At 32.8% G+C, this 72,089-nt stretch overlaps 6 protein-coding genes and 1 pseudogene across 10 annotated transcripts; 4 read left to right on the top strand and 3 right to left on the bottom strand.

Annotated features, from left to right (window-relative positions):
* Window positions 1-12,813: 12,813 nt before the first annotated feature.
* On the top strand, window positions 12,814-13,242 carry LOC137839128 (uncharacterized). The gene has a single exon (XM_068648254.2). It carries the CDS (start codon window positions 12,814-12,816, stop codon window positions 13,240-13,242), a length of 429 nt encoding a protein of 142 aa, XP_068504355.2.
* A 3,416-nt stretch (window positions 13,243-16,658) lies between these two features.
* Window positions 16,659-17,435, top strand: LOC137806692 (uncharacterized). Its single transcript, XM_068606930.2, has one exon. It carries the CDS (start codon window positions 16,829-16,831, stop codon window positions 17,132-17,134), a length of 306 nt encoding a protein of 101 aa, XP_068463031.1. The 5' UTR covers window positions 16,659-16,828; the 3' UTR covers window positions 17,135-17,435.
* A 1,806-nt stretch (window positions 17,436-19,241) lies between these two features.
* On the top strand, window positions 19,242-22,153 carry LOC137806691 (DNA binding protein). The gene is made up of 2 exons (XM_068606929.2): window positions 19,242-19,504; window positions 20,712-22,153. The coding sequence occupies exon 2, from the start codon at window positions 20,754-20,756 to the stop codon at window positions 22,014-22,016; it is 1,263 nt and encodes a 420-aa protein (XP_068463030.1). The 5' UTR covers window positions 19,242-19,504; window positions 20,712-20,753; the 3' UTR covers window positions 22,017-22,153.
* A 1,464-nt stretch (window positions 22,154-23,617) lies between these two features.
* Window positions 23,618-27,882, bottom strand: LOC137806690 (polyadenylate-binding protein RBP45). Of its 2 annotated transcripts, XR_016519435.1 has the most exons (7): window positions 27,453-27,879; window positions 26,526-26,997; window positions 26,114-26,196; window positions 24,496-24,551; window positions 24,296-24,426; window positions 24,094-24,190; window positions 23,618-23,999 (listed from the first exon to the last, which is right to left on the bottom strand). XR_016519435.1 is itself a non-coding variant. In XM_068606927.1 (6 exons), exons 1-6 carry the CDS (start codon window positions 27,714-27,716, stop codon window positions 23,823-23,825), a joined length of 1,197 nt encoding a protein of 398 aa, XP_068463028.1. In that variant the 5' UTR covers window positions 27,717-27,882; the 3' UTR covers window positions 23,618-23,822. The 2 variants fall into 2 exon arrangements, 1 of the variants encoding a protein (XP_068463028.1); XM_068606927.1 differs by lacking the exon at window positions 26,114-26,196 and having other exon boundaries at window positions 27,453-27,882.
* A 6,594-nt stretch (window positions 27,883-34,476) lies between these two features.
* LOC137806689 (binding / calmodulin binding protein) lies at window positions 34,477-46,282 on the bottom strand. Of its 3 annotated transcripts, none has more exons than XM_068606926.2 (22): window positions 45,504-46,282; window positions 44,931-45,399; window positions 44,736-44,821; window positions 44,379-44,492; window positions 44,087-44,275; window positions 43,910-43,972; window positions 43,540-43,596; window positions 43,037-43,159; window positions 42,843-42,959; window positions 40,434-40,541; window positions 40,210-40,345; window positions 39,510-39,641; window positions 38,833-39,009; window positions 37,910-38,745; window positions 37,407-37,584; window positions 37,084-37,319; window positions 36,535-36,598; window positions 36,198-36,391; window positions 35,693-35,882; window positions 35,093-35,318; window positions 34,842-34,997; window positions 34,477-34,728 (listed from the first exon to the last, which is right to left on the bottom strand). In XM_068606926.2, the coding sequence occupies exons 1-22, from the start codon at window positions 46,149-46,151 to the stop codon at window positions 34,635-34,637; spliced, it is 4,593 nt and encodes a 1,530-aa protein (XP_068463027.1). In that variant the 5' UTR covers window positions 46,152-46,282; the 3' UTR covers window positions 34,477-34,634. The 3 variants fall into 3 exon arrangements, with proteins under 3 accessions (XP_068463027.1, XP_068463026.1, XP_090156602.1); XM_068606925.2 differs by having other exon boundaries at window positions 36,198-36,415; window positions 45,504-46,243; XM_090300476.1 differs by lacking the exons at window positions 40,210-40,345; window positions 40,434-40,541; window positions 42,843-42,959; ... (6 more) ...; window positions 44,931-45,399; window positions 45,504-46,282 and adding an exon at window positions 39,718-39,843 and having other exon boundaries at window positions 36,198-36,415.
* Window positions 46,283-54,366: 8,084 nt separating this feature from the next.
* LOC150028707 (uncharacterized) lies at window positions 54,367-57,759 on the top strand (annotated as a pseudogene).
* Window positions 57,760-61,068: 3,309 nt separating this feature from the next.
* TOM1 (tobamovirus multiplication 1) lies at window positions 61,069-66,000 on the bottom strand. 2 transcript variants are annotated; one of them, XM_068606924.2, is made up of 11 exons: window positions 65,574-66,000; window positions 65,362-65,452; window positions 65,003-65,055; window positions 64,829-64,921; window positions 64,603-64,674; window positions 63,878-63,950; window positions 63,691-63,736; window positions 63,493-63,556; window positions 62,554-62,607; window positions 61,622-61,699; window positions 61,069-61,523 (listed from the first exon to the last, which is right to left on the bottom strand). In XM_068606924.2, the coding sequence occupies exons 1-11, from the start codon at window positions 65,697-65,699 to the stop codon at window positions 61,431-61,433; spliced, it is 843 nt and encodes a 280-aa protein (XP_068463025.1). In that variant the 5' UTR covers window positions 65,700-66,000; the 3' UTR covers window positions 61,069-61,430. The 2 variants fall into 2 exon arrangements, 1 of the variants encoding a protein (XP_068463025.1); XR_016519626.1 differs by lacking the exon at window positions 63,691-63,736 and having other exon boundaries at window positions 65,574-65,979.
* Between the last annotated feature and the right edge of the window lie 6,089 nt (window positions 66,001-72,089).

Genomic DNA, 72,089 nt, shown 5'->3' with positions numbered 1-72,089 from the left:
CAGTTACGTCTAGGCGAGATCACTCTAAAGACGTTAGACTGGTTTTTGTCCAACTCGCTCAGGCAAATAAAAAACAGTAGAAGGAGCATCCGACGATAGTGAAGGAGCATCTAGTAACAGTAGACGTGACTGAAGTCAGAAGACTTTTAAAGAAAACAACATTGACCAGAAGATTCTTCAAGATAATAATTATTTCAAATTTGAATATGAATGTTTGTTTGTCTGAACAATAATGTAGCACTCGTTGTCGTATGTAATATAGTGTGCCTATATAAGGAAGCCCTTCAAGATGAGAATGACAGAATTGAGTAGTGAGTATTATCGAAGCTTGTGTGAAATTTTATGAAATAAACTTGTTTTTGAACAACTTTCTTCATGATTTCAGTATGTCTTTTACAATCTTCTTCTAGTTTTTTCCAATACAATATCTCTTATTCATTTATTAAGTTAAGTTCTTCCATTTCATGCTTCATGATTACTTCTTCTATTACTTCTTTTATTATGATCCATATGATAGTGAATATGATACTGAATTATATTTGGTATCAGAGCCATAAAAGCTCTGAACTTTTATATTTAGTTTTCTTTGGGGGGAAGTAGCACCAGATAGGTATAGTTATTATTAAATATTATTAATATTATTAAATATTATTAGTATTATTAAATATTATAAATATTGTTAATATTATTAATACTATAAATAATATTAATGATATTAATATTTTTATTTATATTATTAATATTATAATTAATAATATTATTCATATTATTAATATATAATACTAATAATATTTATATTATTATATTAGTATTATAAATTTTATAATATTAATAATATGTATACCTATTAGTTATGATTATTATTATTTTTATTATTATTTATGATTGTGGTTATGATTTTATAATTTATTTATATTATAATAATATTTTTAATATTATCACTACAAGAAAATGAGGATTTAGCTGCCAAATATTTGCGTGGGCCAACTGTGAACGCGAATATCGTCGGCTAAACAGACGTAAAACCCACGCAAACTTAATTTTGAAGACAATCGACGCAAAACAGATTTAATTTTTTTTTAAAAAAAAAATCATTTTGCGTCGGTCGCGGTCCACGCATAGTTTAATGTATGCGTCGGCTTACGTCGGCCACGGCCCACGCATGTTTATATATTAGGTTTTTAAATTTATTTAATGTATAACATTATAAAAAATATTTTAATATTTAATTATTTATTGTATTTATTTAAAAATTATTTCTTTAATATTATAATAAATTATTTAATTATTTAATTTTTAAATTTTTAAATTTTTAATATAAGTTAGTTAAATTAAATTTATTAAGTGTTTGATTTAAAATTAATTGAGGAAAAGAAAAGATGTATTTTTAAATTATTTAAATGTTATATAAAATATTTTATTATTTTAAAGATTATTTATTTTAAATTTATTTGATTTATTTATTGTCATAAATATTTTATTTTTGAAATTATACTATAAATTAGTTAAATTAAATTTATTAAATTGATGAAGTGTTTAATTTTGAAATTATTTAAAAGAAGTTATCTTAAAAGGTTTATAAAGATTTGAAAACATGTAGAAAAATAATAATTGAGAAAAAAATAGTAAAAAAAATGTGTATTTAAATTTTTTAAATATTATATAAAATATACATAAATTTAAGAATATAAATTTAATATGAAGTAATTAATTAATTCAAAATGTAATGGATGTATTTAAAAATAGAGAGTCAATTTTATCTAAAAATGTTTTATTTGGCTTAAGAAAAAAAAAGTTAGATAAAACTTTTGATTAGTAACTTAAATAAATTTAAATGTTATATGTGTGCAATGGATGAATGAACTAGGAATTTTGTTTTGATATTCATTATAATTTTAAAGATGTCACTTCTCATAAATGAAGCATAAGAATTAGCGAAAATGTATATGATACAAACATAAAGACTAAGTGTGTGAGTAAGTAACTTATTCTTAATTGTTAAATTGCTACACTATCCAAAGTGTTCCAAAGTTGACTACATGCTCTATAAATGCCATTGGTATAGTTACTGAGTATGATCTCGAAAAGAAATTGATATTTTCCAACTGAAGCACATAATAATGTAGTAAGTTTTAAGTAACAAGATGACACATATGCAATATTCCTTATAATAGGTATTTGACATAGTAATTTTAGTAGACTTAGTTCTTAATAAATGTAACATAAATAAGTAAATTTTGACTGGGTGTGATATAGAATGAACTTTAAATCATGGAATAGAGTTCATGATTACATTTTGGATTATAGGTTAATAACCCTAGTCCATTGTCAAGGTAAGAGTTGAACTAAGAAGTACATTGTAAAGGCTCAAAGAGAGTATCATAAGCAATTTGAGAAATATGAGTCATTTTGTGATAGTATATAGAATTAACTTAGAATAATGGAATGTAGTTGATTATTAGATTTTGAATTATAAGTTAGAAGGGATGATGAGGGTATCATGAGCAATTTCAATAATAAGGTTCATTGATATTTGTGGTAGTAGATGTTATGTCACATACAAATTATACTTAATTTAGTTTTTATATAAATTAAATTTGTTTATTGTTGTATAAATTAAATAAAGTTTTTTTACAAATTAAATTAATTTTATGTTGTAGAAATTAAATCAAATTATTTTGTATAAATTAAAGTAAATTTTTATTCTATAAATTAAATTAAATATTTTTGTATAAATTGAATTAATTTTTTATTGTATAAATTAAATTAAATTTTTTTTTATAAATTAAAAAAAGTTTTTGTTGTATAATGAAATTAAATTTTTTTATACATTAAATTAAATTTTTTTGTTATATAAAAAAAGTTTTAATTTATTTTTTAAATTTTGAATTCGATTTTAAATTTAGTTAAAATTAAATATTTTAAAGTATGCGTCGGATGTGGCCGACGCATACTGGGACTATATATAAAATTTAATGTGTCCCCGCTCTCCCAACACTCACAGAACTTGCCCCAAATTTGAAAACCTAAAATTTTCGTCGTTCTTCAGCTCTGCCTCCAAGGTCGTCACTGCTCTGGGAGAGTCCACCACCTCCTCCGCGTCACCGCCTCCTCCGTGTGCCTGCGTGTGACCGCCTCCTCCACTGCCTCCGCGTCACTATCTAGGCGTCACTGCCTCCTTTGCGTCACTAGTTGGGTGTCACCGCCTCCTCTGTGTCACTGGTTGGGCGTCACCGCCTCCTCCACGTCACTCCATTTAAAGGTTCAGATTTTTTTGATCTTTTATTTGGATTTTTAAGCTGGTATATTGGTTGCTGGTATATTGATTACTGGTTTGGATTATTGAGTGTGACCCAATCTCATGCATCAAAACAAATTAATTGACTAGAATTAATTCTTTCTCGTTAGTAAAATTGATATTAGATCCTAAACTTGTTAAACAAGAATTAATTATATCTATTTTGATAAACATATTTACACATGTTTTCCTAATTCGCTTCAATTTTGCTACCTCGATTCTCTTTTTTTTTTATTTCTTTGTTGTAGTTGTAGATTTAGACCCTTGTCAATACTAAATTGTTCTTCCAGTAGAGACAACTAAAGGTAAGTCTAACTTCCATGTAATAGTTTAAATAATTTAAATTTTATTTATTTAGATTTTTTAATAATTTAGGAATTTTATTTATTTTAGATTTTGATTTAAATTTTATCTTTCCAAAACAAAAAGGAAAACTAATCTAAAGATATAATCTCTAAGTTACTCTAACATATTTTATATTACAAGATATTCAACATATTTATTTTTATAGGAAAAATTTAAATGTTTAGGCCAAACATACTATTTAGAGAGAAAATTTTTGAAAAAAATATTAAAAGTTTGTAAATTAATAATATATTTATGTGAATGTTATGTTATCTGAATAATATTTACCTAAAGGATGAAAAGAATGCCAATAGGAAGAATAACAATAGTAGCTGGGAAGGCCATGGTTTCCCACTTACAGAGAAAAAAATGAATGTAAATTGATAATAGATTCCATAAATATATATGGCAACTCCACCAATTTCATGTAAGCTTTTGTAATTTACATAGAAAAGAATTCAATTATAACACGAAAATGTAGATTAGTTCCTATGGTAGAATCTTTGATGTTATGTGATATTCTTTTCCCACTAATTATGTTTTAATAATGAATTATATTATGAAGGTTTTAATTTTTGTAGTGTTTAAAAAAAATATTGATGATGCAAAGAATAAAGTTTATTTAGTGACGTGGGGGTGTTTAAATGATCCAGAGCAGGATGATCAACCTGTTCCTTAAAGTGCATCCTATAGTGTAAGTTTAACTATTTGACATTTTTATTATATACTAAGTATTTTAATTATTTCATTTATTTATTTATATTGTTTGTATTTTTTTACAGGTTTATCACATCACTATGTGATTCATTTTGATACTTTTAGTTAAATTTGTAAAGTACAATTTTAATTGTAATATTTTTTAAAGTATTCATATAATTTTGAATATTTGAATGGATCAAATACTTTGTTTAACTATTTGTATTATTTTTGTACTTTGGATGTGTTTGTGGATGTATTGTGAATGATAGTAATTTTTCTGAATGTGATTTGGTTGATATTTATTCTTTACAGATAAACTGGCTAGAAAACAAAATAAATTGTTTTTTTTTCTTCCCTTTATGCGTCGGCCTTTGGCCCACGCCAACTTTTTTTTTTAATATGCACCGGCTTTTGCGTGAGTTAGGCCCACGCAACCTCTGATATATATATATATATATATATATATATATATATATATATATATATATATATATATATATTTCATTTTCGTCAGCGGAACCCGACGCATAGGCATTTTGCGTGGGTTTGGCTCACGCATAAGTCGCTGCATATGTGTCGTTTGAGCGTCCACTCAGATTATGCGATTTGCGTCCAATTCGCTGGCCCACGCTAGTTTCCATTTGCTTCCAAGGTTTTTTCGTCGAGACTGTGGCCAACGAAAATCCGATGCATATGCGTCAGTTTTTGGCCTTTTGCGTCCATTTTTTGCCTACGTAAATCTTTGTTTTCTTGTAGTGTATGTATATAATTATGATAATAATTGGTAGGTAATAGAGATCCGTGGGTAATAATTGGTAGGTAATAGGGATCTGTGGGTAATAGTTGGTAGGTAATAGAGATCCGTAGGTAATAGTTGGTAGGTAATAGTTGGTAGGTAATAGAGATTTGTGGGTAATAGTTGATAGATAATACTGAATTTACTTATGGATTCAGATTTGTGGATAATATCTGTAAGTAATGTTGTCCATAGATAATATTCATAGGTAATATCCGTAAATAATACTGATTTTTTTTTGTAGTGATATTAGCCTACTAACTTATAGTTACATACTTCTTTCTTAACTAACTATGATACTTCTTTGCTTAAGTAACTTATCTTTTTCTTAAAAATCCACTAATGACTCTATTTTATGAAATTAACCTATACACACATGTATACACACGTACACACGTGCACACATACACACACGCACACACACCACGCACATTCACACACACGCACACTCACACACTTACTCACATACATACATGCACGTACACATACACATCCACACAAACTCCCACACGCATGCACACTCACGCACACACATATCTCGCTCATGCACACAAGATTATTATAAAATTTACTTTCCTTAGACATATTTATATAAGAGTTTTTACAAATTAATTAATACATATAAACTAATTTCATTAATGGAAAAAATTGTTTTCTCTTCTACATCATGTAAATTATATTGAAAAGCATTTTCTTTATTGTCCTACATTTACCAATTTCTATATTAGAATGAGTGGGTGTTGTTAAGCATGATGTTGACATAATCATGAATGCATGATTTTTGTGCATGGCCAAAAGGTGGCTTAACCTAATATATATGAATTGAATGTTGTAGAAGAAGTATGTAAGAAATAAAAGTGTTTGTGAATTGAGATATTTGGTTTCTCACTATGACTGAGTGAGTCAATTTAAGGTCATATTTCTGAAAGAGAATTGCCTTTAAGATAGTATAAAAACGGTGGTCTTTCTACTTTTTCTAATTGAAGAATTTATTGTCCACTATTTGATATCTAGGATAAAAACATATTATGATTAAAATCAAGATTAAAAATATTTTTTTATATATAAATTATATTATGATTAAAATTAAGATTAAATAAATATTTTCTGGATCTACGACAGCAATAGTTTGTTTTATGATATAAAATTACTTTTAATTATTTCTATTTTGAATTAAAATTCAATTTACAAGTAAGGTTTTTTTTAAGTATAAACATAGCTTTTTTGTTTTATATTCAAGATATTATACGTACCATAAGATGCATATACCTTCATCTATCATAAGGTTTATTCATACAACATCTAAAATTATTAAAATTCACCATCTCTCGTTTTTTTATTTGAAATTAATAATTATGAGTTTGGATAACATTTGATAATAAAAAAATAAAGTTGTTGCAGTAAAAAAAGAAATTATATTTTATTTGGAACCTTTTTTATTTAGACTAGTAATTTGTGTACATTTTCAATTTAATTGTATTAAATTAATTTTAGATATCCAAGAAACTCGATTTTACTAAACATATTAATTGTATTGAAATTATTTTTATAAAATAAGTTTGATCTTTTAAAAGTTACGGATGGGGAAAAAATAAAGATATTGAAGAGAAACAATGAAATTGAAATTATTGAAAATAATTATAAAATATAAAATATCCAGAAAAGTAGCTGCTCCTAAACCAGTGTTATTCTGGCTTGCTTCCATAAACAAGAATATGGCCTTTGCTGCCTAATATTCCAAAAGCATGAAGTTTTGAGCTCTTTATAAATACTCTGCATAATCCACACCACTGTTACATCTCTGCAGCAAAAAACATTGTAACACGAAGACGCTTTTGAAGTCCCTCGTATATGTCCCTACATCCGTTTCCACATAAGGATAACTTTTTGGAACGAGCAGAATTGCCTCCACTGGCCGCAAGACAACGTTGTTGAACTGTCCTTAATAATCCAGCACCTCAATATAATCACCTATGTTGCCCTTTTGCAGAATTTGCCAAAGGTAAGCCAAACACCATCTTGCCTTGTTCCATATTTTATTATGCATCATTCATTCACCCCAAAGCACCCTGCACCACTACATCGTAACCTACACCAAAAATCTCTCGACCATCCACTCCTCTAGCCAGCTCAAAGATAATGTAGCATAACAATAATTTTTGACAACAAAATAACACTTAAAACAGATTTTAAACTCAAAACCACCAAAAAACAATAAGTTAATACTCAAGCAAAGATCATTTTTTCTCATGTTAAAGCAGATTAAGAAGAATTTGGACTTCAAACTTTATGTTTCATCCATGTTCATGATTAGACTTGTGCCATGGTAAAAATTTCCTCAGCATTTATCTTTGTTTATGCTTCCAAATAATGACAGAGACTCAAAGAACTTTTCACAAACCATTACTTTCTTTATTAAAGCAAATGCATGAAAACTGTTCAAAATGATTAACCAACACATTGTGATTCACCAAACTAATCCCAAGCCATAGCACATATTTCAAACTGTAATTGATACCTTACACGAAATAAGAATGTGTGATGTCAAGTCCTCTTCTCTCCCAAATAGGGCGCATAATATATCCCTCAATATAAAACCCTTTTATGCAGGTTCTTCTTAGTTGCTATCTTATCCAATAAAGCCCTCTACACATAATACTGAGCTGAGGGCATAACCTTTAGATTCTAAAGATATGCAAACGATGTAGATACACCCCTAGTTCCAAGATTTTCTAACTATGTATAGGCAGATTTTACCGAGAATCTATAAGTGAGGGGATTGTTGCATAACCATAAATTCTCCTTATCTCTATGTAGGGAAACTTGTGATAATCTTGCCATAAAATCTTCTACCATAGATTTTTCCCACTCGAACCACTCTTTTCTCCAACAAAAAATTCACTCCCAACCCTTTCTATACCATCTTCTGAACCTAACAATAGGTTTATCTTTAAGCATTGAGTTATTGTAGATTATGGATTATCTCTCTTTGAGTAGAGTGTTGACTAGCCACTTGTCTTCTTATAATTTGAACTTTGATTCAGATCCTACTTGCCAAAAACCACATTTGAAGCAAACCATCTACTTCCCTTATCTGATAGGCTTACTTTGGATAAATCATTCCACCATCTAGATTTGTACTTATTTCGATCCGATGTAATTGAATTTACCTTCCTCCACGATCCGTACTACGATTCTAGAACATCCTTCCAAAGGCCAGTCTCAGGGGATCCCATTTCCCATAACCATTTTTCCAAAAGTGCCTTATTAAATAGATCAATGTGCCTAATACCAAGGTTGCCCTCCTCTTTCAATTTACAAATGTTCTCCCAGCTAGACTATGCAATTTCCTTGCAAACACCTATTAGGGATTTAAAGAAGGATAAGAAGAACAGAGGTATGACATTAATGAAAACTTTTATAAAACAAACTTTTCTCGCGAAGGATAGGTTTCTCCCTTTCCACACCGAAAGTTTATGTCTGATCTTTGATAGCACAGGCTCCCAAAAGGAATACCTAGATGGATTATCACCAATAGGAAGGCCTGAGTAGGTGAAATGTCATTCTTATTCTCAACGTGATAAGATTCAATACAAAGTATTTTTGTCACTTTCAAATTACAAACAAAATTCTACATATATAGACTATACTGTAGCAATTATTTATTTGTGAAAAACTTATTTGAAGTGACTTTTGTGAAAAAAATTAACAAAAAATTGTAAATCACTCGTTTCTTGGTTGTGAAATAGCATTGGCTATCTGGGATTCCTACTTTAGCTAGATTGGTATTCAGTTTGTCCGACACAATAATATTCATAATCATTTTGATCAACTTTATATCCCCCTTATAAATCATAAACAAAATCTTATATGGAAAGGTAAGTAGACACCAATTGTTTGGACTTTATGGGTTATAGAAATACAATTGCCTTTCAACAATGGATAGTAGATAGTTGAGGAAATTTTTCATATGCCCCAACTTATGTCTTGGCTATGGTTGAAGAGTAATTATTTTGCTATCCGTTTTTCTTTTCTGATTAGTCTTTGAATCTGAGTCAGTGTTTAAAATAACTTATGTAGCTATGCTCTTCTCTTTATCTGGTCATATATGTTAGCTATCTCTACCTATCTAGAACTACTTCTTATTTTTTTCTCATGCACTAATTAGACCATAAGCAAGATAACCAAGATGTAGCCCAAATTAGCTATGAAGGTTTATGGTGTGGTGTTGTAGGATAAATGATAACAACAACAAGACATTCCTAGGCTCAAACAAAAAGGGAGGGATACTGATGCAATTAAAGGAAAATACTATAGTGCAATTAGAAGTTTTCTAAGGACATCTCTTTTGACCCTATATGTTGTTGAGGTCATCTTAGATGAATGTTGGTTGCTCACATGGACTAGAGATTCACAATGTATGGAATAAAGAACCAGAGTTTAATTCCATGATCAAGGATAAACGAAATTCGTACAATGAAAGGGGGAATACTCTAGTGGTGGTCAAACAAAAGCTTCAAATATTGAAGTTTGACTTAAAAAGCTGGGACAAAGACATATTTTGGAGCATGAGTACTACAAAACCATTATTGGAGTGAAAACTAAAACATATCGATCAGTTTGGTAATGATAGTAACCTAGGTGACGAAATGAAAGAGAAACACGTCAAATTATTAAGCGACTTAAACGATTTTCGAACTAAAGAACTATTAATTCTAAACCAAAAAGCTATAACTATGTGGATGAAGCAAGGAGACGCTAAAACTAAATACTACCATTCTGGGATTAGATGGAGGAGAATGAAAAATGAGCTGAAAGAGGTTGAAATACAATGGACTTAGTGTGAAGAACCAAATAGAGTGAAAAAGGAGGTGCAGGATCATAACTCCTTATTCTTATCCTATAGACTTAGATAATGTAGAATTCCCTTCTCTACCACGTGAGGATAATCAGATGATTAAAAGGACTATATAAGAAAGGAAATCAAGGAGGCAGTTGACTATTGTAGGAATGATAAGAGCCTAAGGCCAAATGGGTTAAACTTTGAGTTTATTAAGAATAATTAGGGGACATTAAAGCATGACATGATTCTGGTTGTTAAGCTTTTCCAGCATTCCAACCACATACCAATAGGGTATAATTTCTCTTTCACAACCTTAATGCTTAAAAATGAAAACCCTTTAAGATTGGATGAGTTTAGGTCTATTTCTCTTGTTGGATGCATTTCTAAGATCCAAGATTCTAGCAAATAGACTCAAAATTTGTGTTGCCTAGGATTATTGAGTTTACACAGTCAGCATTCCTAAATGACAAGGGTTTATTAGATAGTGTCCTAGTTGCTAATGAAGTTGTACATGGGTGTATATGGAAAAAGGAAAGCATGGCACTCGTTAAAATGGGTCATCTAGGATTATGTAGTGATTGGATCAAACAGGTAAGGGCTTGTATGGAATCATTTTTTATCTCAGTTTTAGTCAATGGTCCTACAAAGAAAATAAAACCAACATGTGGTTTTAGACAAGGTGACCCTGTGACTCCTTTTCTTTTTATAATAGTAGAAAAAGAGTTAACAAGGATGGTGAGACAAATGTGTAAGAGACATTTATTTAAAGGTATAAGTGTGAGGAGTGAAAAACTAGAAGTGAGTATACTACAGTTTGCGGATGACACGTTATTTATGTGTGAGGCCAACTCTCACAATATTTTGGTCATAAAATACATATTGAGATGGAGTCAGGATTTGATGAAGCCCTGAGAGATAGAAGACCCACTAAGCTAGCCTAACCTTCCAGAAGAATGATCATGAGCATGACACAAGACCTAGGGCTAGGTCAGGATCACTCCATAGCCAGTGCCTCAGAGTAGGATGGCAAGGCGGCCAGCCCACCCCGCACTTGGCCTACAAAATGTGGGTCGAGTTTGCCCATCCCGCAAAGTGAGTGCGGGCTAGATTTTTCGTCTCTCTCCACATAAGGGTTGGCCCGCAGGTTTGCAGGCCAGCCCGCATTCAATATTTTTTATTTTTTATTAAGAAATTTAATGATTTTTTTTTACTCTTTCTCTTGAAAAATTCTTGTAAAAAACAAAGGTATTAGGATTAATATAGCAATAACATTAATTGAATGTTACATAATCCAAGTATCAACCTTCCAATATTCTTGACTTACCCACTACCTAACATATCCATTATTATTTATTCCAAATTTCATGAAAAATATCATATCCAACATCCTCTATTTTCATCCCCAAAACTAGACCAAAAAGAAGTCTCAAGGAAATTATAACTCCAATGATCCTTGTAATTTTCTACCCTAAAATGAAAAAGGAAGAAAAACATAACATTTACTCCACTGCTACCAAAGTCATTTTTTTTTTTGGTTTGTGGGCTTGCAGGCCAGCCCGCCCCGCCCCGCTGCTAGCTAATGTGAGTTATGCGGGGCAGGCGAATGCGGGTAAGCGGGTTGAAAAGGTGAGCTCGCCGTGCATTTTTTACCAGCGGGTCGAAGGTCGGCCCCGCTTTGTCATCCCTACCTCAGAGTCCATCATTCCTCAGAGGATTACCAGGAGCAGAGCCCACATGATGGGAGCTTTGCACCAGCTAGTATCTTTATTTTTAATTTCAATAGATTAGGGTGTATATAACATAATGTAGGGTGTAATCAACATAAATTGGGTTTGTGTCAAGCTCACATTTCATGACAAGTGCACTAGGATTAGGATTTTTAACCTAGCTTCTCGAAACTAGGCTTAAGGGGTGGCATTGACCTAAAGTCAACCCCTAGGTTGCCCCTCCTTTCTCCCTTTTCCTCTCTCCTCTCATTTCCCACCAAGGCACCCCTCTCCTATAAATAGGGTGTCTTGCCTCATGTATTTCAAACTTGAATTTGAATTAAGAAGAGAAACTTTGCTTGAGTGATTAGTGAGCTTTGTCTCCTAAATTGTTCTTGAGTCTTACCTTGAGAGTAGTGCACCTCAAGTACCGGCTCCTAACCATTCATCTTGGAAGCTTCCATCCTTCCAAGTGGTGTGACTCCTTATTCCATTTTCCATAATCTTTATTCATCTCTTCACCTTTTCCTTTCTTTCTTTGCACCACTCTTCTTCCATTTTTTATGTTCTTCCTTTTCTTCATTTACAATTCAGTTCATCTATTATATTTTCTTCCTCTTTTTTTGTTCTTAATTTCGTATCGCATCATCATCATCACCTTATATTGTGTTTTCTATTTTTCTCTCTAAAAGAGAATCTTCACACTTACTTAACCACTTGGTTAAGTTCGTGTCCAATAACAATCTTCTTTGAGCTTATCACCATATTTTGCTTAAATCAAAAAGTTATAAATAAAGTGCAACCCATAAAATGTGCAATCCTAAGATGATAGACGGTTAGGAATAACATCAACACGGAAGATCAAGGACTGCGGGTGGAAATTTTAAAATCTAAATATGGATCATGGAGGGGTTTAAATTTGAATGATGAAAAAAAAATCAAGGTGGTGGTTGGATGTAGCTAAGGTGTGTGAGCAAGGACATAACAAGATAAGTGGTTTAATAGGTGCATATAGAGTGGAAGATTGGATAGGAGAAATCAAGTTCTTGGAGATAATTAGGTAGACGAATATCCACTAAGTGAGAGGTTTCCAAGGTTGTATTCCTTAACAAAGAACAAGGAGAAAATGCTAAATGAGATGGAGGAATGGATAGATGATAGCTGGATTTGGAATCTTAATTGGAGAAGGAATAGATGGACCAAGGAGGAAATACATGAGCGAGAACTTATCCATCGGTTGGAAGGAAAAATTCCTATAAATGACAATATTGATAGGTGGATATGGAAGGAAGATGAGGATGGTCAATTTACAGACAAATCGGCTTATCTTTTACTCTCAAATCACAATGAAGGGGACATAAATGGAGTGTTTAAGCCATTATGGAAGCTTAAAATTGCCCCAAATGCACAACATCTACGTTGGAGAGTGTTTTTGGATAGATTCCCTACAAAAGTGAACCTTATCAACAAGGATATCCAACTTAGTAATGCTAGGTGTATCTTATGTAATGAGAAGGATGAGATTGCTAAACATTTATTCTTAAACTGTAAATAGACAAATATGGTGTGGTTGATGTGTCGTAGGTGATTCAATATCACATAGTTCACCATAATCAACTTATAGTTAACTATCAATATTTCCACCATATGAATTTAAATGGGAAGCAAAACTTAGTTTGGAAAGGGTTGTGGATTGCAATAGTATGAGAGGTTTGGACATATAGGAACAACATAATATTTAGGCAAGGAAAGGTTGACATGGAAGAAGTATGGAGTTTAGCTCAATTAAAAGTCTGGTTATGAATTAAACATATGCATACAGTTGTGAATATCTCCTTTTCGAACTGGGTTCAATTTTCTATTATGTGTCTCAAAAGTCTGTGATGTTCTGAAAGGAGCCAATAACCAAGTAATCTATTGTGGTATGAACAAAAATATTTTACCAAATAGGCATTGTTGGTGGGGTATGATAGGGGTATCGTAGGATTTTTATGCTAACACATTATACTTCAAAGTATCCTATCTTGATCAACAAATGTTGCTTAAAGGTATGTTATGGTTGCAAGTTATCTCTCTGTTTAGGTTATATCTTCGTTTGGAAGTGAAGCTAAAGATTATGGGGGAAGTGACACATCAAGATAGAACATAAAAAAGGTATACATATTGGTCATGGAATTCTTGTTGTGGCTACGCAATTCTGGAATGGTGATAGCAGGGAACGGTGACAACAAAGTTAGCCCATGTTGAGGAATATTTTTTGTTGTAGGAAGCTAGACATTTTGAATTGAATTGTATATCTATATTAAGAACTTTTTAGTAATGTGACTGATTAGTGTGTAACTTTTGTTTAGCTTGATTTGGCTAGTAATCACGATCCTAATGAATAGAACAGTTTTAGTAAGCACTATAGTTGAGTTCCAACTTTATATTATTTTGTGTAGCGTGTCTAGGTTGTTACAACTCTTTAACTTCAAGTCAAATTTTGTATAAGGGTTATGACATCCCTAAAATGTCCTAATTTATTCATTTTATTCTTTACCGATAATGTAGCAGACTCTAAAAAGCAAATGTCATCAAGGATATAGTAAATTGGGGTTCTTATATACCACATGAACATTGCAAATGTAGTTGGATTCATGTCTTGGGCCATGCTTTCGGATTGGTTTTGTGTTATGTTTTGGAGTTGGGATGAAGATATTTTGGTAAGCTAGGGAACATTTATGAGTAGGGGTGGCAATGCGGGCTGGCTCGCCCTGCATAGAATTTGCAGGCTTATTTTTCTAGCCTGCATAAGAAAAAAAATTTAAAAAAAATTTAAAAAATATTTTTTTTTATTTAGATGCATTAGGTAAATGGTCTCATAATATTATTTTCATGAGACATGTGTAGTAAGATGTTATTAAAAATTTCAGAATGTGAAATATGAGACTACATGAACAAAATATGGGGATGCAAAAAAAATTTATACATTTTAAAGTTATGCGGGTCAACCCGCCCCGTCCCGCACTTGGCCCACACGGGCTGCAGGTTATGCGGAGCGGGCTTAAGCGAGCTAGCGAGTTGAAATAAGCAACCCGCCCCGCGGTTTTTTTAGCGGACCGCGGGCCAGCCCACACGACCCATCCCACTTTGTCACCCCTATTTATGAGTATAGCAGCTTTAGGATGTCAATGTGTAAATTAAACTCTTTCAAGCTAATTTTTCTTTTGCAGGATGGTTGTCTTGGGTCAACTTCTTTTTTAATCCGTAATATATGTTTTTTATACGGGTTGAAACATCTCAAGTGCTCCTCTGTTATTAATTTATTTATTCTTTAAAATAAAAAAAAATAACTTTTAAAAAGATGTTTTTTTTATTAAAAAGAATAAATCACATTTCTTTCTAAATGTATATACTCTTCATCTATAACATGTATCTCAATAGCAAATTATTTGGGTTTTTGACCATGATGGGGTTATTGTTTTTGCTTTTTACCAAAATAGGGTCCGTTTAAAAAAATTACAAATTTAGGCAAGTCGTGCCAATTTGGCACGACTTCATATGCACAAATCGTCCCAATTACGCACAACTTCTGTCTTGTCATACTAAAGTCGTGCCAACTTGGCACGAAGACTTCTGCCACGTCATATTTTTATTTTATTGTTTATATATTGGGTAGTAAGTTATGTGATGTTAAAAATTAATTTGATACATAATTTTCTAAGAGTGTTAGTTTTAAGGAACAAAAAATTGGATAATCGTGTATAGATCATGTTTGACAGTAATGTAATACAATAACTTGATTATTTGATTAATTAAAAAATGAAGAAAATTGTTATTGAATTTGGAAATAAATAGATAAATGAAAATTTATTGTATTTGGAAAATAAATAGAGAATTATTGTTGTGAATTTACAAAATAAATAACTTGAGAAGTAATGATTTTAAAAAACAAGTAATGATGAGAATAGATTAATTAGAACTAAACAAATTAGTAAGATTCATTACAAGATATAAAATAAAAATATAAAGTTGAACTAGAAGTAAATTATTCCAATTTTTTGTTCCTTAAAACTAACACTCTTAAAAAATTATGTATCAAATTAATTTTTAACATTACATAACTGACTACCTAATATATAAACAATAAAATAAAAATAATTATGACGTGGCAGAAGTCGTGCCAAGTTGACACGACTTCAGTATGACAGGGCAGAAGTCGTGCTAAGTTGGCACAACTTCAATATGACAAGACAAAAGTCGTGTCTAATTGGGACGATTTGTGCATATGAAGTTGTGCCGAATTGGCACGACTTGTTTAAATTTGTAATTTTTTTAAAACGGACCCATTTTGGTAAAAAGAAAAAAAATAACCATATAATGGTAAAAAAACCAAATTATTTCTTTGTGCATCTTATAAACATACCAAAAAATACTCCAGTATATTCATTAAAAAACCGATCAGAAATATTGATAATTAGTTATTCATAAAACATCACTTTAAAAAGAAATTACTTTGGGTTTTGTTTCAAAGCCAACAAACATACAATACAATAGGATGGTTTTAACAAAAAAAAAAAAAAATATTGATATGGGGCCTAGGTAGATATTAAAACAAAAGGGAATATATTATTGAATTAGAAAATAGAAAAATGCAAACAGCAATTTCATTTGGTATTCTCAAGCATTTTTCTCTTTGCCCTAAGACCATATTTGATTAAACAAAGTGACACAGAGTGACAGTCACTTGGTTAGTCACTCCTAAAGATGCCAAATCTCCCCTTCATTTCACACACCCTTTGCACACCACAAACACACATGTACCTTCAAATCATACTATTTGGTCAAGGAAGCCACCTTTTTGGCTGCCATGCACAAGAATGAGACCAGATCTAGGTTTCCGCGTGTCCTATATAATAACCAAATTCTCCATCACTGTTCCCATTATCCATTTCCCATTACATCATATCTCTGTATATATATATCTATCAAATTATCAAACCCTTCCACCTCACACATATCTCTCATCACACACTTCATTTTTTCTAAAACAAATACGTCACCAAAGCAATCAATCTATCTTCATTTATTGATCAATACATCATACACTTAAACAAGTTTTAGCAATCATCTCACCATATATTTGATTCATCTACCAAAATATGGGAAACTGTGTTCAGCCGGCATCATCAATGGAGTGGGACGGCGAGGACTGGAGCGATTTGACGTCCAAGAAGAGCAGCTCAAGCAAGGTATTTGACAAAGCTCATGCTGATGGGAAAGTGAAGATAAAGATATCAAAGAGGGAGTTGGCAGAATTGTTGGAGAAGAAACATCAGGTTAATCAGAAGCACGTTGGGAGAGCTTCTGCAGAACAAGTTCTGCTTCGGTTAATAAAAGCCAGAAATGATGATGGTAATCATAGATTATGGATGCCCACGCTAGAGAGTATTCCTGAGGTGAGTTGATTAATCGATTATGAGATCAACATCAACTACTAGTGCTCAAAGGGTTGCATGTATATGCTGAGAAGGTTTTTCGAGTCAGTGATTGTGTGTATATATAGAACACCTAAAACCACCATTATTTTTCAATCTTTTCATGTAAAATAATAGATATAGAGATTTAGGGGATTTGTGTTTCAGTTCATTATTTCTGCTGTGAATAAGTTCTTGTGTGTGAAACCAGATCGAAGTTAAAAGGTTCCTCTTCGTGATTCAGTTATAAACCAAAATATGCTAACTTATCCAAAGCTGTTTACTGAGAAAATAACCATGTCAAAGGTGTTTTGTGCACAATATAATTCATGAATCATGAGACAGAAGCTATAAAAGTCTTATTTATTAATTTAGTGTTTAATTTCTTATAGAAAGGTGAAGAATATTTTCTTTTTGAATTAGTACTCTCGTATATATATTATGAGATAACTGGTGTACGTAGGATTGAGATATAAGGTTCAACCATCTTGTTTTTGATGAAAACGCGATTCAACGTTGCAACTTAGTCTTTTGAATAATCAATAATGGAGTCAAGTGACACCTAACACATAAATAAAAACATACATATAATAAAACTGAGAGAATATGTGTGTGTATATAAATATATATATATATATATATGATTAGACAGATTGAAGGAATTATTTTATTAATGCAGACGCAGCATTGAACACCTTCATTGGTGTTTTGGAGATAAGATAGAAAGAATCGTCATTGAATAGCAGTGAAACAGAGAAATATAACCTGGTCCTCAAGGACTTGGCACACTCAGTTTTGGTATTTGATATACAAACTATTATATATTATATGATCAAACTCCGTCTTTGTGTTGTAGGATAGGGACTGCTTATTATAAATTGTTGTTAACAAATCATAAAACTCTATACTAATTCATTGCTTCGAAACTTTCAACTGCACCATTCTGCTAAAGTCTAAAACAATGGAAATAAGTAAGATAGTGATGGAGGATTGTCTAAGTTTATCTCTATTATTATTTGAATTAACATAATTAACTTCTATTGAGTTTTTTATTTATATAAATAGAACTCTGATATAAGAAAAAAAAACAGATTTTAATTATGTTTTAGTATAATTGTTAAATAAGAAATTAATATATGCAAAAAATGATTAAATAATTTAATATTCATTAATTTATTGTTTAACAAACATAATATTCAAGAAAATAAAACAAAAAAAAAATTATGATATAAAGTGAACATTGCTACAAAAACCTTCAACCACGTTGGCTCTGTTGGTGGTATGTTATAGAATCAATGTTATAAATTATGTGTAGAAATAAATGGGTTAACCAATAGAAAATGGATGAATCTTTGTTGGTTCAATTTTAAAGCGACCTAGATAATAAATAGTATTGGAAAAAGTTTTTTTTTTCTCTAACTTTCACTTTAGAATTCCTTTTAATAATAAAATATTATGTTTTTTCAATAAAAATTAATATAAAAAAAACTAAAATAAAATATTAATATATTTGATTCTCAAGTAATTCGTTAACTATTATTGTTCAATATAGTTTTTCATATCAATGATTCTCTTTAAACCTATATTTAGATGTATATTATCATACTTTAAATCTTTAAAGTTCATACGTAGCACAACTTCAATATTTTCTGGATGAATTTATAAATGGAACAAAAGTAATAATTCTAAATATAAATATCAAGTACAAATTTAATTTTCTTATATGAAAAAAATATAATTTACTTTTTAAGATAAATATATAAGAAGAAAAACACACGGAAAGACATTGAAATACGCTTTCCCGTCTCATTTATTTTAAACGAAATATGTGGAAAATAACGTGACTTATATAAGAGTGAAAATTAAGCCGTGATTTTACACGTAAAATTATGTTTTTTACATAATTAATCATATCATGAATATTTTATTAATACTTATATTATAAAATTAAGAGATAATTAATCATTTCGAAAATATTTTATTAATGTTTACTTATATATTTATAGAAGCAATAATCTCTTACATATTAATTAATAAAGAAATAAGTATATGCAAATTAAGAGTTATTGTGAGCCAGCCATGTGCGGTGTGTTGTTCTGCGCAAGATCTTGGTGTTGGAAAGAAAGTCTAACAGAGATAAATAGATCCAATTTAACATCAATATTCATTCCATTCTACACTCTTCACTTTCTTTTCTCTTCTTTCTTTCTTTCTTTCTTTCTTTCTTTTTTTTTTTTGAAATAATACATCAAAGGCAACAAAATTCATTTTCTGGCCACAGCCACAGAAGTTCCAGTTTTTGCTGTTGATTACATCCACCCCATTTGGCCCCCGAAGTCTTTGGATAGCCCTAATCCATCTGTGAGTTTTCCATGCTTTCTTTTACGCTACATTTTACAGTTTTTCTTTTCTGTGATGTTCAAGAATGAAATTTATTTATGATTCTTGCTACTCTTGTAAATCTCTTCCATTGTTAGTTTAGGGGTTTGATCCCAGTTATGACAACTGCTCCTGCATTGCACTAGCTTACATGTTATCAGACATGCATTATGAATACCTTGAATCCAACAACTAGTTTCTGCAAGAAGTTATTTTAATTTCAGAGCGTATATAAGTTGTACCATTTAAAGAAAAGTCATTTTGTAAATTGTAAAAATTATTAGTTTTTGCGTTTGAATCATTGCCGCATAATTGATCTCATTTAAAAGATAACATCGCTTAACAACTATTAAAAAATTGTGAGAGTGTCTCTGCCCTTGAAGCTTTGTTTTGTTTATCTGCTGCATAAAAGACAATAAGGATTGTGCTCAAAATATCTCATTTCAATTTCAAGTACCATTTTCCAAATCAATGTGAATTCAGAATTCAGCCCACTCTGACTGTGGCTTCAATCTTTCCGTAGTTTATGCTTCATTTTTGCTATTAGGAAATTTGTTTGTTCAGGTGCTGAAATGCTTATAGTTTCCTTTCTTTCTATCTTGTGTTTCTTTTCTTTTTAAAACGAAGGAAGAGTTAATGTTTCAGAGCCTTTTTCATAGTGATCTTCTCTCTCCTTAACCAGCAGTTTTATATCAAACCTATTGTTGGACTAAATATAGCAAAGCTCTCTATTATGATATGTGAAGCATTTTAATTATTTGGAAAGAGTGATGATACTAGAGAATTGTATCATACTCTGGATAAAGATACACACAACCATGGACACAGGCACACATAAAGGGTAATAGATACTAATGTGGTAGTATAGAAACCCTTTATTTTACTAATAATTTTGTATGCATGTGGACTATGTTGGTCTGTCTAATAGATACTATTTTCTGTTGCTTTAGAGGATAACTTGTTCATATTCTAAACATAGAGAAATACAAATTTGAATAAATAGGAAAATGGTAATAACTCAGATAATAAAATTTGGAATTCTCTTTATGTCTTATTCTCTCTCACACATACACCATCATACATTTCTTCTAAACTCACTTGTTGATTTTATCCATCATTAAGATTAAGGAATGTCGGATAATCAGACCTACTTTATTTAGTCAAATAATAACATTTCTCTCTTTTTCAGATATATTTTCTAAAGACAACTCTGTAATTGTCATTCTGCAAGATGAACCAACAGAATCAAGGATTAGGCACTCCTTTAAATGTTCCAGTGAAACGAAAACGTGGCCGACCAAGAAAAGATGCAAATGTAGTTCAAGGGGAGAATGTACCTGTAATTCCTGGTTCTGATAATGTGTTGAACTTCAGCCAAACAGCTGGTACAAGTAATGATTGTAATGATGAAATGGTGGGGAAATCAGTCACTGGAGTCATTGAAGGCACTTTTAATGCTGGATATCTTCTTAATGTTAAGGTTGCAGATACTGATGCTTTTTTAAGAGGCCTAGTGTTTGTACCAAGCCAAGTTTCTCCAGTTACGGTAGAAAATGATTTGGCTCCACATATCAAAATGATCAAAAGGAAAGAGCTTCCTATTCCAGTTCTTAACCCACATGCAGAGATACATGGTTCTTCTTCTGTTCCCTCTTCAGTACAATGCAACAAACAACCTTTTGAGCCAGAATTTCGGGTACCTGTGTCTGAAGAGCAAGTGCCACCAACTGCGATCCATTCTAGCCTCTCAGAAGTACCTGAGAATCAATCTGCCTCTACTTTGATACCCACTTCCAGTGGAGGAATTCCACAGGGAACATCTGAGCATGGACATGTGAATCAGTCTACCTCTATCGTGTCAGAGCGTGATCATGGCAAAACGATTCAACAATGTGAAACACTTCATGAACTTGATGCCTCCACGCAGGTAAAAGAATCTAATGCTGATGGTGGAGAAACAAAAGACTCAGAAGCAGCATCTGAACCCGTCAACCTAGTTCCATCAATTGACAACACCAATAAGGAGATCAGAACTGGACAACAGGTTGTTCCTGGTGTACATCAGCTGAACGAGGTGATTCATGGTGAACCAAATATATCAAATATTGAATTCAACCTGATCCCTCGATGTACTGAACCTGAAGTCTTGCCATCCGAACAAACTAGTAAAACTGTTAACTACTTCGAGCAGAAGCGGGAGTTGCCAAAAACTGATGTGCTAGAGGATACAAAGACAAAGCCTGGAATTGAAACTTTTAGCAATGTTGACATCTCAAATTCAGATGGAAGACCGAGTACTAATGATGTTAATATTCCTGTTGTGGCCGATCAACCTGAATCCATGCCATCTGAAGGACGTGATTTGTGGGGAAGGAGTGATCCCCAGAACTTTAGCCCATTCGGAGACATTAATAATACAGTGGATTTCAATCAACCTACTGAATCTTTACCTAATCCAATCGAATATGAGAAACAGAATGGATCAGGCACTTGAAAATTAGGCTGGAAAATAATCAATTCGGTAGACATGTAGATTTGTAGTTTCAAGTCTAACTTTGTCTCATTTTTCTTTTTTGAGTAACAATCTCGGTTCTACTTGGCACGATTTTTAATAAATCAGTTTTCTTTCCAACATTGTTTTTGGTTATCCATATGATAAACCTATACTGTCTTTACTTCTTAATCTTATATGAGATATCTGAATACATGGTATTGGGGGAGAAGGTAAAAGCGGTTGGATTATTTATGAAGATTAAATATATATGAACAGTGCCATTTGTTTTTAGTTTAATCTTGCTACTGAGCTCTTGATATATGAAGAAATATAACTTGTTTCCTGTTGGTCATGTTGCAAATTATGAACTCTACACGTGTATGAATATGAACAATTTGGTCGGTGTTTTGCTAAACGAAGCTTGTTTATGAAGATACTTTTAAGATGTACTGGTTAGAACGAACATGTGAGGCAAAGAGAAAAGAGAGTACAAAAACAAATATTCTAATGTATAACTTTTGGATTCTGCTATGGACTGAAAAAAAAAACAGGTAAACCATCGTAAAGGGATATCCTGTACTTCAAAAGGCCAGGAACAAAATGCACTGCTATTAAAAATACTCACTATTTCGCGAAGGACAAGTGTAAAAATTCTTCAAAAGAAACTTCGCACTAATTTATGACAATCAACTTTTCTATCAAACCAACTGAGTTAGATGTATAACTATTGTTTGTAAAAACATTAAAATTCCATAAGGTGAAATTCACTAAAAAAACTTCATTGGAACTTATAAAATGGCACCTTGAACCGAAAACAAACACTAAAAAAAAGTGGCTAAGATTTCGATTAATAAATTAAGTTGAATTAACCTCAACTGAATCAAAATCAAAATATTGGAACGCTAACCAAAAATTAAAATAAATTTTCTATTAATTGAAAAAATAATATCAATTACGTTTACACAATTTTCAATCAAAACCAAATTAATCTAAAATCCAAATACACTACCAATAAACGTCAAACACTAGGCGAATTATCAGTTCTTGAAGTCGAGCAATATTTATTGGGATCCTACTAACTTTATTCGAGAAAAAATAAATTATTAATTTCGGTCCTTAACCTGTTTTCTTTTTAAAGTGTCGTCCAAAAGAATAAAATTATTTAAGTGATCTTTAAAATATTAATCGTCTTTCAAACAAGTTAATTATTTAATTTTAGTAACATTGAAAGACAAACATGATGAATTTCTTAACATTAAAAACTGTTTATTATAATTTCCAAGATTACTTCAGTGATTTTTTAATGCAATAAAGTAATACTTCAATGCCTAAATTTATTATTTGTCAATAGATGCAACCAGATGACATGTAATATGTAAAGAAATGCAACATTCCTTTCAACTAGTTTTCTAATTGTTAGCATTTATCATTTTTTTTTGTTATTTAAAACTTCATCACGCTTTGCGTCTCTCTTTCACGCCACAGAACAAGCTCAATACGCGATAACGCATCATATGCTACACACACAATATGTCACCCGCTTCTGCAAAATTCAGTATTACAAATAATAGGAGATATGAAATGTAGACGGGCTCATCAGATGCATAAACATCAAGGTATCAGCAAGCAATATTTAATGGATACAAAATAAAAGTCCGCATAGAATGTTTCATGCTAATAGCAATCATAGGAAGGTAAAAGAAGAGCCAAGTTTGTTCTCAATGAGACAATTAGAGTAGGAACCAAAACAAGTATCATAGATAGGATAGGATTACAGAAAAAACGGAAAATTGGGGCAGAACTTGCTTAGCTATATCCTATTTGCTGTTGTTGCTGAGGAGGTTGGTAATTTGCATAGCCCGGATAACTGCCATACATATTGGGGTCTTGTCCAGCAGGAGCATAACCATAATTTTCATAACCCTGAGCAGCATATCCATAGTAACCACCGCTGCCATTCCACTGATTTGCATCTGGTTGGGCCTGAGTCATCCACGAAATCCAAATTCATAACAAAAATCAATTAAAAAGGATATAATGCATATCAGAATGATAACAGTTCAGTAACATTTCTTACCTGTTTGTTTGAAGGACTTCGGCCCCATGAAAGCCGAACATTTTGTCCACCCAAAAGTGTGCCGTTTAAAACCCGCAGAGCCTCTTCTGCACAGCTCCTGATACATGAACATGAAAAGTCATGGCACAATCAGAGGACACTGCATTTAGACTAGGAAGTAAGTTAACAAGATAAATACCAAATGTCTGAATGATTAAATTACCTGTCCGCAAATTGGACAAATCCACATCTCTTGCCAGCTGGAATCTTCACGTGAACTAACTCTCCATACTGCCCAAAAACTTGTCTCAAATGGTCATCGGTGACATTAGGATCCAAATTGCCGACAAAAATCTGCAATAAAACACAGGTCATGAACAAGAACAAAGAAGAGCAGTTTCTATATTGCAAAGAAATACCCACCGTTGTATTATTTGGATCATGCTCGTTCTGTGCCCCTTGAGGATTCTGATATGATGCTGCGTGTTCAAAGTACAAGTAAAAAGATGGGTAACATTGTTCAAAGTAGAAGTAAAAAGATGGGTAACATTGTAAAAGACACCAAAAAAAGATAAAGACAAAATACATTAATAAAGTTTTCAAAGACACAAGGCACATCTTTTTTGTTGAGGCACGACTTTTCAACATAATGTTGCTACATTCAGTAGGAAACTTTAACTATCCCATACTCAACTCTAAAATCACGCAATTATACATACCAATTTCACAAGCAACAAATTCTAGGTGCCTTGCATGCCACCACAAACTTTCGACACACTACACTATTAGAAATGCACCATCATTCAGAAGCACAAAATCTACCTCACTTTCAATTAAGAAGTACATGTATAGGGGGAAATAGCACCTTGAGAAGCAAATAACATAACCAGTACCTTGCACTATAAATATTAAAATATGGAAAAAATATTCACTGATATAAATATGATCAGACATGAAATAAAACAATGGATTTAGATAATTTCATGAGAAAACTCAGCAGAAAGGGTTACAATGCAAGAGAGGGATTTTTCACCTTACAGGATGCAAAGGGAATATAGAAAATGACAGTTTCCCTCCCTCTCTCAATAACTATCAAAATATTATAAAATCTACTGATATAAACAAAATCTGACATTAAACCAAACCATGCATTCAAATAAATCCATGAGAAAACTTAACAGAAATACTTTAAAATACAATGCAATGGTAGAACTATTGGCATTACAAATACTGTGGACAATGTGACAAATAAAATGGCATGAGAGAAGGAATGTGGAAAATGAGGACACCCCTCTCTCAATGGGAAAGTATCTCTATCTATCATCCTATCTATCTATCTATCTATACATACATATGCATACACACACACACATTGTTTCTTGTAAAAATTGTAGTATTTAAAATACACACACATCAGGGTTTGCCATAGAGACTAACATAAGAATGAACTAGGAAGCTGTCAAATGCTTGTTACTACACTAAAGAAAACTTCACAAGTCATTTAACATTTTGACATTTTAATAGATTGGTCTTCCCAAAGGATTAAGCAATAAAGAGTAAATGTTAACTTTAATTGCACATGTGCTGAGAGAAATTTAGAAAGAATGACGACAGACCTTTGCCTTACGAAAATAAAAAATGGCATGACAACAAAACCATCTGGCAGAGTGCATTTCTACAAAATAAAAGCACTAACCACCAGTATCCCAAGGTATTCCTTGTGGACGAGGTTGGAAACTTGAATTAATAGCGACAGATAGATGAAGAAAAGAAAGTAGAAAGTAAACAAGATTTCCTAAAGAAGGGAAAGTTAAAACAGAAACTCAAAGATATAGTTCTTTAAGTAATGTCAAAGGAGTAAAGCTAAAGGAGCAAGGAGCAAGAATGGAGGACCGATATGAAAGTAATTTGAATAGCTGATAAGTAATTTGGCTAAAAAGGCCAAGCAACAAAATGAAAAGAAACGAAAATATACCGTAATTAGAGGCAGAAAAGAAAATGCCGCAAAAAATAATGGGCAATACATAAACAGATAACTGACCTACACAAGGCCATGCACTAAAATGGTAACCATTTCAGCTGAAATCAGTTCCAGGCTCCGAGATGACAGAGCCTCTTGACACCCTGCTTTGAGACAATGGGAGTTCTATAAGATTTTATTATTTAATATCATTTACTTAGCCCAAATTGTTAAAGGAAATTACAGGAAGAAATGTGTTTGGACTGCAATTCTTCAAGAGTGTAACTGAAAAGAATTGTAAACTAAAACATCTGGGATACACACAAAATAGATAACTACAGAATTAAAGAACTGAATCCAACCAGTAGTATATTCATTAACAGACCAAAAGTATGCATCTGAAAGAAAACATATCTAAATTATATTTAAGCAGCACATTGGCAGATGTTTGCATCAAAATAACAAGCACATGACAACTATGAGAGAGACATACCTTTTGGCTGGGACTGAGTGCTAGGGTTTTTATTAGAGGCAGGTCCAATTCGCATGGGCCTTGTTGAACAAAGAACCCCTTGCATTTCAGTCATAGCCCTAACCTGTTCACTCTCATCTCCAAACCTAACAAAACCATAACCCTTTGTCCGACCAGTGAGCCTATCAATTACAACTTTGGCACCCTTAACCGAGGGATACCGTGCCCGAAATGTCTCTTGCAGAAGATAATCTGTAACATCTGCAGCCAGGTCTCCAACAAATATGGTGTGATCTGGGCTGTCGTCATGACGCCTATCACCCGCACTAAAAGAAGCCCAGTTCAATCTGAAGTTCTGACCACCGTTTGGCATAATGGTTCCGTTGTATGTTTGAAGGATTCTCTCAGCACCAGCACGACTGGTAAACTCAATAAACCCATATCCCTCCGATTGACTAGTTTGTTTGTTCCGAATGACTTTAACGGAAGCCACCTGAAAGCAAGCACCATACATCCATCAGTAACCAATATTCAGAGAATCACCCTGAACCACCAACAAGCTTCTAAACATTAGTTTTACTTGTTTACACGCAACATCACCCATCTAAATCAATCAAATCCTTCCAGAATATGCAATTATCAAAAACTCAGATTCATAATTAAAAAATAATACATTAACAACAGAAAACGCAAATCTGTATTTAAAAAGTCTGAAATCTATATTTTTCAAAAGAAAACGGTATTTTTTTGGGCCCATAAATAAATTCCTAGGATAAACAGTATCTGTCCTCACAAAAGCAAAAGATTAATTCGATGTCAAACATATTCCAAATCTAAATCCACGCCATAGTAATTTCAAGATAAAATCTAACCCAGATTCGAAAAAAGAAAATAAAAAACACATATAGATCGATCGAAGGGCGATTAGAGAAGGCAATGCGAAGATACCTCGCCTGTGTGCGCGAAACACGTATAGAGGTAATTCTCGTCCATCCAGTACTGCAAATCACCGATCCAGAGGGTACGGACCTCATCGGCGCTGGTGGGCTGCGGAGGAGCCACCGATTGCGGTGGAGGCTGGGCCGATGGAGCCCACATCTGAGGGGGCTGCGGCTGAGGGGGCATCATCATGTAGGGTTGCTGTTGCTGTTGCTGCTGTTGTGGGTATTGTTGGTTGGGTTGTTGGGCCATGCCGGGTCCTGGCTGCATCATCTTCTTCAACCTCAAATTCAGCAATCCAAAAGCACAGAGAGAAAAGATAGAGAAACAAAGAGAGAGAAAGAGAAGAACCACAATAATGAATCTGAGACTGTGTTTTAAAGAGTGGTTGAGACCCAAACCCTAACCTTGAGCCGTGTCCTTCTTTATGTCTCTCAACGCCCCTATTTATTTATCTTCTTTTTTTAAATTATTCAAAAATATCCAACAATATCTTTACTACAATTAAATCTTTATTTATTTACTTTTTTTCTAATCTATTTAGGAACCAATACATATATTTTATTCATTTCTATCTATACCTTTAAAAAAAATTGGTATGAAGTGGGTGAGTGAAAGGTACTTATTATTCATAAAAATATTGATCTTCTCATGATAAATAAAATTTGTATTATACACACACAAAATATTTGTTTATTTATTAATTAGATTGTTCCCATTGCCAATTCAGGAAATAAATGTTAATTATTTTCTATTTTTGTGGTTTATTTCTTTATTTATTTTATATTTTTAATAAATTGTTTATTTTTTTAAGAACATTTGATATACAGAAATTTTAAATTTTCTTTATTCGAAATGTTTATTTGTCACTAATAATTAATATTATGATACATCCATGTTCATATAATATTAACAATTATTTTTTCTACTTATTGTTTACTTTATTATTTCAAATAAGATTGATTTTAGAGAATAATATGCTCCCTGAATTTCACAATTCTCTATAAGTAATTAGAGTTTGGAATTAAACCCTATCTTAGGTTTTTCATATAATTAAAAAAGTTAAATGTATAGGAATTTTGTAAAAAAATAGTTTCATTAATTTTCTTACTAAAATAGTTTTAAAAATAAGAATAATTTATTAATTTAACAAAATATTTACTTTTCTGTCGGTTGATGAAAAATTAATAAGTAATTCTTCTTCCTCATCTATTATTTTTGTTCTAGATAAAAATAAAGAGTAATGCATACCCACTTGTTCTATAATCATAATGTAATATTTATATATTCTCGAATCATTTATGTACTGTACATAGTTTGTCATTCTATTATATGTGAATAGTAACTTGGTGCTCGAAAAAAGTAAAAGGTCAACTCGACTGTTGGGCTGAGTTAAGATTTATGTGACTGGCCCAATTTCGATGGAGGGTCCAAAGTGCATGATAAGGTTGTCGTACGAGATACCCTTATTTTCGTGCTAGTATATATATATATATATTAGTAGTTATTGTAATGTTTGTTATTATATTTGTTGATATTGTTGTTGCATGTTTGCAACACGTAAATACATGTTGATAGTTGTTGTTAACCCTAAAGAAGATACGGACGTTCATTTATAACAAAATGTTAGCCTGCGATTAGCACCCGAAGATGATTGGTACACGTGGTATGCCTTTTTTCTATTAAAGATAAAAGATAAATGTGTTTATTTTCAGTTAAGATTTGCTTTTCTCATATGAGAGTTGTTGCATGTTGCTTGTACGGTTATAAAAAGGGCCTAAGACCCCAGATGAAGGTACGTTGTTTTTGCACACTAAACTGAGTTTTATTGTTGCTTTGTGAGCCCTTGCTGACTTAAGCGTCGGAGTGTCATCAACAGGTAACAACGGAACCATATTCGAAGCAGTTAAGAGAGACGTGACTCCAAACCCAGAAGGAGGTGCGTTCATCCTAGGTCAACCGCCGAGAACATTTGGCGCCCACCATGGGGGCCCGCTAAAACTTGATCCCATCCACATCCGCAGTTAAGTTCAAGTTTCCAGATGAAGATGAGAAACACGAGACAAGTACCAACGGGACAAGATGGAGGTGAGGCTCTCACACTGCAACAACTCATGGAGACCCTAAGGGCTCTCCAGGAGGCCAATGAACAATCGAGACAAGAGCAGGAGAGGCTACGAGAAGCCAATGAGTGGTATGCGTTGGAGCAAGAAAGGTTGCGGCAAGAACTACACAAAACTCACGAGGAGTTGCGCAGGGATCTCTAGCAACGTGACCGACGACCCTCGAGAGAACGAGAAGCGAGTCTACATGAAAGGGACAACGTCGAACCATTCTCTCGAGCTATCATGGACGAACTAGTGCCCGTGCACTACGTGGCCCCTAAGATCACGTTCACGGGGGTAGAGGATCCAGAGACCCGTCTTACAGCGTTCAATGCTCAAATGATCATCTCGGGAGGATCAGACACAATACGGTGTAAGATGTTCATGAGTACTTTTACAGGTACGACAATATAGTGGTTCAGTGGACTCCTAGATGGCCACATTACTTCGTTTGCGCAATTCGCCAAGCTGTTTAGATAGCAGTTTTATACCAACCGAGTGAAACCCCCAGTGCTATACGATCTTTTTAGCGTGCGGCAAAGGGAAGGGGAGTCGTTGAAGGACTATCTTAATCGATTATGGGCTTTTACTGTGAAGCTCCAAACTCACAACGAGAATGTCATGGTGGCCGCCTTTGAGCAAGGGGTTGCTTCTAGATCGTTCTGCGATTCTCTGACCAAGAACCTAAACCCTAAACCAGGAACCCAGCAGAAACCTTTTCCGAGATCAGGTGGAGAGCAGTCGCCACATTAGCGTCGAGGAAGCAGTGGCGGCCAGGAATAATGGCCCGCAACCTCGGGTGGCTAAGCCGAAAAAAACTAGCAAGGCTTCTCGAGCCCTGAGGGTTCATGAGACCTCAATGGGAAAGAAAGCAGACACTAGGCACGCCCCATACAAGAAGGGCAAGGCCGAAGCTAGGAGCAAGGAGGACAAGTTTCGTCCCAAGTTTCGGATATTGTACAAGGAGCTTATCAGCATACTAGCAGTATCAGAAAAGTTAATGTTCCCCCAGAAAACAGACAGGAATATGGCGGGTCGAAATGATGTGTGGTGTGAGTTCCATAAAAAATTCGAACACAACATTGAGTGATGCATGGTGTTGGGTTATCAGTTGGCCGAGCTCCTGAGAGACGAGTTCTTGAGGGAGTACCTTGAGCCTGACCAAAGAGAACCTCAGGGGGAAGGCGCCCCAAGAGACCAAACGCATGAAGTCTCCATCCATGCCGAGTTAAACACCATATCATGAGGGTTCTCTAGAGGAGGTAGTACGACCATTAAACGTAAGCGGTACGCGAGGGTTGTGATGTCGTTGGAAACAGGGATCAGGATGACGCTCTTGAACCCGATATCCACTTCAAAAAGGCCGATTTGGTGGACATAGTTTCCCACGACAATGACCCAGTAGTGATATCGATCATTACAGTAGGAAGGAGAGTAGACCGAGTTCTCATCAATCAAGGGAGCTCGGCCGGTGTAATGTTCTGGTCAACGTTCGTCAATCTACGGTTGTCCCCTCACCAGTTGAGGCCCCATGACGGATGCCTGGTGGGCTTTACAGGTGACCACGTGGAGGTGCGAGGGTATGTAGACCTGAGGACAACGTTTTTGGACGAGGAGGTTGTCGGGACCATTCTCATCAAGTATGTCGTGGTTAATACTCCTTTTACCTATAACTTGCTTTTGGGGAGACCCTCTATAAACAGGTTGGGTTAGAAAGCTTCAACAAAGTACATGAAGATCAGGCTACCATCCAATAAGGGGAAGGTGATCACGATTAGGTCAAACCAGAAGGCTGCTCGAAAGTGTTATAAGAGCAGCTTGGAGAACAGAAAGAGCTTGAACTCAACCTCCTTTGTGCATGAGGGGAAGATGGCTGAGGTGCTGGAGACCGAGGTTGGCAACCGACAACGACCTGCACCTACTGGCGAGGTGCAGGAGCGGGAGATTGACAAAAAGATGTTCAAGCTCGGTGCCTCGATAGATCAAAGGTTGCAGGATCAAATAGCTGAGGTGATAGCCTAGAACATGAGCGCATTCGCGTGGTCCTCAACAGATATGTCGGGGATAGATCCAAATTTTCTTTGTCACAGGTTGACCATGGACACGAGGGTTAGACATGTGGTTCAAATGAGGAGGAAGTTTAATGAAGAAACACGCCTGATCATAAAGGAAGAAACTAAAAAGTTGTTGAATGTTAACCACATCAGGGAAATCGTGTATGCTGAGTGGCTAGCAAATGTGGTGCTGGTACAAAAGTTCAATGGAAAGTGGAGGATGTGCGTCAATTTTACTGGCCTAAACAAAGTCTGCCTAAAGGACTCCTACCCGTTGCCGAGTATTAACTTTTTGATAGACAACGCCTCGGGTTATCGCCTGCTGAGACTTCTTGACGCGTTCTCGGGTTACAACTAGATTCAGATGCATCCCAATGATGAAAGTAAGATCGCGTGCATGACAGAATTTGCTAGCTACTGCTACAAGATCATGCCTTTTGGCCTTAAGAAAGTTGCTGCTACCTACCAGCGCTTAATGGACAGGATTCTCGCGCCCCTACTCAGGTGAACGGTGCAGGCCTATGTAGATAACATGGTCGTCACCTTTGTGGAGAAGGGATAACACGTGGTCAATCTGGAACAGCTGTTCGCAACCATTGCTAAGTATAACTTAAAGTTGAACCCCGAGAAGTGTGTGTTTGAGATAGAGGCTGGGAAGTTCCTTAGATTTTTGTTGACTGAGAGGGGTATAGAGGCCAACCAGACAAATGTGCAGCCATTACAGAGATGAGGAGCCCCGCCACGGTAAAGGAGGTCCAACAGTAAACAGGACGTATGACGACCCTCTCACGTTTTCTATCAACAAGCGGAGATAAGGGTTACCCGTATATCCAGTGCCTAAAGAAAAATAATCGATTTGTATGGACCTCCGAGTGCGAGGAGGCTTTTGTAAAGTCGAAGGAGTAACTGGCCAATCCTCCTATCCTTGGGAAGCCAGTAGCCAGTGTTCCCCTGCGCTTTTACTTCGCCATCACAGATCAAACAATTAGCTCGGTAATAGTACAAGACCAGGAACAAGTCCAAAGAGCAATCTATTTTGCTAGCAAAAGTGTTGTAGGGACCAGTGGAGCGCTACCAGATGAAGGTACGCTGTTTTTGCACACTAAACTGAGTTTTATTGTTGCTTTGTGAGTCGTTACTGACTTGAGCGTTAGAGTGCCATGAACAGGTAGGGCGCCATATGTCACAACGGAGCCATACTCGATGCAACTAAGAGAAACGTGACTCCAAACCCAGAAGGAGGTGCGTTCATCCTAGGTCAACCAGAACAATTTATATCTCCTATTTTTGTATTAGTATAATATTCTTTTTTATTTCTAAAGAAATTAGTTAAACATATAATATTGATTTGTTTAAAAACGGTTAAACATCATATAAAATTACAATTTATTTTAATTATATAATTGTTTAGACAAATTGATATGTATTATAATTTGAGATAATTTTGATAAACTGAATTATTTCAAATTCTTTTTAAATTTTTTGAAGTATAGTATTAATTATTATTAATAAATATGTTAATTTAGAACTATTTTTAATGCAAATTAATAAGTGAGTTTAAGTAATTTTATTTAAAAATAATTGAATTTTTTAAATTAAGTTACAAGAAAAGTTAAACACAATTTTTTTAATTTTTCATGCAATAGTTCAATTTAATTTTTTTCACTTCATATATTATTATATTATAGTTTTATTTCATGTTTTGTGATAACAATTTTAAAAAAAAAGTTTATATGTATATAATCTAACTAAACTTTATTTTTTTCTAATTTTATACTTAAAATTAAATAAATATTAGTTTTTGTAAAATTATATGCAATTTCCATAAAAAAATAATTTTGTGATGGTAAACAATTTATATTATACTGTATCATAATCTTGACTGCACTAGTCCAATTTTATTTACTAGATATCTTTTAATTGATGTTTGTTCATAATTGTAATATAATATTCCAAGGTGATAATCATGCATAATACAGTTTATTTCTTATTAAAATGTTCATCCATTTATACTTATATTACATAATTTCTATTTATCTAATATTTTAAAGATATCTTTTATGAAAATAAAAAAACATTTATTTGAAGTGGTTATTAGTCTTTTAATTATGTCTAAGTATCTTGAAATATTAATTTTCTTATGTTTATTATGATTACCTTTATTTAATTTTTAAAAAGTTAATATAATTTTTTTCTGTCATCTAAAAAATATTCAAATGGTTAGTAAAAAATTAGCAAATGTATGATTAAAAATTGATATACACAATATGTATTAATAGGAAATTTTGAGATAAAAAGGGGATTTAAACCTATTTAATTTTGAATATATATTTTTGAAATATACACAATATGTATTAATAGGAATTTTTGTAAAATAATTTGATTTTTTACAATTATTAGATGGTAAAATAAACTTTTTAATGAATTTAAAATTATTTAGTTTTTATATTTTGTTTTGAAGATGTTAAGATAAGTTGTGTTCATTCATGTCATGCCTCATCATGAGAGTGGCATGACTTTGCTTGAAATTTTGATTGCAGCCATGTTAAAGTCCTCTACATAAAGAATAATATGACCTTTATGTGGTTCAAAATTTTCATATGCAAATCTTAAATATATACCTTTGTTAGTTATTAATCTTTGTAGACTGAAATGTTAATCTAAATAAATTTTCACCTCTTTATCTATTTGTCATTTCAACTTGTAAAAACAATCTTATATCTTATATCTATAGTCGTTTTTGCCCTAGTGTATCTCTTTCACATTTAAGAAAAGTCTGGAATCTTGGTTTATTAGTTGTCTAATACTAGTCAATTTTCTTGAATGTATACTTGTAAAATATAAAATCTGCAGAAAACATCAGAAAGCTCACTGTTAAAGGTTATAATAATAATTGTTTGCTTTCAAACTAAATGTTACACTGTTTATAAACAAAGCTCATTCCAAAATCCACGAGTTGAGGACAGAATGTAAATAGAAGTGAACAAAGCTTAACCTCCTTCATCGAAACTTGTTTAAAAACAAAAAACTTTTCATGCCCTTGTTATCAGTTTCAAAATCTCAGCAGCCTCCTTCAATCTTCTCTCTCTGTTTTCTTTGATAACCAGGTTAGGAGCCCTAGGATTTCTGCATTGCCTCAAAACAATTATAGACCCCAAGCTTTCTGTTAGATTTTAATCAACAAACATGGTATTTTAAAAGTTAATCCCTCTAATCTAAAAAAGCAAGTAAAGTCTGACCTTTTCTCGAAAACTCCCTTCCGTTTATGGTCCTCAACAAGGCCGTGCAATCGTTTTAGCAGAGCAGGGGACTTAAAAATCACCTCAACACCTATGCCAGTTGAACATATCTTCTTCAAAAGTTCAGAAGCAATGAAGAAGCCCTCGTTTTTATTCCTGGAACAAGTTATATAAAGTTATAACAAAAGTAGAATAAGAATACTGTACATCAACTTTCAAGGGCTAACTACAACTCTGCACTTATAAACAACCTCAATAACTCCAAGACAATTATCTGTACAGAATTACGACTTTGGATCAACACATGTAGAAGATGAGGATAGCGGGCAAGATTTCGGAGAGTTGATAAAGCATGCTTTAGAACCTCCTGATCAGGTATACTCCGGCTGACTGTTTGAATCAGTCGCAGCAAAGTATCAATAGCCCCTGCAGCCACAAGTTCTTCACAACATTTCTGAGAATGCCCTGTAGCCATGTCTGTGAAAATGCAGACAAACAAATGAGAAAAAGAATGATCATTATAACTGGTCAGGACTTATACAATGAACTACTATTTGAACTGAAAAAGCGAATGCAAGTGAAACTGAATCATCACTAGCACTTGAATCTATATATTTTGTAATTTGGGACAACAGAGTGAAGGAAGGGAATTAGAACAATTTAAATAACAAGAAATGCAACTTAAGGACTCTTTAAAGATATCAGGCCACCTTAATAAATTATAGTAAAAATACCAATTTTTACTTATTTGTGTCAGGCAAATTATTAGAATTAAGAAATTAGACTGCATGTTTGAGAGGCCGTCTCAAAAATAACGCAACAAAATCTAAATTCTGTATGAAAAATCTCACCCAATATTGAACAAGTATGAAGGATGTTACTAAGACTCTTCATATTGAGTAGCTCTGAAAGTGCTGCCAAGAGTCTGTTTATGAGACGCTTGCTGTCATCCACATTTCTGGCAGACTTTTGCATTCTCAAACGCAAATCCAGTAACTGTTCTTTCGAAACTTTACGGGCACGGTAACCTTTCCAGTGGGACTACAAAATTTAGAGAAAAAGAAAAATAAGAAAAAAGGGAAAACCTAGGAAAAAGAAACTAAACATTGATGAAAATTTGGTTAAAAATAATTACAATCACATCAGTAACATCACAAAAGGATTTCATTGATCCATCTACGAATGAAACAATGCATCATAGTGAAAGTGGAAAATAAAACAAAAGAAGAATGTTATTTGTCTAAACTACCCTCTTTACTTACCTAGTGTAAAAGGCAGCATCATAAAACAACCCCCACCCAAATCCCCCGACAAACGAAAATACTAAAGAATTACAGGGTAGTACAAAATACTAACTTGGATGACAATAATACGATATCTCTGAACACTAGCCTTTCGTCTGGCTATCCACCCACGAGTACAAGATTGAATAACAATGGCAGACTTTGTCATCAATTTCTGTAACAAGAGACCCTTCCACCATCGTTGCAATTTCACAACTGAAAGCAAAAATCGACCTAGTGGAAGACTACGACAGCCAACTGGAATGACTGCACTTAGGTTAGAAGCACCACCTACATCAGCATAACAAGATATAATAGTATATGTAGTAAAAGTAAACCCCACAACTAAATCACGCATTAGTACCCTAACGAGATTTTGCATAAAACACTCGTAAAATATGAATATTTACCTAATATTCGATGTCGGGTTAAATGTTCCCTAATGTAGGTTTGAATCACCAACGCAGCATCTTCCTGGCAAATGGCAGTTAAGAGGCTTTAGTAAAATATAAGAACAAAAAAAATAAAAATTCGAAGACAAATGAAAATTAAGAAATAGTTGCAGGCAGTAGCAGCATCATAATTATTTAGAAAAAAGAGATTTAGCTTGTATTTGGTTTGTTTGTAAAACCACAGTACGGATAAAAGCTTGTACCTCGTAGAGTCGTAGCTTGTATACAAATTTTGAAGTTCAACGAGAAACCAAACGTGCTATAAGGCCAACTTAGTTAAACCCCCAAAACACACAATTTGCTCCCTTTCGTTGCTTTTTGGGACAAACGATCATATATTCTATATCATACATGCTTCCGCTCAAATTTCCCGAGAAATTAAAATATATTTAAATCAATAATATTATTAGTTGACTCAAAATACCCTGAGCATGTGAGCAGCAATGATAAATAAATTACAAAAGTGCTACAGCATAGCATATCATAATAACAACTAGAACATCATACCTGGATGACAACATGGCGTCTATAAACAGTAGCATTTCGCCTGGCTATCCACCCACGGGTACATGACTGAATAATGATGGCCGATTTATTCATTAACTTCAGCAACAAGAGACCCTTCCACCATCGTTGCAATTTCACAACCGAAAACAAGAACAGTTCCAATTGAAAACTACAAAACCCAAATGGTGCTGTGCTGCAACTAATAGGAATAATTGTGCCCAGCTTGGAAGCACTGCCTACATCACCAAAACATGAGATAATAGTATTGTGAGATGACAAGAAACCACAAATAAAGTTAGCTTCATAAAACATTAATTAATTACCTAATAGCTGATTCCGAGTTACATGCCCCCTTATAAAGCGCTGGATCTCCAAAGCAGCATCTTTCTGGCAATTGAGAGCCTTTTGGCACTTCAAGCTTCGAATGACACACTGGATCTTTACTACAGCGTCTCTTAGGAACAAGAAGTCCCGCTTTACAAGCCAACCACGGCAATGCCTCTGGAGTCATTAAAGCAACCTATCAAGTTACATAGTATTCTAAAACTAAAACTTACAAAAAAATATGTAAAAGGCATTTTTCTAAATTCAAAAAATTCATACTATTATATGAATTAATAATTTCATCACACGAAACATAACATTAAAGACAATGCCAAATTTTTTTGAAGATGCACTCTTCCATGTATAAGTAACATCTGTACACAGTACTGTTACCAAAAGAAGTAACAGCAAATCGACTCATGAATTTTTTTCATGCAAACTGGAAAGTTATGTAAAATAAACGAGGATAAATATAATTATAACAAGCTAGTCACTGTCTTACTTGAATCTCAACAATGTCCGTCCGACGCGTACAAGCATCCTTTCGGGCAAACCAGCCCCTTAAACAAGACTGAATGACAACAGCTGCTTTAAACTCAATTTTGAAGTGCTGGAAATCATTTACACATCGCCACATCCGAAAATAAGATTGAATTTTTATTACAGCTTGAATCTTATTTAAAAAACTTTTTCTTGACAACCACCTTCGGAAATTTAGTTGAATTTTAGTTGCAAATAGGTGATTCCTACGTGCACCAGCAATCTTTCGGACAAACCAACCCCGTAAGTAAGATTGAATAACAACAGCTGCCTTAAATTCTATCTTGAAGAGCTGGAAAGCATTTACACATCTCCACATTCGAAAATAAGATTGAATCTGTACGATAGCCTGAATCTGATCTAGATAACTTTTTCTCAATAACCACCTACGGAAATTTCGTTGAATTTTAGTTGCAAACAGGTGTTGCTTCTGAGTAGACTTGCAGCACATGAACTTTTTCCAAGCAAGCTGAATGATAATGGCTGCATTTGTTTGAAGATGGAAAGTGACTTTCAGTTGGGAAAAAGATAAATCTTTCTCTCTCTGATCTAGCTGATGAATATATCTAGATCGTGCCATCCTACCAGGGACCAATTTCTGAACACTAATAGCAGCCACTACCATATCTGAAATCAAAAGATCAGGACTTGTACAAGACACTTGCTTATGCCTCCTATAGAGCCAACTCCTAACTGCTTTCTGGATAATCTGTGCTGAGCTCTTTAACCTCAAAAAGGAACGTCTACAAATGAAAAGCATGGCATATCTCTTATATGTTTCTGATAGCTTCAACATTTCTGTGTGATTAAATAAACAAGACAGACCAATAAGTAATGAAAAAATAACCCCAGATAATTTTCGAGAAAAACTGATATATTGCATACCACATGAAGAGTCACAGACTTGAACAGTAGATAATATCACACAGGCTGACTTTTGCCTCACTTTTAGCCAAGCTCTGAAAACAGTTTGCAAAAGGGTAATAGCTTTTACCATCTTCAGAAACCGGCACCGTGCAACCAATCCTCTGAGATGCAGTTGTATTGTTCTTGTAGCATTTTCTAAAAATGTTAAGTACCAATTGTTAACAAGACGACATATATCATCAACAAAACAAGTTTTGCATGCAATTAGCAGATTATTAAGCTGCAATTATAGAGTGGAAAACAATCATATCTGTTGGAGATCCCACATCGACTAGAGATTAGAGTCTTTCATTGTATATAAGTGGGTGCAAACCTCAACCTTATGAGCCGGTTTTATGGGGTTGAGTTAGGCTTAAAGTCCACTCTTTCTTAATAATATCACACGCTTTTACTATGCAATGCATGGAAGAAACTAAAGTTTAAAAGCCTATTTCAATTCACTAGCAAACACATTCATTCCTTTGTATAAATACAAACTAGGACTGATAGGAGTTGAACTAAGCACTGCTTATTTTCCCTTTTTCAGCGATTTTAGGAATTAACAATCTATTGGATTTAGTACTTTTTTTAAACGCTCTGGTAAATATATTAATGACAATAGTAGCAAATAGGATTATGCAAGTCTGAATAGTTACCTCTTCTAATGTTGGTGCTGCATTCAGTGATTTTGGATCCCATCAAATTAGAGACAGCTGGTTTGTTGAGACCGTTTCTTTCAGCCATTTCTTGCCACCAAGTTTGGATCGCCTTGAATTTTCTTGCAGCATCTATGTTAATAGATAAGATATTGATCAAAGATTTTCATATGAAAGAAAACTGATTACTTCATGAATAAAACCATACCATCATTATGATTAATCTGGGATGTTTTGTTTTGGAAACTAATATAATCACATTGAAATATTGTCGCAGAATATATGAAATGAAGAAATGGGACGCTGTTGTCTACTCAGAGCCAACTATCATGCAATGGAATGAATAACTGCAAACGGGCAAGCAATAATTCCTGGTAAAACCTATGCAAAAGGAGATCAAATGTTTTAAAGATAAAGCACAACTGATCTACTAATGTTTTAAATCAATATGAATCCTTCTCACTTTTATTCATGATACCAAGTCATAGAAATCCAAATGATACAACTATCATCACAATGAGATCAGCATAAGTAATTTTATGTGGATAAAAGAATCATTTATCTAGTAATGTCAGGTTTAATATATGCAAAACTCATTCCTCATATCAAAACCAAATTAACACATATCGAAGTTGAACAATAAACACAAACAGATGACATGCAGAAATAATTGAAGTTCACATCATTTGAGTCACCAAACCTTCATTGCCAAGCACATCAGAAGCATCAGGCTTTTGTATTGATTCAGGATTTGAAAGGCACCTTAGCATCCTCAAATGTCTATGGTTCGGACTATGGCAGTCATAACCCAAGAGTTTATGGAAATTTATGTGATCCTGAAAATGAGAGAAGAGAGATGCAAATTAATGCAAAATTCAGAGTACAACAGAAACAGAATGCGATCATAACATTTATTCTGTTTACCAAATTTTTCTTGACAAATAATTGGCTTGCCAGGAAAACCAACAAAATCACCACACTTCGGTCACTGCAAGCACCATTATATTGAAGTAGGTCACTAATTTGAAGTACCTGAAAAAAAAATATACCCGAAATAAATTATACTGCCAATGGTATCAAGTGAGATAAAGCAAATGTATATTTCTTCTCTTTTTGTTTGGGTTGCACAAAAGTACATCCATATTAATTGTGCTTTTATTTAACACAATTTAAATGTCCATAGAATTGATAGAGTACTAAACCAGGATTTGGAAAATGTATGTTTCTAAGACGAAGAAAATGAGAGGGAGAGAATTAGGACAATGTTGGATTGGCATGCTGGGTAGCGATGATGGATAGCAACATAGAGGGGGAAAGTGCGCCTCTTGTAGTTGGTAAGCATTTTTGTTTTGCTGTACAAAAAGAAAAACATTTTTTTGAGACCCTAGATGATCTAAAGATCTTTTTAGATGGTTTACTCCACTAGACGGTTTGATGATACTAGATCATGTGTCTTTGAAGTTTTGATGATAACAAAATAGTCTAAGTATTGAATGAGGATTCTATCATCTGAACGTTCTAACAGTGTTTTGATGTTTTGTGAAACTGCATAGTAGACCATCCAGCATCTACAACATGTCTCAAGTTAGACGGTCTATCAGACCAAAAGTTCTTATATCAGGAAACTATTCGATCAGTTAAATGCACCACGTTTAAACAATCTTCTAGATATTACAAGTGCTGAAAATGATTTTATTCAAACGGCTATATAGTATAGTTTTAAAAGAACATCTTAATGATAGTAATAAGATCTTAAGGAAATAAAAGGGTTTATATGACTCTATAATAATTGTAACTAATTGTCATATATTGTGAATCAGTTTGAAATGCTTCCTTGAGCAGATTTGAAACAAGAGCGCATTGGAAGATCATATCTGAAGTTTCCCTTCTAAGAGTCTACAACAATAAAGACAAAGATATGTTGTGACGAAGTTTATTTAGAATCTCTGTTTTGCTGTTTTGAGCTTCAAAGGTCATATTCTAGGAGCTATATAAAGAGATGAAAGTCAAAGACGAACAATACAATAGCACAAAACTTGTAGAGTCTTATCAAGCTTTTGAGCTTTGAGTGTTCTTGGGAGTGTGCTAAACCTTTGTAATTCTTCACTTTGTGAAGTTAACCTTTGTGAGCTTAATTTGTGCTCTCTTTGAGAGTACTCTTATCCTTTGAGAGTTCTTAATCTCAAGATATAACCTTGGGAGGTTTGTGTACTCGTTTGATTAGTGGAACCTCTTTAACAGTTACTTAAGTGAAAACTAGAGGTAGTCCAAGAGTTGTGGTGAACCAATATAAAAATCTGTTATGCTGTTTTGCTTTGTTGCTATTAAAAGGTTTGTTTCTTTGACTTGTCGATCTGTTAAACTGTCTGTTTTATCTGCAAGAAGAGTAGGCTCCATTTAACACACCCCCTCTATAACCAATTGCTCCAACACATTATTCTATTAGGAGTTTAGGCTCTGGTTTAGGTTATGTTTTAGGCTCCATTTCTGATTCTTAATAAATATCAGTTACCGGCAGGTGCCCTTGTATGCTATTAGCAATAATATAAGAATGTAGGGAAATTTTTAGTTTTCAATAAATAATAACATTTCCAAAAAGTAAAATTTTAAAGAAATGATTTTTGCTCAAGTTTCCACAAAAACATTCGTTTGGGGTATGGGGAGAAGGGTGAACTAACTTCCTCGAATTGAAATAAAAAAATTTAGTGAAAAAAAATACAATGCTAATAAATCATTTAATATGACAATAAATAAAGATTTTAGTAAATTTCTAGAAAACTTGTATAACAATCCCAAATATATTTATGGACCAACTAAACAGAATTTAGTCATTCCCAAGAATTATAATTATTGGGAACCGAGATTTCTGGGTATGAAAAAATTTTCAAGTACCAAACGCCCTCTAAGAGTTCATATTATAAAGTTTATATGAATTCAAGCATGTATCAATCCATTGTATACACTATTGACTATACACATTAAGCATATTTCTTCTCATGCATGCACAACTAGGAAAATGACCATTATTTTCCTTAATCAGCCAAAGTTTGCTACTTCCCACACCAATAACTATAATTAAATTTTAGCACATATTTTTGTGCAGCTTGTGCTTTTGTCGAGGTTTAATCCTAATAGGCCTTTGACATGAGTGTTAGATATACAAAAAAATGCTCTTCATGAAAGGAATTATTTGAAAATTTAACTAATCTGAAACTGAATCACTAACAGGTTTCAAAGTACACCAGTGATCACTTGTCAAGAAGAAATATGATAATGTCTCGGCAACAATTTCAGTATGCATGCAAGTAGATATTAACACATTAGGGTATTTACCTCTGGGAAGTTCCCCAATAATGTAGTCAACTTTTGGGATAGTATAAAATTATACAGTGCATCTGAATATTCATCAACCGACATAATTGATGCCTTGCCACTTTTCAAACTAACTTCCTGTTAAAAGTGAAAAATAAAGCTGATGAACAAGATGTTGTTATCAGAAGCCAGAGGAATCTAAAGAAGTTAAAGACCTTCAAAGAACAGGAATTTTGAAGTTCTTTCTGGAAGTAATAATCAAGTAAGCACCAGACAGCTTTGCCATCAACAAGAGAATGGAAATTGTCAATTGCACAATCATAATTGCCACAAACTGCCTGCAAATATAGAAAAAACAAGGTTACAAATAACATAAGGATTTTTTTCTTAATTAAATACCAAGATCACACAATTACATATGCACAATCTGAAAGTTCAAGCAAAAATAAATAAACTAAAATCCTGAAACAAAGTGTAACAAACAAACTTTATCAAAGAACAACTAGTTATTGATGGTATACACCTAAACAAAACAAAACAAAGTTGTATTTATCTAACTACCCACCACACAGTATAAGTTAAACATGTTGGAAACTTGAAATAATGAATTTGGAATAAATATTATGTTCATCGATACTGATTAGCCTCTTGCTAAACCAAAAAGAAAAAAAAATCTAGAGTAACTACCATGCTTTATTGAAGTATTCTAGGAGCGTACCTGAATCCAATTCAAAAGCAATTCCATAGAGCTAGAACTTGCATTGTTTACGAGAACCTATAAGATGAAAGAAAAACCAAAGCTCTAATATATAGGAATTGTGAGCTTAAAGTGGAAAAAAGTGTAGATATTATTTTATGAATCGAGCTCCTCTAAAGAGAACAACTAACTTCATAGTAAATTTAGTGATCTCAATCATAAATGAGAAGAATACACATGCATAACAAAATATGAAGGTGTTGTAATATCAAAAATTGATTTGTTCATCAATGATTGAGATTACTTACTTAACTCTTGCTCAATTTAGAGGAGCCAATTATTGATTTTATAATTAAATCAAACCACAAAGCTCATCTAACATGGAACATACCTTGCCTCCTTGAATTTTAGAAATTTCCCCTTCTAAACTTGTTTTATCAACCAAAAGAGGAAGCTGCAGGTGAAATGGCATAAAAAACTTCATTGTTGTCTAGGTTATAAGTTAGTATCAATTAAATCACAAGCCAATTGCAGAAACTTAAAAAATAAGGCAAAACAGAACTTCCACCTGCAAATGAACAAACATGTTCCAGAGCAAGGAAACTGTAAGTTCTTTGTCTCCATTAGCAATATCATCTGCCACAATCATGATGCCATCTTCATCAAGTAGTGACCCACCAGCTTGCCTAACATATTGCAGCGCAAGACTGCAGTTTGCTAATTTTTTCTTAGGAGTATCAGAGGGAACTACAATTTTCTGTCAACACAATAGTGATGAATTACAACCTTTAACTAACTGGATTATCAAATGCCAGATATGCTAGTATCATTTCCAACACACAAAAATATATATAACCAACCATGAGGATCGAAGAATTATGCAGCAAGAGCTGAATAGCTCTACACAGTTTTAATCCATCTTGGAGATCTACAAATAAGTCTCCGATCCTGAAATCATACTCGACGAGAGGTTCCTACAAAATCACAAATCATTCAAATAAAACATATATTGACCTGATACAAAATACAATGTCCTTCTTCACAAATTTACTAGTAGTACATTAACATGAAAGTGAAATATTGACACTAAAATGACACATCTGCTATATGTATAAATGTCGAACGCCCTCCCAGATACATGTGCAAGCTCACACTTACATTAACAGACAACTTCACTAAGGTAAATCAGAATTTAGCATATGGAAGAAGTAACTGACCTGTTGATGAGATAATTTGTAACCTAAAATCACCAAATGTGTTAGAAGATTGCCTTCTCCATGCATTACATCAGACGATAGAAATTCTAATTTCCAACCAAAAAAAAAAGTCAAGCTACAATGTAATGTAGAAGCTGCTGTTGCAAAATATTAAAGAAGATAAGAGTAGGCTCGCAAACATGAAAGAGGACCTACCATGAATCAGCTGACTGCTTGATTTAATCCAGGATTCTGGTTTGAATAACAAAGGAGAACCCCCATCCAATCCATCAATACCATACTCCAGTGGAAGGTAACTCTGACATTTAGCTTTATCCAGAACAAGCACAAGCAACAAAATTCTTTTCAATATCACATTCCCCATATTCTCATAGTAACCTGACCTATACACGCCTTCAACCATTTTGTTATAAGCATACGCTTTAGCTAAGCCCTCATGCGAAAAAAATAATTTGTCAACGACCATTCTCAAGAACACAGCATCATGATCAGAATCCACATCACTATTTAACACCAAGGAGTCACCGCCAAAAATCACATACAATCCAATTCGCAACCAAGTTGAATTATAACACATGAGAATTCTCGTGGCCTTATCCTTCAACCCGACATCAGTTACTATAGGGCAATGCGCCTTCATATTCAGTCTTCCTTCGTCAATTGCCTAAGAAAGGTAACACACGCATAGTTCAACAACTAAAGATCAAAATGGATACGAATTTGACGCGAGTTGCAAAGCCTATGGTAATTAATGGAAGCAAAACGAACCTTGGCGACGCGATTCATTTGTAGGAAGATCTCTTTACAAGCTGCGATGCTGAAATACAAGCTCATTCGCTGCTTCAAATCGCCGAAACTGCAAACATCCTTGAGAGAATCGCTGAGGTGCGAAAACGAGGAATCAGGAACCTCAGCCGCCGTAGCAGCATTTTCCTTGGCGGACCACGTCTTCCTCTGGCGCTTGGGAGTGCGCCAGGTGGAATCGATGCCGACGACGGATGTTACCGGGGCGCCGTCTCGCTTGCCGTTGGTAGCGGGAGCGGAAGCATCCGCGGCAGAGAAGTGGCAGCCACAGGAATTAGGATTTTGGAGGAGAAAGTTGAGCCAGACTGAGAGAGACTTGGCGAGGGATTTGAGGGAGCGCTCCTTGTTGATTTGGGCCTTACGGGAGGACTGAGACTGCTCCAATTGGAAGGCCTTGAATTTCTTGGCTGTGGCGGCGGTAGATGGTTTGTTGGGGCGGCGGTGGAAGGAGGAGGAGGTAGGTGCATGTTTGGAGGCGGTGAAGAATTGAGTGGCGGGAGAAGGGGCGGTGGTGAGAGAGAAAGGTGGGCGTCTGGGAGTGGTGAAGTTGGAGATGTCCTTGAGAAGAGAGGAAGAACGGAGACAAGGAGAGGGAGGCTCATCGGAATCCATTGCACTCTGCTCTTTCTGTTGCTCTCAATTCCCAACTGGGAAAAAACAACTAGAATCACTCTCCCTCTCCTTTTGAATTTTGAATTTCAAAATCTTCTTCTGACCGTTTGCTTTGCTTTTTGTACCTATGCTTTCTTTCTTTATTCTATGGTTCATGTATAATAACTTTTTGATGTCCTTTCCTGTTAATATTTTTTTGTTAAAATTGAACAAAGTATACATTATAAAAGATAAAAACTTATTATTAAAAATTAAATATCTTATTAAATTATAAAAAAAAAAATCACAACTAATAATTATTAAAATAAATAAATTTTTATAATATTTTTTACTGTGTAAGTATTGTTTTACTATGTACACTTTTTTTACGATAATAAAACATTAAAAAGTAAAACTTATTTTTTGTAATAATTATTAAAATAAAAAATATATTCATAAAAATTAATTATAAAATAAATCATATTTATAATTTCACAATAGTTAATTAATTAATTTATAAAAACAGTTATAAAATAATAAAATAAATTATATTAAAAAAAAATAGATTTAGTATTAAATCGTGTACACTAAAAACTATTCCATAACCATTATAAAAATATTATTTATTAATAGTTATAGGTAATTATTAAAATAAAAATATTATTAAATCTATAAACAAATATTCATATTAAAAATATTATAAAATAAATATTTTTTATTATTTTATGATAGATAATTAATTGAATTTTAAAAAATAATTATTAAATTCAATTATATATATATATATAATTTTGTAAAAATAGTATTAAAAAATTATTTAATTATTGCTTTTCAAAGGAGAAGCTATTTAATTATTTTAAAAATATTATTCAATTATTTATTCATTAAATAAATAAATAAATTATTTTTATTTATTAAAAGGTACAATTGTTCGACTAAAACACGTAAGAAATTTCTAAATGGTATATATAAATTATTGATGAATTTAAAATAACAGTTATCTAAATATATAAAACGGTAAGAAATCTTGTATATAAAAGAATAATTAAAACAAATAATCCCCTTAAGAAGCCTTAACTGTAATAGAAACAAGAGTTAAAAAACTATTATGAAATTTAAAAACCGAAAATCAAATAAGAAAACTGGCCTTTGAACTCTTAATTTGATTTTTTTTTTACAATTTGCTATTAAAAATAGACTCATATCGCTCGTGAAATTTGTTATGTTTATAACCCTTATTATTTATTACATGTTTAGTATCGTAATTATATTATAATTATAATAATGTTTGAAAGCAAGTAAGAGACGATGTTTTTTAATTTAATGGTTGTTAAATAAAATATACATAGAAAAATGATTTTATAATTATTAAAAATAAATCAACTCAAACTATATTTTTTAAATAAAAATCATACTTAATAAAGTGGATAACAAATAATTTAGACAATGTTAACCTTTTAGAATTTAGGATTTGTAAAACATGTACCCTTTGAGTGCAGGATAAGTTATATTATTCGGTCTCGGTGATCGACCGACCACATTAATATACATTAAAAGTGTTCAATAAATGACAACAATGATAATTATGAAAATTATGATCATGTCCTTCCGAATCCGAGTGACATCCCCAAGAAATCAGCTATAAATCAGGAATCATGCTAGAAATCAATTAACATTGATATTTGATAGATTCGGTCCATCACAACAAAAGTCCGTAACTAAACGCTATAAATAAACTTTCTATAAAGGTGTAAGGTACGCTTTAATCAGCTTTCATTATACACTTTTAACACAAAATACATACTTGATTGTCGAAATACATTTTTCAAGTCAACCCCGACCGAGCACCAACAATTAAAGGAGTGAGAAGACAACCGACACATCAACAATTGTATATCTAGGCCCACTTTCTTTGTCTATACAAGTTCAATTGGCGCAACTTACTTAATAATTAGCGGTCCTTGTCGAACGAACGCGATACTACATGCAACTCTTCAGTCAAGGAAGCTTGCTTAATAAGGTTAGACAATAATAGGCACATATATATTATTTTTGTGAGAGATGATTCATATAAGTTTTGTATTTAGGTTGTACAAGTTTCACGCATTTGTCAATAATATTAAGATTGGTTAATACTAATGTAAACAATGGATAGATTGATAGAAATTGATGGATCAATACAAATTTCACTAAATTGTCAGAATTATTGAATGCAATATGTTTCCAAAAAGCAATACACTATTGACCCATCATTATAAGGTGAAAAAGATATTGTCTCATGGATATGTAAAACAAAATACATGTTTATCTTGAAAAAGATATTGTCTCATGGATATTTTTTAAAATTGTTGTCATTAATTCTTAATGAAACCTAAAAACAAGACATGTTGATCAATGATAATGACTTACTTATATAATATACATATTACACATTAATGAAATGTACAAATGCATATTATTGTTGTCCATGCATTGCATGGTATAACCCTATGAGTGAAACTCCTAATCAACCCCACTATTGGATTAGAATATTGCTTGAGATAATGAAACACTAAAAACAATATATATAACTGCTTAACAAATATAAGTCACATATACCTACTTTTTCTTTGAAATATGATGAATTAGGTGTGTCGGTCTTGCAAGAATATTTGGAGTTCTTATCCCACTAATTGAACTTCCTCTGTTTGCAAATGGACTCGAGTAGTGACATCTTGAACCACAACTTTTGCATAATTAGGTAAGATGCCCGTGATGTATATGATTGACCATCGAAAATACACTTTCTCAATAGTCACTAGATGAGGAGGAACTTTTTCAATAAACAGTTGACATTGATAAGAAATACCTTGCATCTTCATCACCACCATCATCCTTCATTTTGTATCATGACTTCGTGCACTTGAACACTTATGCAATGTTTCAAACTCTCTTTTAGACAATATGCAATTGTCAAGACAACACATGTATTTTCTTTTACATATCCATGAGACAATATCTTTTTCACCTCATAGTGATGGGTCGACAGTGTATTACTTTTTTGAAGCATATTGCATTCAATAATTCTGACAATTCAGTGAAATTTGTATTGATCCATCCATTTCTACCAATCCATCCATTGTTTACATTAGTATTAACCAATCTTAATATTATTAACAAATGCATGAAACTTGTACAACCTGGATACAAAACTTATATGAATCATCTCTCACAAAAATAATATATATGCGCCTATTGGAAACATTATTAGCTGCTCTTGTCAAACGAACATGAAACTACATGCAATTCTTTGATTAAGGTAGTTTGTTTAACAATTAGCGGCCATTGTCGAACGAAAGCAACACTACATGCAACTCTTCGGTCAAGGCAACTTGCTTAACAATTAGCAACCCTTCCCAAACTAACGCGTAATATGCCGATACGGTTAAGGAAGTTTTGCCTTAAAACGGTAATCCCGACCAATCCCTTCAGTTAAGGAAGCTTTGCCCTCATGAGACAATCTCTCTCAAACGGTTAAAATGAAGTTTGCTTCGATTAAGGAAACTATCTTAAAACAACAATCCTCAACGCTCAGCTGGTGTTTAACCTATCTGAAGCTCGACATAGCTTATTTAAATCATATTGATTCAAGCATACACTCATAATTCAAAATTGTAAAGCAATTCAAAAGCCCAAAGTGGCATCCAAAGGATCTTAGTCCTAACAATTGTTTCGACATACATAGTTAAAACTATAAAGTGTCAATAGAGGCATTCAAACAACCACTGAAAAAATCAAAAGGAATAAGGTCGTCAATCAATGAAGTACAAGAATTCATACCTTGAAGCACCTAGCAGTCACATCTAGACTTTTCTGAAATAAAGATTCATCGAGCCTAGGAGCAAGTGTACCGGTCGATATCGGACAAGCCATGACACTCGGTCTCAATGACTGACCGACCACATTAATATACATTAAAGACATTCAATAGATGACAACAATGACAATTATGGAAATCATGATCATGTCCCACCGAATTTGGTGACATCCCCGAGAAATCAGCTAACATTGGTTTAGTGGAAGATATTGATTTATTAAAGATATTTTCCAAATATACCAATATACCTTCCTATAAATCAGGGATCATGCTAGAAATCAGTTAACATTGATATTTTATAGATTCACTCCATCCCAACAAAGGCCCATGACTAAACACTATAAGTAAACTCTCTACAGAGGTGTAAGGTACTCTTTAATCAACTTTCATTCTACACTCTTAACACAGGATCGTCAGAGTACCTTTTTCAGGTAAACCTCGACCGAGCACCAACAATTAAAGGAGAAGACTTGAAGTGAGGAGCAAGAAGACAATCGACCATCAACAATTGTACAACCAGTTTCAGGTATTATCTAGGTCCACTTTGTCTATACAAGTACACATGTATACATAAAATATTAGTATACAAATTAAGTTTAAAGCAATGTCTCATTTTACATTCATATAAACACACCTTATACACCTATATATGTACTTCTAGAGTTTGAAAATTCATAGTTTATCATCATCATATAAACAATAACACAACTGAGAGGTAAGTTATTAAAAGAAAGGTATCATTCTATCATAGGTTATAAAAAACATTTAAACAATAAATGTATACAATGATCATTGCAATTTCTGATCATGTCACTAAATGCACGCACTATGTACACATATATTCACTCAGATCATTTTTGGATCCCAGTATCAAGGATATTCCCAAAAAAATATATCTACAAAACATGTATTAAGAAAGTTCTATAAGAGACAAACATAATTTACATATAAGCATCTCACACTTCGTCTCTATGGATACACAGTAAGTTTAAGGCATTTAGAATATAAGACTCATAACAAGTCAAATATGCAATAAACATTGATTTTTTGTGGATGCAACACTTATTATATATTACAATAAGCATAATATGCTTGTTGAAAGAAGAAATTAACATTGACTTTTTGTATAAAGAACAAAACCATAAAACAACATCTTTCTTCAAAATTGTTGTCATTAATTCTTAATGAAACCTAAACAAGACATGTTGATCAATGATAATGACTTACTTATATAGTATACATATTACACATTAATGTAATGTACAAATGCACATTATTGTTGTCCATGCATTGCATGGTATAACCCTATGAGTGAATGATAAGTGCCAAATTAAAATTGGTCGTTATAAGAGTCTATATTTAGTCACTGAAATCATATCAATCGCAATGGGAGTCTCTATTTAGTTACCGAATTAGCCACTACAATATTTTTTTTAATTAATTATTAGCGACCGAAATAGTGGTCGCTATCACCTTCTATTTCAGTCACCGATTTAGCCATCGAAAATTGTGGTCACTAATTTGATTACGGAATTTTGGTGACCAAATTTTTAGCAACCGATTCTGCCACTGAAAATGGTGGTCGCTAATTTAGTTACTAAATTTTGGTGAGCAAATTTTCTGCAACTGATTCAGCCACCGAAATTTCGGTCGCAAATTTGCGACCACTTTATAATTCGATCGCTAAATGCTTTGCGACTAGGGTTTTCGCTTCTATCTTTATTCGGTGACCGTTTCGGTCGTAGATATGATTAGCGACCGATTTAAGTACTTTTAGCGACCGAATTTGGTGGTTGCTAAAAGTAATTTTTTTTTGTAGTGTATCAAGGCTAAGCCTGATATCTCCACATTCAGGCAAGGGCCAGATTGACCTTTTTGTGAAGCTTGGGAACACTTTAAAGTGATGTTAAGAAGGTGTCCAAATCATGGCTTTGAGGATATTGCTCAGTTAAACATATTCCACAATGGTTTGAGGTCTGATAATAAAATGATCTTGGATGCTGCAGCAGGAGGTACAATGATGGTTGTTGAAGCAGAACAAGCTACAAGAATCAGTGATGCCTTTGCCTCAACAGATTACCAAGCTCAACATGATAGATATACAGTGCAAAAGAAAGGGGTGTTGGATCTTAGTACTTCGGATGCAATTTTAGCACAAAATAAGATATTGACTCAACAAATTGAGGCATTAACCAAGCAAATGTCAAAACTGCCTCAACAATTACATGCAGTAAATTCTCCTTCAATTCATAATCAAGCTTTGAAGTGTGATTTTTGTGGGGGAGATCATCTTAATGGCCAATGCTCTTACCAAAATCCATAAGAGGAAGAGGTTCAGTATATGAATAATCAAGGAAGGCAAGGTGGGTTTTCATCCAATTATCCAAATAACATGGCTCATGGGTGGAGGAATAATCCAAATCAAGGGTGGAAGCAAGAGGCTGGATCATCTAACAAGCAAGTTCCTTATCAGCAACAACCACAATATCCTTCCGTTCATGAGAGAACATCCAAATTGGGGGATACTTTTAAGAAGTTCATGCAAGCTTCTCTATCCAATCAGAAAAATACTGAAGCATCAATAAGAAATTTAGAGACACAGGTGGGGCAGTTGGCTAAATAGTTAGTTGATAATCAAGGAAATCAATTTTTAGCGAATACACAAACGAACCCCAAGGAGCATTGCAAGTCTATCACCACCAGAAATGGGAAAGTTATAGGAAAAGGAATTGGAGATTTTAGTTGTGGAGGAGGGGGTTTTAAGTGAGAGAGAGAATGAAAAAGAATAAATTGAGTATGAGGGAGGAGAAGGAAGGAATAAGGAAGATGTTGTAGATATTGGAGAGAAAATAGAAAAAAATCAAAAGAATGAAAAAAGATAAGAGTGTTCCTATAAAAGATGTACCTTATCCACATGCTCCTATAAAGAAAGACAATTTGCAAGATTTATGGATATTCTCAAAAGACTGCAAATTAACATTCCTTTTACTGAAACTTTAGAGCAGATGCCTACATATGCTAAATTCATGAAGGAATTATTTACAAAGAAAAGAAAGTTCAATGACCAGAAAATAGTTGAATTGGAAGCTGGATGCAGTGCTATAATTCAAAAATCATTACCACAGAAATCTAGAGATCCTGGGAGTTTCACTTTGCGAGTTACCATATGAAATCTCACTGCTGGAAAGGCATTATTGGATCTTGGAGCAAGTATTAATTTGATGCCTTTATCAATGTTGAAGAAAATTGGAGATGTAGAAGTGAGACCAATGATAAGTGTCTAATTTCAATAATATTTCATATTAAAATATAGGCACTTATGAAGATTTATTGCTAATTTACATATAAAATAATCCCTAATTTATAAATTTATACCTTTTTAAATTTTTATGAGCTTTATTTGAATAAGAGCATTTTATTCCCAAATTTGGTGTTAATTGCAAATTTCTAGGGAGGATTGAAGATTTGGAATAAAGGAGAATAATTTGAGCTAAAAAGAGAAAGCTGGAAGGTCCTAGAATGGAAAAAGATGCAAAGAAAGATTGAGCTTTTTTTATGTTTTATCATTTAGCCCACTAGCGCGACACAAGAAGCAACCTAACCCTAGAAAACTAGGATAAGTAGAGGGCTAGAGGCTCAACCTTAGGGTGCCAGATTGAGAGGAAAACACCATAGAGTGAACTGTAACCCAATTGGGAGAATGGAAGGTGCTAGAAGTATGTGTGGCTAATTCTACCCTTTGGGATTGGGAGTAATCTGCTCAAACTCTTATGCATTGAGGTGATATTTTATATATTAATATTCCGTTCTTGATTGATTATTGGTATTGTTGTTTTACTTTTAACTTTTCGTAACAAATTGAGAATCTTAAATCTGATCGAGAGGTATTTTTAGGGTTCAGACCTAAACATCAATACTTAGCATATTTGAGTGCTAGAGATAGACTTGAAATGTTAATTGCCATTAACATCTGATTGTGATTTCTAAGTTGTTTTTATAAGTATGCGAGAGATCGATATTTAGGAAACATTCTTAAGAATTTTATATGCGAGAAATCGATATAAATGAATTTTCTACAGGCATCAATTTCAATCAAAGAACTTAATATTAACATGCTAATCAAAATACATGAGAGTGAGAGAGATGAAACCTAATCCCTATTTTTCCAATTGAAGCAACTAATTCTTTGTTTGTTTTCTTATTGATCAATGCCAACATAATCACTTCAAACTTTTTTTTATTGTTCTGTTGTTATATTTAGCGAATATTGTACTCGATAATTCACATTGTTCCTTGTAGGATCGATATCCGTCCTTAGGGACAATTAAAACTTCTGAAAAACGTGGTGCATTTGCCGTAAAAAGTCATCAACCAACAAGAATGACTTTGCAGTTGGTTGATAGATCAATCAAATATCCACATGGAATAGTTGAAGATTTGTTGGTAAAGGTGGATAACTTTCTCTTCCCAATAGATTTTGTTGTTATGGATATTGAAGAAGATGTTGAAGTACCTTTGATATTGGGAAGACCATTTATGAAAACTGCCAAAGTTATAATTGATGTAGACAAATGAAAATTAAATGTTTGTGTTCAAGATGAAGAAGTAAGCTTCAATGTTTTTGAAGCAATGAAGTATTGAAATGATCAAAAAGAGTGTTTCAGAGTGGATGTGATTGATGATATTTGTTTTGAAACTGAGAAAAAATGTTTAACAATTGAACCTTTAATGAAAGTTATCATGGGTAGTATTGAAGACATAAATGAAGGGGAAAGAAAATAAATACAGGATTGTGTTGAAGAGTTAGATAAGGCTAAAAAGATTCTTAATGATGCTAGTCAAAAGCAAGATCTAATCAAAGAAGAAATTTATCAACTTCAGAAGATAGAATTGAAACAACTACCAACTCATTTGAAATATGTTTTTTTGGCAGAAAATGGGGAGAAACCAGTCATTATCAGCAACTCTCTAACAACAGAAGAAGAAGAGGAAGTAGTGAAAATGTTAAAGTTAAATAAAGGAGCAATGGGATGGACTCTATCTGATTTGAAAGGCATAAGTCCTTCTTATTGTATGCACAAAATTCACATGGAACAAGACTTCAAACCTGTAGATCAGCCACGCCTAAATGCTACTATGAAGGAAGTGGTAAAGAAAGAAGTTCAGAAGCTGTTGGAAGCAAGGATGATTTATCCTATATTAGATAGTGCCTGGGTCAGTCCTAAGCAAGTAGTTCCAAAGAAAGGTGGCATGACATTAATTCATAATGACAAAAATGAGTTAATTCCAACAAGAACAGTCACAGGTTGGCGGATGTGTATTGATTATAGAAAACTCAATCAAGCCACAAGAAAAGATCATTTTCCATTACCCTTCATGGATCAAATGCTGGAGAGATTGGCAGACAAAGCTTATTACTGCTTTTTGGATGGTTATTCAGGTTATAATCAGATTGTTGTAAATCCAGAAGATCAAAAGAATACTGCTTTCACTTGTCCTTTTGGTATTTTTGCATATAGAAAGATGTCATTTGGACTGTGTAATGCTCCAACAACTTTTCAAAGATGCATGTTTGCTATTTTTGCAAATCTGTTAGAAAAGGGCATTGAAGTTTTCATGGATGATTTTTCTGTTTATGGATCTAGTTTTAGTTCTTGTCTGAAGAATTTAGATATCGTACTAAAACAATGTGTGGAGACCAATCTTGTCCTCAATTGGGAAAAATGTCACTTTATAGTGAGAGAGGGTATAGGTTTAGGACACAAAATCTCTAGCAAAGGGATTGAGGTAGATAGAGCCAAAGTTGAAGTTATTGAAAAGCTACCTCCACCAGTCAACATCAAAGGAATCAGAAGCTTTCTGGGTCAAGCTGGTTTTTACAGGAGATTCATCAAGGATTTTTCAAAGATTGCAAAACCTCTATGCAATTTACTGAATAAGGATACTCCATTTAATTTTGATGAAAATTGTTTAATTACTTTTAAGAATTTAAAAGAAAAACTCATTTTTGCACCCATAATCACTGCACCTAATTGGCTTTATCATTTTGAATTGATGTGTGATGCTAGTGATTATGCAATAGGAGCAGTATTGGGGCAAAGAAAAAAGAATTTTTTTCATGTGATACACTATGCAAGTAAAGTCTTAAATGATGCTCAAAGTAATTATACAACTACTGAAAAAGAATTGTTTGTTATAGTGTATGCACTTGAAAAATTTACACCTTACCTTATTGGTTCTAAAGTTATTGTTTTTACTGACCATGCTGCAATTAGGTACTTGTTGACAAAATCAGATTCCAAGCCTAGACTAATAAGATGGATTCTTCTGCTACAGGAATTTGATTTAGAAATAAAGGATAAAAAGGGCAGTAAAAACAATGTGGCAGATCATCTATCAAGACTTGCAAATGAGGAAGTAACTGCACTTGAATCAGAAGTGATAGATGAGTTTCTTGATGAAAAACTCCTTGCAATTCAAGAAAGGCCATGGTTTGCAGATTTGGAAAATTTTAAAGCTGCAGGAGTAGTTCCTGAAGACTTTGGATGGCTTCAAAAGAAAAAGTTCTTTAAAGATGCTAATCACTATGTATGAGATGATCCTTATTTATTCAAAATTGGTGCAGATAACTTGATAAGGCGATGTGTTACAAGAAATGAAGCTAAAAATATTCTATGGCACTGTCACAATTCACCATATGGTGGTCATTTCAATGGACAAAGGACAACAGCTAAAGTGTTACAATCTGGATTTTATTGGCCAACTTTGTTCAAAGATGCACATGAACATGTACAGAAGTGTGATAGTTGTCAAAGAAATGGAGCTATTACAAGAAGCCATGAAATGTTGTTGCAGAACATTCAAGAGATTGAAGTATTTGATTACTAGGGAATTGATTTTATAGGACCACTGCCATCATCATTCTCAAATGAATATGTCTTACTGGCAATTGAGTATGTCTCTAGATGGGTGGAAGCAGCTGCAACTCAGAAAGTTGATGCCAAAACTATAATCAAATTTCTCAAGAGAAATATTTTCACCAGGTTTAGTACTCCTAGAGTTTTGATAAGTGATGGAGGTTCACATTTTTGTAATGCTCAACTTCAAAAGGTTTTAGAACACTATGGAATTTGACATAAAGTAGCAACACCCTACCATCCTCAAACTAATGGTCAGGCAGAGGTTTCTAACAGAGAAATTAAGAAGATTTTGGAAAAAATTGTATCTTCTTCTATAAAGGATTGGTCTAACAAGATTGATGAAGCTCTCTGGGCTTATAGAACAACATTTAAGACACCTACATCTTTGTCTCCATTTCAATTGATATATGGTAAAGCATGTCATCTTCCGGTGAAATTGGAACACAAAGCATACTGGGCAATCAAGTTTTTAAACTTTGATCCTAAAGTTGTTGGAGAGATGAGAAAAGTACAACTTCATGAACTTGAAGAAATGAGATTCAATGCTTAAAAATCTTCAAAACTTTATAAAGATCGGGTCAAATTTTATCATGATAGAAATTTTTTGAAAAGAACTTTTGAACTATGTCAATTGGTGTTGCTATTCAATTCTAGGTTGAGGCTTTTCCCTAGAAAACTCAAATCAAAATGGTCAGGACCATTCCAAGTCAAACAAGTAAAACCATATGGAGCGGTGGAATTGGAAGATCCTGTCTCAAAAAGAAGTTGGGTGGTCAGTGGACAAAGATTGAAGCATTATTTTGGTTGTGAAGTTGAAAGGCACACCACTATGATCCACTTCAATGATCCTTAAGTAAATCAGGCGTCAAGCTATATGACGTTAAACGAGCGCTTGCTGGGAGGCAACCCAGTGTTTAGTTTTGAAATGTGTCTTTAACTTTTGTTTTGATTTAGTAGTATGTTTTAATATTTAATGTCTTTAAACCAGTTTGATATATGAAATGGTCATGTAGGTTTGAAATGTTAGGTGAAATGAATGGATGGAAGAAAGCTTAGAAAGGTTTGAAACTTTTGGCAAAGACAAAATGAAAATTTTTAAGAAAATTTCATTGCATGGTAATTTTAGCTTAAGCTAGAACCTTTAGCCTAAGCTAAATATGCAGAAAAGGAAAGAAATTTTGTTATGCAACTTTAGCCTGAGCTAAAATGGGCTAGCCTAAGCTAAAGAAAATTTAATGCTCTCTGCCAAACTTTAGCTTGAGCTAAAATGAGCTAGCTTGAGCTAGAAAACTCTGTTGCTCTCTGCCAAACTTTAGCATGAGCTAAAAAGATCTAGCTTGAGCTAGAAAACTTTGTTGCTCTCGACCAAACTTTAGCCTGAGCTAAACAAATTTGTTGCTCTCTACCAAACTTTAGCCTGAGCTAAAAAGATCTAACTTAAGCTAGTGGGATTTTTCTAAAAAAAAAAAAAAACCTACAACATTTTAAAATTACATTTGAAAACCCTGCATCCTAAAATCACATTTTCAGTCAAACGTACTTTGTTTTAAAAAATTCCATCCCAAAGCTTTCATCTACATAGCCATTCTCAAGCGTATCTACATTTCCATTATCAAGGTAAGTAATTATTCATCACCATAGCCATTCTCATGGTTCTCTTGCCATTTCCATTCAACCATGTCCAGTCAAGCGTATTTCCATTTCCATTTTACAGTTTCGTTCTTAAATTGGAAGATTCAATCTTTTTTAAATTTCAATGTCTTGATGTTGAATAGGATAATCAAAGTTAATTACTGTTTCCAGGGATTAAATACCAAAACAAAAAGTACTCATTAAATGTCATTTTATACATTGCATATCAAGTGTTTGTTAAAATGCCAATCAAATAAAACACTTTGATTTTGACAAATGTTTATTCTTATATGTGCAGAAAAATGGGTCGTACCAAATCTATAACGATTATTAATCTAACACGGTTTAACAAAGGCAAAAGAGCTAAAGTTGAGTCACCTAGCCCACCAAGAAATATTGAGCCAACCAAAGACAAGAAGAAAAGATATGAAGAGCTAAAAAGTTGGGCCTTTATTTCAGAAAGGAAAGTAATACTTTTGTTTAAAGAATTTGATTCCTTTTTGAATGGGCTAATGCAAAGAAATTGGACAAAGTTGACAGACCCTTATCCCAAGTATGATCCAAATATAGTTCTTGAATTTTATACAAATGCTTGGGTTGAAGATCCGAATGATTTGAAGGTCAAAGTCAAGGGTAAATGGATTTATTATGACAGGAATGCAATCAACCATTTTTTAGGAAATCCATTACCAGATAATGTGGAATGTACTTATCAAACAATAAAAAATTCAAGAGATGAATGGTTCAACGAGAGATATATTGTAGAAAAATTGTGCATTCCAAACAAATCATTTCAGACAGGATCCACTGAGCACTCATTAAGGATCAAAAGAAAAGACATGAAGATTGTAGCTTAGGTTTGGATGACTTTTCTGTTGGCTAACATTATACTTTTAATGCAACACCACCACGCAGCCCTCCATGAACCACAAAAGTGAAAGGTACGATGATAAAATCAAGTTGCCAGAGTGGCTTTCCCATTGTTTCTTCATACACGCGCGATGAAGTCTTCAACCACTTTCTCCCATCTTTTCTCGTTCCCAATTTTTTTTTTGTTGATCATTGGATCCAAACAAGTATAACACCCTCCTTTCCATTCGTACAAAACAGTGTCACTAATGGAAACAAACACAGCCTAGAAGTTTATATAAGAAGAAAAAAAAAATGTAAACAAATTTACGTGAAGTGTTTAGTATAAGGGCTTTTTTAAAAAAAAATCATGAATCTAAAATTAATATTCTTTTTTAACTTATATTTTAAAAAATACCATTGACAGACAATTATCTCTCTTGAATACTTTTTAGGTAAGATTCCCATAAAATTATTCTTATGGCACGGGATGAGTGAAAATTTATTTTTTTCTAAGTTAATTTTTTACAAGAAAACTATTCTTGCTAGATAATTTATTGAATTGAATAATTAAAATATATTAATAAAAACGTAAAATTATTTTTTAACTTTTTTTATAAATTATATAAATATTTTCAAAAGTATTTATAATAAACTAAAGTGATTTTACTTGTTACTAATACTTGTCCTGCCGAAAAAAACTAATATTTAAATATTAAGTTTAAATAATGATACTTTCACAACTCATAGAATTGTATACCACTCTTGTGATAAGTTTAAAAATAAATAATAAATTTAAAATTAAATTATATACAAAAATATTAAAATAATAATATTAAAAGTTATTATGTGATTATATAAAAAATATGAATCGTCATATATTACCATATCAACTTTTCCTCAAATGTTGCTTTGTGTCATATCAAGTTTCCCTTAAATGTTTCTTACAGTTATAAAGATTAAACTTGAGCTCACTTCTTTCTTAATGTATTGATTATTTTATAAGCTTATTTTTCATGTATTATGCATGCAAACTTGTATTATTAACCAATTAGAAAGTAGCTTGAATGTGATTTGTAGAGTAATAATAATAAAATAAAAGTGACAATTTTATCATATATTATATAATAATGTAAACTCTTTTATACTGTCATTGCATATTAATTTTTGGAATTAAATTTAAAATAAATAGTTTAAATTTTAAAATTTTCTTTACTCTCCTTACCCCTAAAAGAGTACATCATTTTAGTTTTGTTGTATGAAATCAATAACTCAATAGATTCGAGGTGACATCCCATCATGTAATTCATTCAGAGTAAATATCAACTTTGTTTAATTGAGGTTAGTCTCGTTTAAAGTTTAAAAAAGGATTCAAAGCATAACATTCAAGTTAAGTCGTAGTTAGTTATTTAATATTATAAATTTCATTTGATTTTCAAATATATATTTTTTATTTTTATAAGATTTTAGATAATTTTATTGAATCTATTTATTAGTGATTAATAGACTTTATAAGCATATTATATTGTAATATGAAATCAGAATAACTAATGCTATCATTTTAGAAATTTTATTAAAGATCTCTATTAATAATATTAATAAATTTTATAATTAACTTATTAAGATGAAATCAGAATAAGTAATGCTACATAAGAATATCTAACTAATAAATAAATCCAAATTAAGACACTCAACATTGTATAAAATGTTGGAGTAAATAGATGTATCATTGACAAGCCATGCCTGAAACACTACAAGGTCCAGATTACATGAAAATCCCCCTCTCCCACCTCTTTTCTCTTTTGGCTAATTGCAGAAAATAACTCAAGCTCTCTTCTTGACTTGTCATTGCATGTATACCGTACAAAACCTGATGAGTATCACCCACATAAGAACTGCTGCCATGTGACTTTTTCTGGATCTTTTTCTTTATCTGTTGTTCCTGATGAACTTAAAAATATCTATCTAACCAAGAACCATTAAATTAAAATCATAAACAATGGGCAGGTAAATTAATAAATTAGGATTTGCTATGAACAACAATTAACGGATAGGATGATATTGGGCTGATATTCTCTTTGGGGGCAATTTGCGCAGGATGTATAGGACCAGAGCTGAAGGTAGGACCTCAACCAGCTGCATTTTGAAAAGTGAAAAGTAAATTCCAAATGCCAAGAAAGCGACAAATCAAACTTCAAGTAACAATAACAAAAAAGAACAATTAAGCAGCATACCATGTAATAGATCAAGTCCAGAATAGGATGATCCAAAACATCAAGAGATGCATCTGAATCAAATGCAGACAGAAAACCCTGCATGCACATCAAAGTGAGATTAAGAAAGAAGGTATTCTGCTTGAAGAATACTTCCATAAATAGCATTATTTGACTTGAACTCTACAGCCTTAGTTCTCACATCAAAGACTTAAAATCGGTGCAGCCATCTTTTTTCCTAAAAACTCATCTCCACATTGGACATACTTTGTATTTGACCACTCTTATCACACGGAGCACTGAAGAGTTCCACATGTTCTTTCATGTCCTCACTCTTACTTCGTTCCAATCTAAAATTGTTTATGAGCATTTCTAACAGTATTGCACTCGAAATCCACATCAGGAGATTATCGTGTTCAACTAATTAATATCACATCTAAAGTCTTGTGAGCAAATCTACTGCCATTTCAATCCCACACATCTTCAAACTTTACACCTTCTGACTAACAACATGACTCATATTTTCCATTGTCATTGTCAAAAGAAAAAAATTACATCTCCTAGAATTATACATCAAAAGGTATTTGATATGAAGCATACTAAAATAGTAAACAAAATAAGTACACAGTAAAATCCTTATATTTAGATGTACTATAACTATTGAGAAACTCAAATATGACACAAAATAGCATGTATCAAATGTCTACAGCAGCACTAAAAGTTCGTAGAAACGTTCACATCTTTTGTGTCTGCTGATGGTAACCTCTCTTATTAATGGTGCAAGCAGAGAAGAGAAGACTACCATATTAATGGTGTAAAACGATAACACGTGATAATGTGAAGACAAGCAGATAAGGATTAAAATTCTACATAACATATTTATATGGACATCCTTATGAAAATGCTTATTTGAACATTAAAAAGATTACTAAAATAATGAAGGCAGAAATTACCATAACACATCTTATCAGAAAACAGGTGAAACAGATGGCTGTGACGGATCCAACCTGCAATACCCAGTCCATGTTAGATAAATACAAGTAATATTGATATGAGCAATTTTTTTTTTTCAATTTCATTGTTATATTTTTGGAATATCAAAGGGGTTCTTCTCATTTCCACAAATGATGAAAACTAAATCTAATTCAAAGGGTACATACGGAACATAACCTTATTGTTTAAAACTATAGACCGTCGACGATAGAATATGATATATAAATAAAATTGTCTATGGCTAAAATGGAAAGTATGTTGATTTGTTGTGATTTATAAATAGGAAACCAGGCTAACTAAAAGTTATTACTTGTAGCACAAATAATTGCAGGAAAATACAATGAAAACTATCATTTCCATCAGTTGCCTTAAGTTTTGGCACCGGAGCACAACTTGAATTTTGCAGACGAAAAGGTAGGAACAAATTAGAAAGGAAACAAAAACTGTACATTCAAACACTTGGAGAACATTTAATAGCTCTTATTCATTACTGTTTTTTAGATGTTGCAAGTACAAGAAAATCCCTTTCTCCTATGAAAGAAAAAAGTCGAATAAGTAACCCATGCAAACACTCTCCCATGCCCATTGCCAAAACCTTTGTCTCGTGTGTTTGTTTGGAAGATCCATGTATTGAAAAAGTAGAAATGAAGAGACAACAGAAGCAGGAAATCGTTTTCTATTGAAATACCGGCACATGGACCAAATTTGCAATATACTAAGATATCCCAGGGAACCTGAATACATTATGAATGATACCCTTTTATTCAGAAAATGAAGGGAGGGAGTAAATTGTGTCTCAAATGAGACTTTCCGTAGTGTGGTGACACGACATGATTTACACAAAGACATATTAATAATACAACTACCAAATAGACACACTCGGAAGAAAATGCTCATACCTCATTAAGTTTCTTCCTTCTACCTTTAGATTCGATTGGGAAGCGCCTCAGCATAAAAAATAATCTAGAAAAAATGCATTCCCCGGGTAAATAAAGTCACACATAACAACCATGAATTGCCAGTCATTAGTGAGTGAATGAAACAAAGACCTCAGAGATATTAATTCATAGACAACAGACTAAATGCAGAAGCCTCACCTTCCTCCGTATATCAAGAAGCCTAGAGCAGCCATAAATGATACAACTGACGAAAAAGGGGGAAACATTTTTTAAAATATGTATACGCATATAGCAAAGTTTATTCTAAGGTGGCAAAACTCATTCTGAAACTCACATGTGGGTGTGAAACATAATAACATTATCAACCTTTGATTAGAAAGCTAACCTGCAATAAATATCTCTCCAATGAACTCCACGGCACTGTTATCATCTATCCAGAGGTATATCCAAATGCAAACCTAATATTCAAAGGCACACTAGTATTGTGATTTCTGACATCAACTATGAAAGTACACTTCTGTTTGTTTTGAAACATTTATGCTTTGCACAACATGCTTCTTGCATAAACCAGACGTGGTAAACCATAACTATTGCACAAAAATGATTCCCTTTCTAAAGTCAATAATTTCCAACTCAAATAAGTTATAGTTGAACCCGTGCAAACAAGTCTCCTGGAAATTCATATGCCATGATATTTCTAGAAACCAGATGATCTCAATCTATATAAAATGTACCATACTAGGGTGTAGGGACCACCAGAACTCTGTTCTAGTAAAGTGGGTGGAGGAGGGTGCCCAAATTTTGATACCATAACAGGTTATAAAATGAGAAGCTGCAGCATGATGGTGTCTGGCCAACATCATGTGACATTAGAAACCAAAATAAAGAGAATTTTTGCATATAAAAAGGACGGAATATACAGGAAGAAAAAACAGTGAAGTGTTTCAAGTTCAGACAGAAGATAAACAGTTCAAGTGAAAGTGAAACTATATTGCAAGTGTAGGGGAGATGTCCTTATGTTTTGATCCAGTCTATTAATATGACTGATGAGAACTAAGGAAATACCACCATACATAAATAACAGTGCAGACCAGAAAATTAGATATCTACCTGGATAACATATAGGGCGGCATTAACTGAAATATATACTATCTTGAGCTTATCGGTTGGTAAACCCCTTGCCTGCTCAGTAATTAGAATAAAATTAGAATTTCCCTTTTGAACAAATTTTGTTATTTTTTAAAAAAAAAATTGAGGCCTATTTAATTCAATAAAGGGAGGTACTCATTCATGACAGTTAAATAATTTCAAAAGAATAAGGAGAACTTTGGCTTGCCTGGTGATAAATTTCTGCCCAGAAAAGGACTAGAAGCGTATATGTTGAGAAAAAAAGCAATCCAGGCAGATCTAATAGCACCAAAATCAACACCTAAAGGAATAAGCAGTAAATCCATGTCAGCATACCAGCCTTGCAATCATTAACCAAACATCACACGGTGCAAAAACTAACCTTAGGCTGCAAAAGAAAAACTAGCTTGTGCAATCCAAACACCACTGCTCGCACTGCAAATCCAAAAAGCAAAAAGCAAAAAGAAATAAACAAATGTCAAAAACAAACGAAACATACAACAATTCTAAAAAGAAAAAAAAATAAATCAAACACAGTTCCTCCTTATCTACTGTTTGCATCGTGTTCAATTAAAATTGTGGTTTTATCTCGGTAACCCACAAGACAAGGATTTGAATAAAAGGTTTGCGCGAATTATGAAGATAAAACTCCAATTCTGATGGAATAACTACTCAAATAGCACCTAAGCAACAGTAGTTAAATTATATCCATCCTGAAACGAGCAAGGATTGTGAAAAGACCTCCGTTGACAACGAAGTTCATGAGATGAAAAATTTTCTGCGTTGTCCAACCATACTCAGGCACTCTAACTTCAATTCTCACCAATTGAACCTGCATAATTAACAACAGTGCAGAGGAGGATAAAACAAAAGCAGCTACAATAATATAATAACTCGAACTCCGGTGGAGCAAATAAAATAGCAGTTGAAGAAGAAGATGACAAGGAATGTACTAAAGCGATAGAAGCAACGAGAGCATAGGCAGCACAGAGGAAGAAGAAAACAGCGCTCTGCCAGCACGTGGAGGCGTTGATTTGGTCCCACCACGCAGAGATGTGGAAGAGAGGAGCAACCTCCATGGGCGCGAAGCTGAGTTGCAGGTTCCTCGTTTTGCTGGCGCTGAAGGGTGAGTGTGGAAGACAGAGACAGAGACAGACAGAGAGAGAGATAATAGGTTGTTTACCAGACAGTCTTCAACGGAATGTGGAATGTGGAATGTGGAATGTGGTGTGTGCGCGTGGGCCTGTGTTCAGTGATTAGTGATGAAAACAACAACTTTCGCGCTATCTCTTCTTTTGTCTCTCTAACTCTCAACTAAGCTTCTTCAACCTCACTCCCACACTCGGGGTGGTTGGTGCCACTGCATTACTGCGCCACCCTAGTTATTTATTACGTCCTATGAAAAACAATAAATGTTACTTTTTAAAAAAATTTACCATCCTTTTAAAAAAAAAATCATTTTTTTACATATTCATATTTTAGTAAAAGATTTTTTTTCCTACTTTTAACAGATATAATATAGAACAATTCAGTTGTTCTCACGTTTCAACCTAAACAAACTAACCCCACAATCAAATGTCTTTTTTTTTTTCAAAAGAAAATTCCTTTACATAAATGATATTTAAAATTAAACAAATTGTTTTTTGTGTAAATTAAAAATGGTTAATAAATAATTAAAGATAAAGATAGCTCTTGAGAGGGTTGTTGGGGTGTTGAGTTGTGACATTGGTCAATCATTATGCAAATGATATCAAATGGGAAAGGGGAGTTCAAACAACTTTGGATTTTTGTTCACAGTAAAATTCATTTCTGTACAAAAAACTTACGATAAAATAATTTTAAATTATGATTTTAGCTTATAAAATTTAGATTTTTTTATTCATGTTCAGTACCCAAAATTTGAAACAAAATTGTTTGCGCATCTATTTCAAGAAAATCCAATCTAATAATTTTTCTTAATTTATGCGATGATATTATATATATATATATATATATATATATAAATAATAGGTCAAAACATTGCTTTTTATTTTAATTAACATGGTAATTCTTCAAATACATCTATTATTTTTAAACACCTAATTAACACCTATTTTCTTTTCTATTTCTCTCCTATTTCGACTGTCAACTATAGTTATTTTTTTTGTAAATCTTTAATTTGGTATCTAAAAGAGTGAGGTATTTACTTATAATTTTGTGTATTTGTAAATAAATTATTAAATAATATATTGTCTTACATTTAACTTTTTCGAATAAGGTCTTAACAATAGTAAATGATGTTTTCATTGAATTTGTCTTTATTATCTTATAGAAGGACACGATTTACCCTTAGAAAATATCCATTAAATTGTAATTAAACTCAATATAGAGTATAATCTATGTCAATTTACAAAGACACGTATAGATAATTTGGGGATTTTGATTTAAAACACGTGAACTAAAATGAAAAAATTTAAGAAAATATGTAGACCTCAAAATGAAATCCAATAAAATGAAATATCAATTCATAAATTTAAAATTCATACAAATTATTTTATCATAGTTATTTACAAATTTATATTAAAGTTTGACACAGTAATTCATAGGTTTGATCAATTAATTCAATAGAAAAACATCACTGAACCATAAATATAAAGCAAATCAAACTATCATATATAATTTTGATCTAATTATCAAATTAAGAAGATTCTAATTTGATTTCTGAAATCAAAATTGGAGAGAAGAAGGAGAAAAAAAAACTAAAAGCTATAAAAAATGAATACAAAACTCGATTCGGATTATATGATTCTGATTTTAAGATTTTAACTTCAATAATTAGTTTTTGATTGATAAAGAATAGAAAAAAAAAACGAAACAACAATTCGAAATTTGAGTGAAAAGTAGAGAAAAAGACAATTTATAAAATTGAAAAAAACTAAACAAATGAATTTCATCTATGTAAAAATCAATGCAACTGAATAAAGTCAATAAGTAAGCAAATGTTATTAAATGAAATTAAAGCAATGTAAATTGAGTTAAATTTATTATTACTAAAAAATTAAAAACTAAAAATAAAACATATAGAAAGTGTTTTCAGTGGAAAATAAAACTATAGATATATGTTTAAAAAATATTTGTCATAACCTCGTAAAAAAATAATATTTAAGGATATATTTACATACAAAATTTAATAAATTCCTATTAGTCATCATCTCTATCTTACAAGGATCAAATTGGACCTTTCTCTTTTACTATTTTTTCTATATCTTTATGTTATTTTGGGTGTCATTTAGTATTTTGAGTATATATGTATAAATATTCTAAAAATAATATATATATATATATATATATATATATATATATATATTAGGAAGTAGATTTCTTTTTTCAATTTATAAAAAAAAATTAAAATTTATAAATATAATTAAACCTCGTTTCACAATGAAATATGTTTTTTTCTCAAAGAAAATTCGTTTTCTTGAAAGTTTTTTAGAACTGAAAAAAATGATTTTTTATAACTTGAAAAGAAATTATAAATAATTAATGATAACGAGATGACACAAGATATTGATATATAAGTCATGTTTCTTGTTAACGGCTAATGACAATTGGAAATCACCAACCTAGAAAACTTTAGGGTGTTTGGTGCTTTTATTTTTTATTGTTTTACTTTTATTTTTAATATGTATTTGTCTTAAACATTATGTATAAAAAGAGAGAAAAAATGTTTGATCAGCCTTACATGTTTTATTTTTAATTTGCAAGAGTGTTTTTAATAAAATTTACTCGAGGTTCTTATTAATAAAAATGATATTTCAATATAATTTTTTCTGATAAAAACTTTTTAAAATTAATGAGAATTCATTATACAATATAATTTTGTTTCTCAGTTTTAAAGAATTTATATTTATGAAATTTATATTAAAATATTGTTTTTATTGATGAAATAATGCACCCGATGTTAGAATTTTCGAGTGAAATAAATTATTATGAGCTTAGGGTTTATATATATATTTTCCTTTGAATCAAATACATTTACCTATATCTATATATAAAGAGAATTTTTCTTTATAATATTTTTTTTATATGTTAACCCATATGTTAACAAAAACGATACACAGGTAGACTATACATATTCATAAAGAATTCTAAGAACATACAAGAAGGAAGTCTATTATACCAATAGAAAGATTCTCTATGAAAAAAATCCTAAATTAGCCAACTTATTAGCACACACATTCCCTTCACGAAAAATATGAGTAACCATAAACCTCATTTTCCCACAGTAATTAAGACAAGCATTCCATCGATTACGAAGCATCCAAGGAACATTTGTCCTAGCAGTAAACGCAGCAGAAACCAAAGCAGAATCACATTCCAGCTAAACATTAGTAAGCCCTATCTTTTGAGCTTCCTTCATAGCATGTATAACCCCATAAAACTCAGCAACCAGAGCAGTCTGAACTTCAAGAAACGCAGAAAAAACTCCAATAAATTCCCCATACTCCCACGAAAAATACCTCCACAAGTAGCAAAACCAGGATATCCCCTAGCAGCCCCATCAATGTTAATTTTAACCCAGCCTGGTGAAGGAAACTCCCATCTAATAGGAAGAGGACGTAGAACTTTACCAGTACGAGTGTTAATACCAAAAAACTTGAGTACATTGAAATTGAACATATCATTCTTCATTGAAGCTTTAGACGAATTACCCACTGGACAAGTTAAATCTTTAATACCAAAATAGCCATAGAAACCTCGATCTTATCCTGAAAACGAGCATAGTTCCTCATACGCCATATCATCCAAATAGAAAAAGTTATCACAACTAGTTTAATCAATTTAACCAACAGACTACCATCACTCTTAATAAAAGAAAGAAGATCATCCTTATTAGAAAAATGATAAATAGGAAAAATGTGTCGAACCCAATTCCAAATACGCAAAGCATTAGCACATTCAAAAAATAAATGCTGAATAGATTCCTCGTGCTTTTCACAAAGCGTACACATAGAACAAATATGCGGACCTTTATTTTGAATATGTTGATCTGTAGGAAGCCGCCCATGAAAAACTTTCCAAAGGACAAGAGTTTTGGAAGACAGAATATATGAAGACCAAATAAATTTATCCCTACCACAGGAAACCTCTGGATCCAAGAAAATAGTCCTAGCTGATTTAAAAGTGAGACGACCAAACTCATCTAGAATCCAATTAGGAATATCCTGTTCCACCTTAACCATGATATGACTAAAAAGATGAGGCATATGTTGTAAAGACAATGGAATATTCCAATCACCACCTGATCAAAACCGAGAGACTGTATCCGGAATACTAGCACCATCAGATAATCTTGCAATATTTGCTAAAGAAGTAGTAGCACACCATTTATCATTCCAGAAATTAATAAAAGAATTTGTACCAACAGTCAAAGAAGTATAATCAAGTATAGTAGAATAAAACTGCTTAATTCCAGGCCAAAGAGATGAGGATCTATAAACCATTCGAAGCTCGTATTTTGATTTAAGGACCCTAGCTTTCAAGAGCAAAGACCAAGGCTTGTTACTATAAGCAAAGTTTCAAGCAAGCTTAAGAAGATATGCATTATTTTCATGGTGAAGGTTAATAATTTTCAAACCTCCATTCTCAAGGGGAGAACAAATCGTATCCCAATTAACAGTAGTTATACCTTTTTTCAGAATATCACCAGTCCAGATAAAATTTTGACACCACTGCTCAACATGCTTAAGAAGAGAAAGATGCCATTTATACAAATTAAAACTATAAGCTAGAAGACCCGTAATCACCGTATTGACCAACTGAACCTGAACCATCATGTTAAGAGCAAAGACCAAGGCTTGTTGCTATAAGCAAAGTTTCAAGCAAGCTTAAGAAGATATGCATTATTTTCATGGTGAAGATTAATAAATTTCAAACCTCCATTCTCAAGGGGAGAACAAATTGTTGAATCAAGTGTGTTCAAGCTTTAAAGAATCCAAATCCTTTGAGTTTGATGGAAGGCTTGATGTGCTTGTTGTTGCTGAGGTGTTTTAGAATAGGATATGAGGTACATTATCTGTGTAAATCCACTCTTGATTGAATCCAAAGCTTAAGTATTCTCAAACCTTTTGAATTGAAAGTGTTTTTCAAACTAAGTGAAAAACAACATGTTGTTTTGTCGAAACAACCAATTGTTTTATACTTAGGTGTTTTGAGAAAGGTTGAAAACTGTTTTTGGTGGTTGACTTGCTGTCAAACCAAAACAACCGATTGATTCGAGCATTCAATCGATTGTTTGTTTTCAAACCATAACAGAAAACTGTTTTGTGTTTTGACTGAGCTTTAAATGATTTTATAACTGAATGCACTTCTGTTTTAAATGCTTTAACCAATCTTTTAAAGCTATAAAGAGTTTGTTCAGCTTTTGTAAAAAACAAGAACTGAGATTTAATCATAGAAAAACATATTTGAGTTTTTCACTGATTTTGCTTTTCAAGAGTTAAAGATTGCTTTGAGATTGCTTTGATCAAGAGAGAGTGGAATAGGATTTTCATCTTGTATTGATTTTAGATCATTATGTAACAAGTGTAATCCTTCTGTACTTTGTGTAAACTCTGGTGTGATAGGCCAAGAAGTGTTGTGTGCTCTTGAGGTTGTCAAGATCAACATTCTTGGTGGTGTATGTGCTGAGCCAAAGGAAGTGTGTGTCTTGAGGGGATCAATGTCACTTCTTTGGTGGTGTGTGTAAGTAATCTATGTTTGATTGCTTAGTGGATTCCCCTAGTGGTTTTTGGGAAGACTGGATGTAGCTCTTGGTTTAAGAGTGAACCAGTATAAACTGTGTGTGCAATCTCTCTATCCCTTAAACTCTTTAATTTTAGTTTGTATATTTTAACTGATATAAACAATCGGTTGTTTCGCAGAAACAATTTATACAATTTCATTCTAGACTGTTTTTCGGGTGCTGTGCTAAATTGCTTTGTGAAACTGAGTTCTGAATCAAGTTTTCTCAAAGGAATTTCATTCTAGACTAAAAAGTTTGCGAAAACCCTTTTGAAACCATTCACCCCCCCCTCTAGTTTAAAGTCATACATTCTAACACAAATCCTATCCCAATTAACAGTAGCTATACCTTTTTTTAGAATATCACCAATCCAGCTAAAATTTTGACACCACTGCTCAACATGCTTAAGAAGAGAAATATGCCATTTATACAAAATAAAACTATAAGCTAGAAGACCCGTAATCACCATATTGACCAACTGAACCCGGCCCATCATGCTAAGAGATTTACCTTTCCAAGAAGCTAGTTTCAATTTGACTTTATCAGCCAAAGGTTAAAGAAAATGACCCTTTGGAGCACCAACAAAGATAGGCACTTCTAAATAAGTGAAAGGCAAACAACCATGACTAAAGAAAGAACATGCTGAATTTTGGTGACAAATCTTGTAGAATTATCCATGGTGAAAAAACTACTCTTAGAATTATTA

This window comes from Phaseolus vulgaris, chromosome 3 (genome assembly GCF_051622355.1).
Source record: "Phaseolus vulgaris cultivar YP4 chromosome 3, ASM5162235v1, whole genome shotgun sequence".
Taxonomy (NCBI): Eukaryota; Viridiplantae; Streptophyta; class Magnoliopsida; order Fabales; family Fabaceae; genus Phaseolus; species Phaseolus vulgaris.
This window is presented reverse-complemented; position numbering and strand designations above follow the sequence as displayed.

What these genes read in the sequence shown, in the direction of transcription:
- LOC137806692 (XM_068606930.2), top strand. Translation starts at nt 16,829, where the DNA reads ATGGGAAACTGTGTTCAGCCGGCATCATCAATGGAGTGGGACGGCGAG.
- TOM1 (XM_068606924.2), bottom strand. Translation starts at nt 65,699, where the DNA reads ATGGAGGTTGCTCCTCTCTTCCACATCTCTGCGTGGTGGGACCAAATC. An exon ending in TTTTTCTTTTGCAGCCTAAG is followed by an intron (nt 64,922 to 65,002) that starts GTTAGTTTTTGC and finishes TTATTCCTTTAG; the next exon opens with GTGTTGATTTTGGTGCTATT. An exon ending in TGGAGAGATATTTATTGCAG is followed by an intron (nt 63,737 to 63,877) that starts GTTAGCTTTCTA and finishes CTTTTTCGTCAG; the next exon opens with TTGTATCATTTATGGCTGCT.
- LOC137806690 (XM_068606927.1), bottom strand. Translation starts at nt 27,716, where the DNA reads ATGATGCAGCCAGGACCCGGCATGGCCCAACAACCCAACCAACAATAC. An exon ending in CACTCAGTCCCAGCCAAAAG is followed by an intron (nt 24,552 to 26,525) that starts GTATGTCTCTCT and finishes TTGAACACGCAG; the next exon opens with CATCATATCAGAATCCTCAA. An exon ending in ATGATCCAAATAATACAACG is followed by an intron (nt 24,427 to 24,495) that starts GTGGGTATTTCT and finishes GTTTTATTGCAG; the next exon opens with ATTTTTGTCGGCAATTTGGA.
- LOC137839128 (XM_068648254.2), top strand. Translation starts at nt 12,814, where the DNA reads ATGCTAAATGAGATGGAGGAATGGATAGATGATAGCTGGATTTGGAAT.
- LOC137806689 (XM_068606925.2), bottom strand. Translation starts at nt 46,151, where the DNA reads ATGGATTCCGATGAGCCTCCCTCTCCTTGTCTCCGTTCTTCCTCTCTT. An exon ending in CTAAAATTCAAGGAGGCAAG is followed by an intron (nt 43,597 to 43,909) that starts GTATGTTCCATG and finishes TTCATCTTATAG; the next exon opens with GTTCTCGTAAACAATGCAAG. An exon ending in TATTGGGGAACTTCCCAGAG is followed by an intron (nt 40,542 to 42,842) that starts GTAAATACCCTA and finishes TTTTTTTTTCAG; the next exon opens with GTACTTCAAATTAGTGACCT.
- LOC137806691 (XM_068606929.2), top strand. Translation starts at nt 20,754, where the DNA reads ATGAACCAACAGAATCAAGGATTAGGCACTCCTTTAAATGTTCCAGTG.